Source organism: Triplophysa dalaica, chromosome 18 (assembly GCF_015846415.1).
Source record: "Triplophysa dalaica isolate WHDGS20190420 chromosome 18, ASM1584641v1, whole genome shotgun sequence".
Classification (NCBI taxonomy): domain Eukaryota; kingdom Metazoa; phylum Chordata; class Actinopteri; order Cypriniformes; family Nemacheilidae; genus Triplophysa; species Triplophysa dalaica.
The window spans coordinates 10,058,396-10,130,484 of NC_079559.1; the positions used below are offsets into that span (position 1 = coordinate 10,058,396).

At 37.8% G+C, this 72,089-nt stretch overlaps 4 protein-coding genes across 8 annotated transcripts in view; 2 read left to right on the forward strand and 2 right to left on the reverse strand.

Moving 5' to 3' along the window:
- Nucleotides 1-4,944: 4,944 nt before the first annotated feature.
- Nucleotides 4,945-17,284, reverse strand: LOC130407211 (putative helicase mov-10-B.2). Of its 4 annotated transcripts, none has more exons than XM_056729948.1 (23): nt 17,127-17,284; nt 15,487-15,586; nt 15,292-15,407; nt 13,784-13,980; nt 13,439-13,677; nt 13,072-13,318; nt 12,565-12,699; nt 11,781-11,943; nt 11,529-11,683; nt 11,280-11,453; nt 9,447-9,594; nt 9,197-9,364; nt 8,930-9,027; nt 8,705-8,802; nt 8,399-8,497; nt 8,151-8,256; nt 7,872-7,989; nt 7,591-7,782; nt 7,135-7,206; nt 6,906-7,031; nt 6,635-6,723; nt 6,418-6,533; nt 4,945-6,079 (listed from the first exon to the last, which is right to left on the reverse strand). In XM_056729948.1, the coding sequence occupies exons 2-23, from the start codon at nt 15,503-15,505 to the stop codon at nt 6,018-6,020; spliced, it is 2,937 nt and encodes a 978-aa protein (XP_056585926.1). In that variant the 5' UTR covers nt 15,506-15,586; nt 17,127-17,284; the 3' UTR covers nt 4,945-6,017. The 4 variants fall into 4 exon arrangements, with proteins under 4 accessions (XP_056585926.1, XP_056585924.1, XP_056585923.1 ...); XM_056729946.1 differs by lacking the exon at nt 17,127-17,284 and adding an exon at nt 15,873-15,909 and having other exon boundaries at nt 15,292-15,391; XM_056729945.1 differs by lacking the exon at nt 17,127-17,284 and having other exon boundaries at nt 15,292-15,391; nt 15,487-15,805.
- A 1,671-nt stretch (nt 17,285-18,955) lies between these two features.
- wnt2bb (wingless-type MMTV integration site family, member 2Bb) lies at nt 18,956-46,957 on the forward strand. Of its 2 annotated transcripts, none has more exons than XM_056729798.1 (5): nt 18,956-19,108; nt 40,583-40,803; nt 42,428-42,705; nt 43,018-43,282; nt 46,017-46,957. In XM_056729798.1, exons 2-5 carry the CDS (start codon nt 40,677-40,679, stop codon nt 46,244-46,246), a joined length of 900 nt encoding a protein of 299 aa, XP_056585776.1. In that variant the 5' UTR covers nt 18,956-19,108; nt 40,583-40,676; the 3' UTR covers nt 46,247-46,957. The 2 variants fall into 2 exon arrangements, with proteins under 2 accessions (XP_056585776.1, XP_056585775.1); XM_056729797.1 differs by lacking the exon at nt 18,956-19,108 and adding an exon at nt 37,352-37,903.
- Nucleotides 46,958-58,383: 11,426 nt separating this feature from the next.
- On the forward strand, nt 58,384-64,068 carry capza1b (capping actin protein of muscle Z-line subunit alpha 1b). Its single transcript, XM_056773090.1, has 10 exons — nt 58,384-58,525; nt 60,052-60,115; nt 60,373-60,424; nt 60,562-60,625; nt 61,476-61,682; nt 61,887-61,966; nt 62,169-62,247; nt 62,343-62,414; nt 62,499-62,561; nt 62,918-64,068. Exons 1-10 carry the CDS (start codon nt 58,487-58,489, stop codon nt 63,056-63,058), a joined length of 861 nt encoding a protein of 286 aa, XP_056629068.1. The 5' UTR covers nt 58,384-58,486; the 3' UTR covers nt 63,059-64,068.
- Nucleotides 64,066-72,089, reverse strand: part of cttnbp2nlb (CTTNBP2 N-terminal like b) — a 15,762-nt gene continuing 7,738 nt past the window's right edge. The window contains exons 3-5 of the mRNA XM_056773089.1: nt 68,874-69,104; nt 68,265-68,372; nt 64,066-67,167 (exon numbers count right to left, since the gene is read on the reverse strand). Coding sequence (XP_056629067.1) covers nt 65,899-67,167; nt 68,265-68,372; nt 68,874-69,104 — 1,608 coding nt within the window. The 3' untranslated portion in view covers nt 64,066-65,898. The remainder of the gene's footprint in view (nt 67,168-68,264; nt 68,373-68,873; nt 69,105-72,089) is intronic.

Below are 72,089 nucleotides of genomic sequence, written 5' to 3' on the forward strand. Positions count from 1 at the left end.
TACGGGCTTCAACCGGTAGCTATAGTGGAGAGTAATGAAATGGGGTGTCACATGTGTCACTTCTGCATTCTGAACCAGCTGGAGTGGTTTGATAGCCTTTCCAGGAAGACCTGCAAGGAGAGTATTGCAGTAGTCCAACCTTGATATTACCGAGGCCTGGAAAAGGAGTTCTGCTGCATTCTCAGTGAGATTGTTTAACCTTTCTAATGTTGAATAAGGCATATCAGCATAACTGCATTGTCTTTGCAATGTGATCATTGAAGGACAGCTGTTCATCAAATATGACTCCGAGGTTCCTGGCTGTTTTGGAAGGAGTGATTGTGGTATTACCAAGTTGGATGGTAAGATCGTGTTACACTTTGGGGTGTGCCGAAAACCCGAGCTGTTCTGTTTTGGCAGGGTTCCGATGGAGGTGATGCTCTTTCATTCCGACTGAGATGTCTTCTAGGCAGGCTGTAATGCCAGCTGCTACAGTGGTATCGTCTGGGTGAAACGAGATGTAGACCTGGGTGTCATGAACATTACAGTGATACGAGAAGCCGTGTGCCTGTATGATGGGTCCCATGGATGTCGTGTAGATGGAAAAAAGCAGCGCTCCAAGCGCTATAGTATTTAATTTCCCTACTATGGCAGGAAATGAGGGGTGAGATCTGTTTTGTGACTGACATTCTTCAAAATATCTTCTGTTGCATTCAATAGAACAAAAACATTTATACAGGTTTGAAATAATCTGAGGGTGAGTAAATGATGACAGAATTTTCATTTTTGGGTGAACTATCCCTTTGAAGTTTGGAGAACTTACAGTAATTCACTTCAGTTTCTACTCCCTGACTTTTTAATATTTACATACTATTTTTAGACATTACAATGGTATTTTCTGTTCTGTTTCTTTTTCAAAACTGCATCCATGTGCTCTTTTATACTTTGAGCACATGCCCCTTTAAAGGAGCCATTCTTTTGCAGTTTTTGAAGCTATGATTATGTCTTTTGGATTTTTATCAATGGATCTTCATGCTTGTAATAAAGAAAATGCTTTAAATTTCACTTGTTTCAAGTCTATTGACTTCTGTCCCTCTTCTAACAGAACGCCTGGATTTCTTCCGGTCTATATAAAGTCCCTCCTTCCGAAATGGTCTGATTGGTAAAGCTGACCAGGTCTGTCGTGATTGGTTCCCCTTGTTAGAGTGTGAATCTCTTGATAACCAAACACCACTCCAGCGGCTCTTCCTCTTCTCCAGAGCCATTGAGAGAGAGAGTTGCGTCTTCTTCGTTGACTCCAATGGAACATATTATACAGCACTAAAAGAGTGGCACACAGTTTGCTTACATTGCAAAGTCAAGATTGATTAAAATTTTGAAATTGTAAATGAAAGAAAATTAATAGATCACAAAAAAATACATTTATTTGAATCTATATAATGACTTTTTGTTGTGCGCCAGACCATGACTCTTTTACATTTACATTGACATTTATGCATTTGGCAGAGGCTTTTATCCAAACCGACTTACATTGCAGTAACCTATTCATTTTATACTTAGGTATGTGCAATCCCCTGGGATCGAACCCACAAACTTGCGTTGTTAACGCAATGCTTTTACCACTGAGCTACAGGAAAGCATTTAAAATTATTAAAATATGAAAACACATATTATACAGAGTAAATCATGACTATAATGGTTTGATAACAAGAAGACACCTAATTGTTTTTACAGTTTGTAATGTAAAATCCTGTGATATTTCACATAATATTACGGCTTTCATTTTTATGTATGATTTTTCGGTTTATTACAACCTGCCTCTACTGTCTGTGTTCTAATTGTGAAAAACATGTAAATTTAGGTTGCGTTTCCTATAAGGTTGTCTCTTATCGTGCTAGAAAGGCTCTAGTCGTGTTTTCCGAATTATACCTTAGGAGGTGACTTTCATGTCACTTCAAAGACCGAATATTCCTTTTTGTCTTTGTCTCTGATACAGTGTGTTATATGTTTTACAATATCAAAGGTGTTATCAAGTCAAGGAAAATCAATCAAACTCCCAGTAGAAGTTATGCCTGCTTGAAAGAAGATTAGTGTCTGACCTTGTTAGATTGAGGTGGGTCTCTACCCTTGTAAGATATTACTTTTGTTTAGGTTGAAAGTTTAAGAGTTTAGTCGATGGAACATCCAGAAGCAGGTGTAAGGAGTAGATAAAACACGCAAGGTTGGAAAATAAGTTTTCTCTATTTCAGCCTTCACATTCCTCAAGAACTTGATGTGGATGGTGTGGGGGTGGAACTGATAATGATAGCTTTCCCATCTCGTTGTTTCAAAATTAAACCAGGGCACAGGTTTATCAAACAGAAGCTCTGTTCTAAAGCATATCAATTATCTCCCCTGTTTAGATACTATGGTGGATTCTCTAATATATTATTGCACATTTAGCCCTCATTTATGAGTTCCAGTACTTGAACACAAACTGCATGCACACCATATATCAAGTCACGAACACTAGGTTGTTTCACAACCCTGTATATGTTAAAGAGCATATGTTTGTTTGTTTTTTTCTTTTTAATTTTGGGAAGCAAAAATATAACTGTAGCGAGAGCAAAGAGGAAGGGCCAGGTAGGCCGGATTAAATATAATAGTGGCAAAAGAAAAGGTGACAGGCTAATAAAAAGACCGATTGGTGAACAATGTGAAAAACAACCTGAGCGTTCTGTATAAAGTTTGGAGTCAGATGTGCATTGGTTAGATGACTTCAGATGATTTCTGAATATCTCACTTTGTTGGCTCAACTCTTGGCATCTGGAACTCTGGAGTTGGAAGACTGATTTGCCACAATAATACCTCATTCAACTTAATGATAAAGTTGCAGATCATTTTAGAAGCTACAAGCAAGCATATAAATGCCAACACAAAAGATTTATATAAAAGCTAATCTTGTTGTTCTTCATATACATTATAACAGCTGTCTTTATTATGGCTCATACTCTTTTAGGCTTGTGCTCCCAGGCACAGAATTGGTTTGAGCGGATCTCCTCTGCACATGCCATCAACTCCCCATCATTGAACAACTCATTAGGAACTTTCAGAATAGATGGATGGGACCTGCGGAGAGAGAGAATCAGAGACAGAGAGTATATTAATAACAGGTAGCTCATAACACATGTTGCATATCAAACACTACAATGTTAATTTGTTTATAATGTTCATGATTCCTTGTTCTGCTGTGTTCTTGAGGGCTCCCCCTGGGGTGAATGGGGAGTGGTTGCACCTGTTTGCACTTCCTGTATGCTGCCATTTTAGACAGGAAGTGATGTGGCTGAGGCAAGTTTGAAAGGGAGACAGTTTGTTGACCAATTAAGGATTGACTGCACTTTTTGGAGTGGATTTTCACAATAAAATAAGTCAACATTCCCAGCATTCAGCAAACCTGCACACACAGCATGCATGCAGTTACAAATAACCCCACTACAGTTCAGTTCAGTGCAGATCTACAGTTTACAGATTTACAGAGAGTGCAGAATGCAGTGCAATGAAAATAGAAAAGTATTGTATGTGTGTGTGAGAGAGAGAGAGAGAGAGAGAGAGAGAGAGAGAGAGAGAGAAAGAGAGAATCAGAAAGAAAGAGCATCCACCTGCTACACTGATGATGGTCTCTGACTCCACAGCATGTCCAGATTCATCCACAAAGTTGATTTATGTGTTCTTTGGGTCACATCATTGCTTTAATAACAAACCTTAAGAACCCAACATACCTCCAAGACAAGCAGTTGTTTATTTTGACTGTCCTTCTCCATAGGGACATCATCTTTGTTGTATCTCTTCATGTCCATACCCATCTGATCCTCCTCCAGGTACAGCAGTAATTCAAAACGCTTTGCATAGTCCTGAAACTTCAGATCCAAATATGGATCATTAGGGGTTGGTGGGGAACTACCATTAGTCAGTACTTGGTTTATATAAAAGTGTTAATTAACTATAAATCGTCCTTTAATCCAACATTATATCTTTCATTCAGATAATAAAACATAAATAATTGCTCACTCACAGTCAATTCAGTCATTTTGGTATGTATGTAAACAGTATAATAACGTAATTTTCAGAATTTTCTGTTACAGTTTTTACACTTCGTATTATGTCAAAAACATAATAATAATTTTACGTTTGTGTATATGTCCGATTTTAAATGTTTTTTTACAGTCAAAAATCGTAGAATTACAGAAAAAGACTACAAATTTACACAAAATACGGGATTTAACTGTTTTATTGATGATCCAAAGTTTTGTTAAAAATAAAAGTTAACACATTAGTTCTGTTGCTTTCTGACATAATGTATCTCAGCATATCTCACCACTACAGAAAGTAGACTTCTAAAAATAATGCTTAATGCAAATCTACACCATTTTTTTCAAGCCAACAGTTAATAGCCTATACTGTGAACAAAATAAATAATTGTTGCATAAATATTAGCCAAAAGAATATCAAAGAGAGAAGCATAAAGATATGTGATGTAATGTTTTACCCGAGTGTTGAAGTAAATGCGTCCATCTTTAGTAATGCGGGCGTCTTTGGTTTTACTTAAGGCACACATGACACTACTGAAGCTTGGATCACTGACTCCGTCCCTGGATTCATTTATTTAACAGAACCATCATCATTTAATACGCTGTTTATGTGTAAATATATATAAAGAAAAACAGTAGGCCTTCAGAGTAGAACAATACAGCACCTGTTTTGAAACTTGTTAAAGTAAATGTCTCTGAGCTCTTCTTTCTCAGTAATAGATCTCCTGTTGGATCCCAAACATTTACATTTACGTTTTTATGCATGGCTGAATCTTTTATCCAAAGCGACTGTTATTGCATTATCTAATACATTTATACATAGGTATGTGCAATCCCGTGGGATCGAACCAACAACCTACCACAATGCTCTTACCACTGAGCCATAGGAAAACTGAAACAGTTTTATCAAAATTTTATTAAAGATGCAGTGACAAGTGTTTCAGTGGAGTACCCAAAAAGCTACAACAATATATATGTCTTACACAGCAATTAAAAAGAGATGCACAGCAGCGGTTTATTACTTACATACCAAAAGAGAAGAGTTGTATGTGAATACACATCTATGTATGAAAATGAAGAGACCATTGCAAAGTTTCACTTCAAATCAGCATTTCCAGATTGTATTGTGTCCATTCCAGTCTAGTGTTTGTTAAATTTCAACAAAATCAAACCTCATGAGTGACAAAGTCATCTTACGGCAATGTGAAAGACTGACAGAATGACAAGACACATGAAAACTGTGATAAAAATTCAGGTTATCACATAAAAATTACATTTAGAATTTTCCTATGTAGAAATATTACTGTTTAAAAGTGAAATTAACTTGTTTTCTTTCCAGTATTCGAGGTCTGAAAAAAAATACAGAGCATCTCTTTTGTTATATTGACCTGTTTCTTCAATTTTCATTTTCTGCAAATAAAGGCAAACAGCAAAAAATATTTTTATTTTAAATTTGGAAGAAATGTTGTTAGGATTTCAAAAATGAAACAAAAATTATAATTTGAAACACATACCTATAAGTAGTAAAGTTTTTCTCTGAAGGGGTCTCTTATTTTTTATAATGATTTTTTTAATTATGAAAACACAATAATTATACAGAGTAAATCATGTATAAATATAATAGTTCAATAATAGGATACTTCATTTTTTTACAGTTTGTAATGTAAATCCTGTGATATTGCACATTTTTCACACACTTTTTGTTTTCATATCATTTTTCTCTTTCTGTATCATTCTTCATTTTATTTCTTCTTGTCTCTACTGTCTGTGTCCTAATATTTTCTGTAAATTCTTAAAAACCCTAAAATCAAATGAAATCTGATAAAATCTTTACTAAGACAGAAACTAGAAACAGCTGAACATCATTTCTTTCAGTACATATCAATATCACATCTTTAAGTGCACATTCATGAAAGCTTTAGTAGAGGATAGGGTAAAAAGGGGGTGGAATGGAGAAATTCTGACACTTTGCTAGTGTTCATGTCTCCATTCGGGACTCAGGTGCTGCTGGACCATGCTCTCCTCTGTTTCCACTAGAGGGCAAAACACAATATACGCATTTTAGCTATGCTTAAAAAGTTCTTTCAACTCACAATTTTTAAACTCAGCATTTCAAAATATAAAATCACCTACAGAACAGAGGTTGCAACCCCTTTTTTCAATATCTGACTTTTTGTATAATTTCATGTTTGTTAAATGAAATGTCTGTATGAAATAATCATGTATGTTTAAAATGAAAATCTGAAAAATAAGAGGGGTTGCTAGTACATATATTTGTCAGGTCACATTAACGCTAATTGTTTAATATTCAACATTACCTGCAAATTTTGTCATTTTTAAATTAGCATTTTGCAGAGATTAGCAATCTTACCATTGGTCTCCTGGATATTCAGAGCAAGCAGACGCTCTTCAATCTCTTCTATTCCTTCTACATTGGAAAACTGATACCCAGTGTAACCGCCCTGATCGGTGCAGAAATCAATGAACCTAAAACAAATGCAAACAGCATTAACATCAATGCAAAATAGCATTATCATTTAGACAAGGAATTTGTATTTCATGTGCATTTAAATTATAAGGATTCATACCTGCCCCAGTTTGCATCTGTCCGTAAAATATTGGGGTTTCCCACCATGATGAAAAGAGCTTTGGCCCTTGTCACAGCCACATTAAATCTCTGAAAATATATAAACAAGATAAATCCTTGATAAGAAACAACAAACACTATTATCAGCTGAAATGTCCAAATGCACTAAAAAACGAACCAATTATTTCTATTAGACTAGACGTGACAAATACATTTCCTAGTCAAAATGTTGTTTCTTTGATTTCTCTTGTAAGTTTTTTTCTCATGCCTACCTTCTCATTCTTAAGAAACCCAATGTTGAACGTTTCATCCAAACTGATATACTTCCCACTACTCCGGACCGCTGATACAATGATCACTTTCCTCTCCTGGCCTTGAAACTCTTCGACTGAACCAACCTGCACATACACCAAACATAAATTGGAGAATTCCTTCACCTGTTTTGATGGTTGAAAAGCCATATAAGCGATGTGTGTTAACAGAGCTAAAACTCAAACTGACCTTGAGGTCATTAATGCTCATACATTTCTGGATCTCCTCGTGTCCGTTTATGGCCCGCCTGATCTTTTCCACCTGAGAAATCAAACCACAAGAGTAAAATGTGAAGTGTGATATGAAAGAAATTGACTGGGCTGCACCAAAGCCCAGACCTAAACAGAGAGCCAGATCTCATCAGCCATGAATGGCTTGTTAAACAGATCTTTGCCTAGGTGCCCCAAAGGTTCCATTACATATTATTTTACTACAGTATAGTTCACCCAAAAATGAAATTTCTGTAATTTACTTACCCTCAGGTTGTTCCAAACCTGTAAACATTTCTTTGGTTTGCTGAACACAAAGGAAGATATTTGGAAGTACGTCAGTAACCAAACAGATCTCAGGTTTGGAACAACCTGAGGGTAAGTAAATTATGACAGAATTTTCATTTCTGAACTATCCCTTAAAATATGTTTCCACCTGTTTTCGGTAAGGAGCAATGACTCCTATCTCTCTGGGGGAGATTTTGGAAATGCCCTTCTTGGCCTGTGTCAGGAGCAGCTTCTCCAGGTAGTTCATGATGATGTCAATTTCAAAAGTGTTGAAGAATGAGGGGCTGTTTGACTCTCTCTCATCCTTCCCAGGCACTCCATGGAAAATCACAGGAAATCCCTGAAACATTAGAAAACACGATATGAAAAGTGTGAATAATTAGAGCAGCCAGATTCAGCAACATTGGCTAAACTCAGAAAGTTTCATACTTTTTTGGGCAGATACTCCCAAGTGCAATATTGGTTTGAGATAAACTCATTTGCACATGCCACCAACTGTCCATCATAGAACAACTCATTAGGAACTTTCAGAATGGATGGATGAGACCTGCAGACGGACAAGCATAAACCAGTTCAAAAACCTAAATAATTATTTCATTTCAACTTATAATGGAATTGAAATGAATTAGAATTAAACAGATCTGTTTTTATGTAGAGCCTACTGATTCAGACATATACAATTTTGTGTATTTACATGGTTGGTCCTACCTATAATTTTGTAGAAGTTTGGTGACATAGCGTTTGTCATATTCCATGTTCTCTTTCATAGTATAAAGTTCATTTTGGGTCATCAGCCTTTGCAGCAAAGACACATCTTCAGGAGATTCCAATAAGATGACATTTGGGAAGTAAATGACAGGATGTCAATTTTGGGGTAAATTAGTCCTTTGAACGCTACTGTGCTCTTTATTTGGTCCAATATGTATATTACAGCTTTTGGTGTATGTTTATATCACCTAGTCCATGATTTATAGCAAGAGGAGATCTGAGAATTGGACCCAATTGCCTTGGATCTCCCGCCAAAACAAGCTGTCCAGTCTCAGCGTTCAGTAGCCCTTTACAGATGCAAGACATGCATTAATTTATACACAAACACACACCATGAGATTGGAATGCATTTGAATCTCATTAATAGTTAAGTTATTAAAAACATAACTTCTCACATTTTTGTCACATCTGTTTCAGTGTGACAAAGTGATGTGTTTATAGTAATACACATTAGAAACAGGGAAACAAAAGTGAAGGTCTGAGTGGTTGAGAACCTGCCACACTGATGATGGTCTCTGACTCCACAGCATGTCCAGCTTCGTCCACAAAGATATGAGAGAAATGACCCACAGGAACACCTCCACTGACCAGCCTACCAACACACACACACACACACACACACACACACACACATACACACACACACATAACCTTTACTGTTGTGTGTATGTGTGAGAGAGTGTGAATCTATTGTGGTTGTACATGTTTAAGCTCTTTACCTGCCTGCAGTGACCAGAGTACAGACCAGGATCTTATAGGACATTAGATCTTCTTTACATGGGTAAACAACCGTATCTCCCTCCACATTGCTGTTATTCTTAATACACACAAAAAAATGTTGATTAATTCACAATCTCATGTGCAGTCTTGCTATTTTTGTATAACACATTTTGGTTAGATTAAACAAATGCTTCTTATTTTAGAGTTAAATAGTCATTGCATAAAAATTGTTATGTCTTCATAAACATAATCACAAAGACACCGACCACTAGATGTACAGGGACGTCTTTAGGGTTGCGTGAACTGGCGTAGATTCTGTAGATTTTCCCTTTGTCGACATGTTGGCTGCTGATCAGTTTTTCACACAGTTGATCAGCGGCACTGTTAGATGGAGCACACGCTAGAATAAAAGCATCGGCCATATTCTTCTCCACCTGAGAGTTTTAACATTTATACCATAAACGTAATGTAATGACAATACAACCATATTCATGCAGCTTTGCTTGGTGTACTGACCTGTTTGATGGCCTCCACTATGGTGACAGTTTTGCCAGTTCCAGGGGGTCCAAACACCAAGTATGGTGCTGGTTTGGACACACCTTCCACAATGTTGCATACTGCACTGTACTGTTCATGATTAAACTCCAGCTTTGAATCGAAGAGGCTACACAAACAAAAACAAATGAAATGCTTCTTACTGTTTTCTTTCAAACATGTTTAATATGATAATTGTCATGATTCCACCATCATGTCATGTTTATTCTTGGTCTTGCGGTGCAGTCATGGCAGAGCCTTGGGTTTTGTGTGAGAAAGACATGGCTTTGTTTATATTTTGGCTTGCCATGTGCTTTCTCGTGTCTCGTCGGTGTTTCCCGCCCTTTCGTCTCATTAGCTTTCCCTGAGTGTTTAACACCCATCATCTCTTCCTTGATAATGATCCTTTGTTTGTCTCCCCTTTAAATAAGCCTTGTGTTCATTGTACTGTGCTTGTACCTTGTACCTTGTACCCTGTACCTTGTACCTTGTACCTTGTATGTATTGTGCCTTGTCTTGCCAAGATCCGGTTAACCTTGTGTCAAGTAAGTGTAGTTTAGTGGTTGTACTAAGTGTTTGTTTTCCTAGTCTAGTTAGTCCGTGTCCTTGTTGTCATTTATAGTTTATCCTGTCTTGTTTTCCCCCTCGTGGGATTTGTTTTGCCTTTTGTAAAAGTGTCTGTTATAATAAATATCTGTTTAACTACCACCATCTGCGTGCATCTGGGTTCTTCTCCCTGCCGAAACCCTGACAGATAATGATTGAATAATGATGTATGAATGAACAATTAACCAATGGAAAAATGCAGTTTTCAACATTAAAGAGCTGTCTTGCATTGGTTGTAGCCAACATCAGGGGCAGTTCTAAGGTGAGTGGATACCCGGGGCTTAGCCCAGAGTGCATACAGTGGCGTAGCAAGTCAGGTCCGGGCCCATATGCAAAAACTTTAAAGGGGTCACCTCCGTCTGTTCCCAACCGCGTTTACGCACTACTGGACATCGGTTGTTTACACGGGTATGTTATTTAAATGTTTATGAGCGTCAATCGCGCTCAAATAGTAACGACAGACCCCAAGGTAGCACAAACTCCCGAGTGCCAGAACGAGGGCAAAAAAAGCATTGGCGCCAATAGCCCTGGCAGCCCGATCTGAGTTTGAATCCCATCTCTAGTGTCTTTTGCTGGTCCCACTCCCCTGTCTCAAACCTAAGCTTCTCTGTCTTTTCACTAAAAAAAATTAAAATTTAAGTTATAAAATATAACTTAAATCTCACCTTCTTTCTTTCTTTTGTTTGGCCACCTTAATTAGATTGAAATTGACAAGCTCATATAAATTCAACTTCAGACCGTCTCGACATAGCAAGGTAAACAAGTAATGTTGTACATTATACAATAATAATAAGTGTAAATGATTATGTGTATTAAAATTATCCTCTCTACTGCCCTTAACCTCACCATACACTTTAATATTAAACACCTGTTGGCCACTCAAATATTTTCTTCATTTTGTTGAAAATAAATGCCGGTGTGATATGAGATGTGATGTGAATGTAGTTTGGCAAAAGGTGTATTCGATCTTGCAATTATGTTGCATCAATATTACTTGTCACATGTCTTACTCACAACGCTACAGGAGCTGCAGATGTGCAAAAGATGCAAAATGTAAACGCCCCCTAAGTGAATCGTACACGGCATGGTAATAAAACATTCACGGCTTTACTGAAAACTTTTGCGACTTCAGCCCCCTTAGCCCCCCACTAGCGCCGGCCATGGCCAACATACATTTAATTGAAATTGATTGTAATACTGATTACTTACCGAAGTGAAGGTTGAGGCAAAGGGGACATGTCCCTTGATCCCACAGGGAATAACACATCTTTGAGGTTGTGCTGGACCGCCATGTGAACAGCTCTGTGACCCAGTCTGATTGGTATACGATTAACCGTGAACTCTACACGGAATTTCATCTTCTCTATGAAATTATCAAGGAACCTTAACACACATACAAAAAAAAGGACATTTATTTGATTGATTTAACTCATTATGCCTTATGGAATCATTTCATACCATCTTGAGAAGCCCAGTTTGACCTTGTCCAGTTCTACTTTATGGACAAAGCCCTTGTATTTTGTTACACTTGATGCATGGATTTCTTCACTCTTGGTTAGAATCAGATGATCTCCCCTCAGAACTGATGGACGATTCTCCGATACACCAGGAAGCTTCAGCACAAGAGATTTAAAAACATATCTTTGCGCATTAAGTCTCTCTCTGTGATTCTTGAAATGGTTTAACAAAAATCGTATCTGTTTGACTCACGTTTAACACCATCAGTCTTTTGTCACATTTGTCTCTCACTAGGGTGATTTTGTCTTTGTTATATCTCTTAATGTCCACATGCATCTGACATTCCTCCAGGTACAGCAGAAGGTCAAAGCGTTCTGCATAGTTTTGAAACTCCAGCTTACTCTGCAGTAATGACCTAGAGACAATCAAATAAAAGGACACAATCATGTCTATGAATGTTCAAATATTAAAGTGATAGTACCCCCCAAAGAATAATAATTCTGTTATCATTTACTCGCACATTTTTCTTTTCAAAAATGCATGGTTTTCTTTCTTCTGCAGAACACAAAAAGGAAGATATTTTGAAGAATGTTTGTACCCATTCACTTCTATTGTATGGACACAAAACCAATGCAAGTCAATGGGTACGTCCATTGTTGGGTTACCAACATTCTTCAAAAGATCTTCCTTTTTGTGTTCTGCAGAAGAAAGAAAATATGCAGTTTTGAAAAGAAAAATGTGCGAGTAAATGATAACAGAATTTATTTTTTTGGGTAAACTATCACACAAATTGTACAAAATATAAAAAGTGATTTAGAACCATACAACCATATATTAGGTCACGACTATCGCATTTCTGTTCTTGCATACTTTTTTTGGGTATACTAGTCTAAAATGTGAAAAAAATATCTTAATAAAGAATAACAACTGGTTTGGTGTGTCACTAGTCGGAACTCACTGTCATATACTATATAGCACTAAAAACTGATATCAGACTGATTATAAATGGCAGGATTGGAGGTTAAAGCACACTTACTGAGGTTCTTGAAACTTTCCTTTAAGAGTTGGAGAAGCACAGTTGTCCTTCAGGAGCTTGGCCAGCTCGGGGATGTGGGGGGGAGGAATGTAATGACCCAATGGTAAAACAGTTTCAAGAAAGTTCTGAACACAACTACAGGATAGAAACACACAGACAGACATTACATTTGTAAATAATCATGTGTAACTGACATTTGAAGTGATGTTTCATTCCAACAGAGATCAAAAACACAAATTTTTATTAATTATTTAAGTATTTTGATTATTAATAATATTGTAAAGTAATATTGCAATTTTTTTATAATAACAAAAATGACAACTAGTCATATTTTACTTATATTTAATATTTTATGTAATTGTATTAGTCATATTTTTTTATAGGATAATTCTAATAATTATTTGATTATAGTTATTTTTATTAATTTGTAAATATTATTATATATAAAGTCATCATATATTATTATAAATCATTATTATTATAGTAACTTTAAATAAATTCACGCACTCCTCAGGTCGAACACCCTCATCCACTCTGCAGTTTTCTGGTTCGAAGGTGTCGAGCCTTATGGGTTTAAATGGCTCGGTCGGGGCTAGTAAAGATGCAAGCTTAGTCCTGTACACAGCTTCAATGAAGCGCACAATGTGGAAGGGACGGGAGGTGGCTTGACTGTCCTTAAATTCAAATGCCAGAATAGCTAAATAAACTCCCACATGACTGGACTTAAACCTCACAATCACCTCATACTTCTCACCTAACAAACAAAAAAGTAATTTTTAACAGGTCATGTTACCACATGTAATCTCCAAACAAAACAATATGACATTCATTCAAAGTAACAGATTTGGCCTGATGTTAGGGTGCCTCTACTCACGTGGTTCAAGACGATGCGGATTGTTGCGTGTGACTTTCTTGGTGTCTTCCAGAGTAAAATACGGAAGCCATTGGAGGGTTGTGTAGTATGTGAAATACACCACATCCTGACCCGTGTTCTCCACAAACATCTTCAGATCATGAACTTCAGCTCTGTCCACACAGAACTGAATCTTGCCATCCTCAATCGGCATCTCTGAAGACACTCGAACTCCATACTTATCAGCTATAAACTCAGACCTGGGAAAGAGAAGAGCAACAACTCAGATGCTATTTAGTAAATAACCGGTTAAGTCTACTGCAATATGACACACAGTTCAAAATGAGCAAAATGAATGGGGCTCACCTGTGTGTACTGTTAAGGCTCTGCAGGATGTCTTTCGCAAGCTTTCGTCTTCCTCTGACTCCGTCCTCTGGTCCTCGAAAAGTTGGCTCCTGGGCACGAGGAGGTGCTTGTGAGCTACTATTACTCAAACTAAGCGCATCTTGGTTTTGCCTTTTCTGAGGGGGTCTAATCCATTGGTCATGAAACGTTCTTCGGATCTGATGGGAACATGATAGAAATTGTGTTTGCTGACTGCTTCATTACATCTTAGTAGATGGTTCTTGTTCAGCCCATTAATATACAAACTTAATGTTTATCATTATTGAGGTTAATTAACTCTTTTTATAAAAGAGATGCAAAAGAAGTACCGTATCATGTTTTAATAACAATCATTTTGTATCATCCTAACAGTATGCATGAATCCATATATCATACTTCAGTCTTGGTTAATACCCTAATCTTTCAACCATCTTGTTTGGACAGCAAACAGAAATTATGAAAACATACCGATTCAATATTTGATTGATAAGTTTCCTGATTCAGAAACTTGTTTGTCCTCATACCACAGCTTTCTTTCCTGCCAGTCTTGATCCCACATTCACAAAGATTTTGTTGTTGTGCCCCTAAGACTGTCATCAGTAACATACTGTACATGAATTTATAAATTATGCCAAAATGTGTGTAAGTATCCTATTTCAGTTCTAGTGAGAAGAATATTTAGCTAAATTTTCCCTTTACATTTACAAAAATAAAAATCGGAGTAGTAATAACGTAGCACAGAATTCAACAAAACCAAAGCACATACTTAATTATTGATGTAGAAAACAAGCATTTGTGAAATAAGACTTTTGACTCAAATCCATACAGTTGCTAAGATACATTGCAGTGTTTAAACTCTTTTATATATTTTTTAGTCTTTCAAACCAACACTTTGCAATCTCGAGTAAACAGAAACTATAGTGACACAAAAGTGCAATGTGCACCCATTGCATAATTGTGAAAAAAGCTAAAAGTCAATACGGGCAAAAAAGTATCTATAGCAATAATAATCTATACTTTAAATTAAACAAATCAGAGACTATCCAGGTACCACTTCGTCATTATTTTACCGTATTAACAATTTACCAAAAAGCAAGACAAGTTTAAAAGGGTGAAGTGTATGCCCAGATAGCACAAGTACAGTTCATCTGTAATATGCTAAAGATCTAGAGAAGGAAAATATGTGTTTCATAATCATTGATGACAAATATTTTATCTCTCAGTGCTATTTAGCAACTATTTTTGGACCCTCAAACGCTAATTTTTATTTTGCGATTCGTTATTTTTCTTTGGCAATTTTTTTGCACAATTTGCTTTGCAAAATTTATAAACAAATATATGCGACACTGAATCGGCTCCACATCATCGTTAAAACCGATAACTTTAACCTAAACATTTCATAGAAGCTCATAATCACTCAATGACACATTAAGTACTGAGAATAATGCAAATAAACTGGTAAATAACGGCTAACGTTTCAGTTTTCTTACGTTGGAGTTGAAGTAAACGCGCCCTCTAGCGACACGCGCGTTGTTGCAGCTCTGCAAAACATGGATGATCTTAAAGAAGTTCGGATCTTTTACACCCTCTCTGCGAAAATAAATAACTGATTATGCACCTAAGTGACAGTATCTGTAGTATTTAATATAGGCCTACACTATCTACCACTTAAATGGCGGTGTTACCTGTGCCGAAACTCTTCATTGTAAATGTTTTTGAGCACGGCTCTTTCAGTAATAGACCTTCTGTTTGTTTCCTCCAGCAGCTCTATAAAATCCAATCCAACTGCACGCACATCGGAAAAAGACAGCTGATTATTCCTCCTTCTCCTACTCATTCTTCTACACTACGATGCCAAACACTTAATGGTAATTTAATGAGTCCGGGGACAGAAACACGGGTTATCTCCCTCACCCGCCTATAAAGTCAACACGTCACGTAAATTACTTGTTTCTGCGGAACAAGCACGAAACGAAACTTAATAGATTACGGTCAGCGAGGCCACACCCACCGCTGGAATAAAGACATTTTCGCTCTTTGACAGATATTCTTTGTCTTATGTTTGACTCACAGGTGTGCTTAAACCTGACCATGGGCAACAGGTTGTGCCAGACTAGAGAAAAACAAATGAAGGCAGTTCACCAATGTAATGTTGGTTCGACGTTGGATGTTAGACGGGTATTCAGTCGCGAATAACGTCAAAAGATCTTTAATGGATGCATTTAAATGTATACAATATGGCTTATTTGTAAGATATTAACACGTAGAAGTCGACACAGATGTCAGTTGATTTGTTTAAATATTCATTAATGCGCTGAAACTCATATACGCTCAAGCAGTTACACTGGTTAGGGTTAGGGACCGTCTGCAAACGACGTGACACTACGGTGGCCGCTAGGTGTCAATGCGCTGCAACAGAAGAAAACTACGGTGGCCGCTAGGTGTCACTGCGCTGCAACTGAAGAAAATACATGCAAACACAAAAAACACAAGCAAATTCAGAAAGCATCTTGATAAGTTTGACGACACATGCCCTGCAAATACTCGAAACACAATCAAACACAGAAACGCGCTGCATATACTCCCAACACAAACAAACACAGAAACGCGCTGCAAATCCTAGCAACACAAACAAACTCAGAAACGCACTGCAAACTGCACAGACGACAACGGAAGTGTTTCCAGGGGACCGCAAAAACTGAAGCACCTGATTGGGACGCGCTTCACTTTGACTGTTCGAATTCGTTAGTGGAGTTGTCAGCCACATTGAAGATAACTTTATTTTAACTTTCTTAACGTACGTCTGTAGGATATTATTAGCCTGTCGATTTGAACAGTTTAACAAAAACGATGAGACGTAGTAACTGCTCATCTTACTTAAACAAGTGTCACTATATAAAAGTATAAAGGTTTAAAAAAATGATTAAAAACTTATTCTAGTCGACATAGTCAGTGTGGCTGACAACTCCACTAACGAATTTGAACAGTCAAAGTGAAGCGCGTCCCAATCAGGTGCTTCAGTTTTTGGGGTCCCACGGAAACACTTCTGTTGTCGTCCGTGCTGTTTGCAGCGCGTTTCTGTGTTTGTTTGTGTTGTGAGAATTTGCAGCGCGTTTCTGTGTTTGTTTGTGTTGCGAGTATTTGCAGCGCGTTTCTGTGTTTGTTTGTGTTGCAAGTATTTGCAGCGCGTTGCTTATGGGATTCCTTTTGTGCCAATAAGTACGAACGCGAAATAAAAAAACCCAAACAAAAATAAACAACACGAAAGAAGAAATACACTTTGAAAACGAAAAAAATGAACTCAAATTGCAAACTTTTAACATACTTTCAAACAAACTGCATTCATCATCAAATGTTTTCTAATGATCCTTTTCGAAAATCATTGTTTATGAATACGATGCCCGAGATTTCGTTTGCGCTTCATTATTTTTCGTTTACGCTGCAAAAAGTTACGTTCGGACTTTTGGCACAAACCTCTCGCGTGGGCGGGAGTTAACAGTGCTTTACTCTCATTGGCTAGTCAGATTTTGATCGACAGGTCCGTGACCTGGAAGTGGAAGAAGTCTTAGTGGCGGCGCGCAACTTTAGAAAGCGATCTGGAGGTGGACGGTGAAGTTACTTGTGATTAGTTACCTTTGTTATTAAACGGGTTTTCTTGCTACAGTTTGGATTGAAATGTACGGAGCCCGGCTAGTCTTTTTGCATAACCTTACATTTTTAGAAACATCTACTATTCATTTACATTCTTAACAAGTAGTGTTGTTATTTTCCTCAAATGCGGTCAATTATGTAAATGAATAAAAGGAACCAGTGTTTAAATACATTGTACAGAATACTGTCTAGTAACTCTGTCTTTCTCTCTCTCTGTTTACCCTTATGTGTTAAAACTGTTAAGCGCAGATTGTTTATTCCTTATCATATGATATGGACTGATTTGATTTAATTCAATATTACTTTGGCTTGAGTCTACCTTATAAAGAGATCCTTTATATATTTAAGTGTCAAACACAGGATAACTATTAGTCTAAAGACACTCAAAAAAATCCTGTGTAGAAATGGACTATTTGGATTTATTGACAACACAAAAACAGCCCAATTAGGGATATCCAGCGACATTTACGACGTGGAGATGCTGACCCACTTGCTGGAGAGAGGAGCTTCATCTATGGCAAAAGCAAAGTTTCCAAATTTAGGGATATATGACAGAAGTCATTCACCTGATGTTTTATATGTCCCAAAATAATCTGAAAAGTGTTTAACAGGAATACAGACCCTTATGTCATTTAATTTCTGTTATACAAAATATATACATTTTGAGAAATGTGTGGTGTCCTTAACATGGAAGGCTACTATTACTTCTAAAACTAATAATAACCATATTAATTATTCTAATTATTATTATACAATAAGGGCAATGTATTCTGGTTATCAACATTCTTCAAAATATATTTTGTGTTCTGCAGAAGGAGGTCACATAAGTTTGAAACTATATCTACATGTTTGTTTTGATTTTATGACCAACATAATTTCACTTCGATTCATGCTGTCCTTCGTTAGGAATATTTTCATGTTAATCATATTGTCTGGCACAAAAGTATTTTTATGCTTTAATAAGATTTCCTGTGTCTCAGTGGTAAGAACATGGCGATTGGTTCGATCCAGTATATTGCACAACGTCAGAAACAAATGTATAATATAATGCAATGCTCGTCGCTTTCAAAGCATCAAAAATACTTAAATTATGTAAATGTTCTGTTTGAATTCTATTATGTATCGAGACAAAAACATGATCTCTATGTATGTTTCCTCACCGGTAACCGACTACCTTGCGAAGCTTATAGTTTTTTGTAAAAAAAGTAATCACTTGTTTTTGGGTATTGATAATTGGCAAACCCATGGATTTTACTACGGTAACCATGTTCTAAACAGTAGTGAAATAAGGGCTGTATGCTTCGTGCAACATTTTAATAAATCCATGATTCTACGTTTAATAACAAAGGTAACTAATCACAAGTAACTTCACAGTCCACCTCCAGATCGCTTTCTAAAGTTGCGCGCCGCCACTAAGACTTCTTCCACTTCCAGGTCACGGACCTGTCGATCAAAATCTGACTAGCCAATGAGAGTAAAGCACTGTTAACTCCCGCCCACGCGAGAGGTTTGTGCCAAAAGTCCGAACGTAACTTTTTGCAGCGTAAACGAAAAATAATGAAGCGCAAACGAAATCTCGGGCATCGTATTCATAAACAATGATTTTCGAAAAGGATCATTAGAAAACATTTGATGATGAATGCAGTTTGTTTGAAAGTATGTTAAAAGTTTGCAATTTGAGTTCATTTTTTTCGTTTTCAAAGTGTATTTCTTCTTTCGTGTTGTTTATTTTTGTTTGGGTTTTTTTATTTCGCGTTCGTACTTATTGGCACAAAAGGAATCCCATAGTTGCTGTGTTTGTTTGTGTTTCGAGTATTTGCAGGGCATGCGTCGCCAAACTAATGGAGATGCTTTCTGAATTTGCTTGTGTTTTTTTGTGTTTGCACGTGTTTTCTTCTGTTGCAGCGCAGTGACAGCTTGCGGTCACGGTAATTTTCTTAGTTAAAACCAGTTATCTATAACATATATAATATAATATACTAACATAATATTCAGACCATATTAACACTTGCCCAGGTAGTAGGCTAGGTTAAAACTCTTGAATCAATGTTAAAACTGTTGATTTGTCGATGTTCATGCATCAATATCAATTTTGGCCCGCAAATAATGTTGAAAAATGTTACAATTTCAACAGATCACCATTATCGTGAAAATGCAATAGCTACTATAAAGGTTTTCTAGTTGCACTCTAGCATAGTACAAAACCAAATATAGATTAACATATTTACTGAGTGCTACAGTGTGATAATAAGAAAGGCATTTCTAAGAGTGTATGCTGTCTTCTACTGCCCCAAACCTAAGTGCTCTTTTTTGTTTGTTTCGGCCACTGCCCCTAAAAATGTCTATGCACTGCTCTGTTGAGGTCGATAGCCTTTCTGTCTGCAGCACTCCTCCGACTTCCACCGCGCTGGCCTCCAAGTGTTACGTCTTTGGTCGATAATCAACATTTCATTTAGTCAAAAAAAATATTAAAAAAAATATTATATTATAATTGGCATCTCTGGAAAAATTGTCCGTAGGGTGTGAGTGCGTGACTGAATGAGTGAGTGAGTGTGTGTGCCCTGCGATGGGTTGGCACTCCATCCAGGGTGTATCCTGCCTTGATGCCCGATGACTCCTGAGATAGGCGCAGGCTGCCCGTGACCCGAGGTAGTTCGGATAAGCGGTAGAAAATGGATGGATGGATATTATATTATAAAATATAAATCCTATATTTAAAGCCTGAAACATAATCTGCATGCACATATGGGATTGTTTAACGTGGTGCTGTAATTTAACGTGCTTGCTTTACTTATACTAATGTGGTTGTTAATGTGAATCACCTCATGGGTCACGATCAAGGGGGAGAATTCCAAAGGCTGATAGCTTTTAATTTGCATGGTTTTGATTTATATTTTGTCACACTAATTGATTAAATACGCTAATATTAAATTCCTAATAATAAACCAACATCACAATCAAAATGTTGTTCTGTGAACCAGTAACAAGACACCCTTTGAGGTTGACATGTCAGAGTTTGTGTACTTTTAATAAATTTATTAACAATGATGAATGTCAAACTCAGTCAGAGCAACTGTTTTATGTCCCTCTAGGGGGCGCTGTACTGCACACTTTTTAGAAAGCTTCCAGAGCTATTTCTCAGTTACCACAATTCAATGGCTTTTTTCTGTTTTACACTTTTGTAAAATAAACCAACTTCTAAATGTTCATCTAGGAACTGGTAACAAGACACAAACTTAGGCAGAGGCTAGAAGAGCCTATTTATTTGAAATAAAAATACTTATTTGTTGTCATTTAAATATAGTGCCTTGTGTTATAGTTATGTGCATGAAACCATTTAATTCCAAAATCCAAAACCAAAACATTTTATTCAATGGTTTGTATCCTGATTTAAATATGAGGCCTAGACATTGTTCTTTACACAAGTAACAAGACACACCCTTTGAAATTGACATATGAATGTCATGGTTCCGCCTCACCACGCCAGGTTTTTCTTGGTCTTGAGGTGGAATCAGACAGGATTCCTTGTTTTATGTTCTATTTTGGCACCTATTAGTTGCCATACTCTCTCTCTCTCTCTGGTCTTGTCATTGTTCATGCCCTCCTGTTTCTCAGTTATTGTTAATTAGTTTATTCCCTACACCTGTTCCCTCTTGATTTGGTTCCCTATACATTGACCTCATGTCTCTTGACTTGTGCTGGTTCATTGTTTGTGTCATCCGCGGTAAGTCCTGTTTAGTTCAGTTTATTGTAGTTTAAATGTCAAGTGTTACTCTAGTTAAATCCTTGTTCCTCTTTCTATGTTTTGTTTCTTGTACCCCCTCGTGGGTGTTTGTTTTGTATTTTTTTTTAAAGTCTTGTAACCCCTTACCTCCCTGTCTGCACTTGGGTCCTCTGTCTCCATGTCCTCACCACTCTTAGTGTTTCATGACAATCAAACTTTATTCAAACTCCTAAATTTCAAACTGGTCAAAATAGCTCTTTAAAAGACGGCCCTTCACGAAGAAACAGCGAAATGTATCAAACGATTGACCTGTTTAGAGCATCAGAGTAGGTCAGTTTTCTATACCGTCCTGTATTTTGCGTTTGCTAATCAAGGCCGTAGTTCACTACTTGTAAACATAAGCACGATTACTATCGTTACTTGCAGTATGATAAATTCGATTGTATAGTCCACAATGCAATTTAGCAGAAATATGGACTTAAATCGATTTCAAATAGACTTACAATTCTTTAGTTTAGAGAGCCATCCAAATCAGTAATGGGATTTTTAAAGATTTCTCACGCCCTCTTTCGTCCGTGATAGCTTGTTGCAACATTTCTGCATTCAGTGTGCTATTGTGAACGTGCAGACTTGCGTCACTATCCCTATACAGACTGCTTCTGTTTTATGTACCTTGTTTGAAGCCATACTCTTATTTCAATTCGGAAAGAAAAAATAATGTTAGTGGTTTTAAAAAATACGGAGTGTCTGTTTACACTGGGTACAGAAAACCTACATGTTGGAGACTTTGCTCTAGCTCCGTCCACCAATTTGTGATTGGAATAGTGTAAGTGTAAAGTCTGTATTGCTGGACACCGAGGTTCTAACCTCTCGCTGAAAACACTTTTGTACGTTATCTATTACATTACAGATCATAAAGGCATTTGTTTTCAATAAAATTGATGCGAGACTCAATTTGGTTTTTATACCTAAAGTTTAGATTTAGTGTAAGGTTAGGGGTAGGGCTTTAATATCTGAATAAATTGCCATACATTTTATAATTTTTATAAATATTATAATTTACATTCTGTTATTATTGCATAATGTTTAATGCACAACAATACTGAGGTGCATACAGTAATGTTTTCTGCCACTGTTTATAAGTAAATAGCGTCTAACTAATATTTCAACTTAATCCAAAGAAAATACAGCTATTTTCGGTTATTTTAAATCGCATATCGCTAAGAAATACTGATTTTTTTTTCACTTAGTTTAAACAGAACCTACTGCCATTTAAACTTAGCATCTTTCGCCATTTTCACTTAGTGTAAATAGCATCTATTGCTATTTACACTTAGTGCAAATAGACTCTGCCTTTAAAATGTTGGTTGTGGGTGTATGGAGGATGCTGAATAAGTGTGAGACTCCCAAGCTCACTGTATTTTCAGGTTAACCGATTTTTGGATTTTCTTTGTTGATTTTTGAAGAATCCTGCAAAATGAATTTAAACATTAAAATGTTGAAATGGAGATGTAATGCTAAATCTTTATGTACAGTTTTCCAAAGTTCACAAGTAAACTTAAGAGTTTCACAAATCCTGTCGCTATTTTAATTACTTATTTAATATAAAACTTAGTTTGAAAACAGTTTTTATATTATTTTGTATCAAAAATCATTTAAAAATTGGATGCTTTAATAACAATATTCGTCGGATTGTGGTAACCTTATCAACCACCAGGTGTCAGCCTTAACCTTTCATCCCAATTGTGGCCAAACGTTTATTAGCTTTTGAACATCTAAATTTAGTCCAAAAGTAGCAGATTCTATATTTTTTGTCCTGTCCATACCTTATATTTATCTCTCCGGTATATAATTTGTCATTATCCCACCCCTCCATACACACTCTCTCACTTTGATAAAGGTGATATGGGTGGATAGATGTTAAGAGTTTGTCTGTCTGTGCTGAAGAGGCTGCTTGAGGTTCTTATCTTTTCCTGCTTTTCCCTTTTATGACCCAGACAGTCTGGAGAGCCCCTCTTCAGCCGCCTGCCCTCCCCAGGATGAGTGAACCCTGCCAGGCTAACACGCCATCAGTAGGCCCTTATCTCCAGCTGTAGAGGAATTCTCCAGCCATATAAGCAAGTCTCTAACTACTTTGTGTAAAACACAAGAGCCCAAGTCTGTGTCTGTCATGTAGCTGCGGATGTGTTTTAGAAGTAGATTGAGTGATGGGCGAGTGTCTGTCTTGGGTGTCTTTCTTTAAAAGGATGTTAGTGGTGCTCTTGTTTTTCAGGCTTTGATGCTTTAAGGTTATTTTATAGACTGTTTGGACTGATAATCTCTCTGTTTACAAGCTCTACCTTCATTTACAACGCTGTTTACGAGCTATTCTTCCTCTTAGTGTTGGGAAAGAGAGCAGAGAGGGAGGAGGGAGATCGGGAGATGAGAGAGGAGGAAAGAGTGTTTGAGGAATGCAAAGTGCTGATGGGCAGGTTATGGGGTGTATGTGTGAGAACGTGTGTGTGTTATAGATTATAAAACCCAGAGAGTCATGAGAAGGTTAAAAGCCATGTTGTACTTCCCAAAAAAGTCAGCGATAGATCAAAGAGGCTCGGCTTGGTCCTGTTTTTTTACTCTTTCTCAGGTGACAGTGACCGGATCAAGTGCCTTTGACGTCTCAGACCTTCTTTGAGACAGTGATGTGTGCAAAGATGACCATGATTTGATTCCTCTCTTTTAGCTGACTTTTTGAGTGATCATAACGGACTCTGTTTCCAGCTTTAAACTACACCCCAATTTCCACTTGCTGTTTTTTTTTTTACTGTCCGCAGGGCCTTTTGTCTTTGTCAGTCGCACTGTAAAGTTTGTGTTTTTCTTTTATGCTTCATGTGTGATGTATTGCATCATTGTTTTGTTTTCTGTTGTCCCTCTTCAAACGATCTCTCTTCCTGATCCCTTTTTGAGCTGATTTTAAATGCCAATCCCTTTTCTTCATCTAATCCATTTTTTAGCGCATCCCTTTACTTGAGCTGATCTCATAGCTCAGACTCTCTCTCTCTTCTTGGTAATGACCGATCCCTCTTCTATATAACTCTCTCTCTGGTCTTCTGCTGCTATTATAGATGGTAAAATCTGTGTGAACAGAGCAGTGAGACACAGAATAGAAAAAACTGTTTATAAAACTGTGATCCATCGACCATTAACAACCGGCTTAAAGCAGCCAACCCACATAGCTCAGCATAACTCTGCACACCATGGAGAATATCACTGCATGATAGATTCAACAGTGTAAATGAGAGTACTGCGTATATGTGTTTAATCTTTCCCTGTATATGTATGATGGCAAGTTTTTTTGAGTGCCGGTATGCATGTGGAATTGTAGGACAGGGGGTTGGTTTGATAAACACAATATTAACAGTAGCTAACTTAGTACAATTGATTTGTTTTCAATGAAAGGTTGAATACTTTGAGCAGCTATCACATTTGAATTAGTGAATCGGAGCACTGATCAGAAATCGATTTGTAAAAGTAAAAAGTACATTTCTCCGGTTTCAAAGATATTAACTCAACTTTATTTATATAGCGCTTTTTACAATTTTCATTGTTACAAAGCAGCTGTACATGAGAATGTTTGGGTCAGTGACAAAACAGGGTTGGCAAACTGAGGAAATCTAAAATCCTTTAAAAATTGGTTTTTGAAGCATGCATCAGATATTGTAAAATGTACTTGGTGTATTTATGTTGATTTTGTGTCATTTCAAATAACATGTGCACCATTTTTTTATAAAAGTTAAGCGTGAAGGTAGGTCTACCACCTGAAAATGTAAAATGGTGGTTACTCGCTAAAGTATGCGAAATATAAAATATTTTATTCACCTAGATGGAATGTAAACATACTATATACTGTAATTTATTACGAATTTTTATTTATTTAGGTTATCCCAAAATATACATTTTAATGCGTTTTTGCAACATTTATTGGGACATACTGTGACGAATTGCCCAGAGACACAAAGAGTAAGGATCCACTTGCAGCAGTTTATTGAAGGGGCAAAACCAAGGTCATGATCCACATAACAGGGAAAGGTCAAAATATCATGTCATCCATCCATAAACTAAAACAAAAGACTGAAAACATAAAACAAGAGAGTTTGTTACTAGTCCTCAAGTCGTTTTACAACAATAAGAACTTTGTTCATCTTCAGAACACAAATTAAGATATGTTCGATCAGAGAGATTTATGACTCCCCACACAGACAGCAATGCAACATATTGCAATAATGATAAAACATCAGTAATTTAATTATTTCTTTAAGCACTAAATTTACATTCAAATATGGACATCCACGTCATTCTGCTTTGTTATTAAATCATTTATGTATAAATTATATGATATTATAATTAAGTTAAACGTTTAAATGAATGGAAAATAAATATGCATTAAAGCTAGATATTTCAACTGATGTTGAGCAACAAAATTATCCTATTTATCATTATGTGTCTTGGACTTTCAGAGCTTTATTTATGAAGTTGTGGATAAACCTTCAAAATGTTAAATTGTCTTGCATTTATAAAGAGTTTCTAACCGTTGCATGCCCCATTTAGCATCACCAGAGGTTCTTCTTTGTGATTTAATTTCCTGTCACATGTCTTTTTGCACAATATTAGCAAAATTGCTCCTTGAATGGTGGTTAAACCATCTTGACATTTCATGAATTTGACTTCACTCACATGATTCCCCAAATTAATTATATTATTTAGAACAGTGGTGTTCCATTTACTTTTATTTACTATTAAATATGGACTAATGTAAGATTATGCCAAGCTATTTAATATGGTGTTTTAGTGAGAACTTCTTTTTATCAAGACAAGGCAAGTTTATTTATATAGCACATTTCATACACAAGGGCAATTCAAAGTGCTTTACATAAAATGATTGACGAAGAGAAATAAGACGTTTCTTTAAAATGCAAATGATTTAAGATCACAAAACAACTTTTGATTTTAAGAAAAATAAAACGGCAGTAAAATTGATTAAAAATGTTAGTGTGTATATATAAAAGAGTGAAAATAAAAGAAAAAGAATTAAGATTAAATTAGTTTTTAAGGGTTTCGCCACATGGAATCATTCCCCAATTATTAATTCAAAATTAATTAAAACCAGAATTTCAGTCTTGGCACTCAATTTTGACAAATTTAACCCTTTTAAATGTTATTCAATCAGGGGGACAGCAATATTAGTTTTAAAAGCAACACTATGGAACATTTGCTCACTGGTTCCCCCATGTGGTTGATATGCGTAATTGTCTGTAACTAGTGTTGTAAAAACTGTTGATGTATGAGCTTCTCTGTGGGCAACACAATACATGTTAATGTGTGTACTGATGGAACAGAAACAATGGAACGAATGCAGAAAAGTCATTTTAAATAGGCTATATTTTACCCTAAAAATTCAGCAAAGCTGTTCTTCACTAGATTGCAACTGTCAAAAAGACTGTGTCAAATGTGCCAGCCAAAACATACATAACCTGTAAGTGCACCGAAAGTGTTTTGATTGGAGAAACTAAAGGCCGCTGAAAGAATAACTGAATTGTCGTTATCTCTGATGTTACGCGCCTGGATGCAAAGATATGCCTCTGTTATCACTGCAGGGCCACAGGATCACACAACACCTGGAAAGGGCACAATGCACACAAACACTCACTAATAGTCCAGATCAGTGTGAAGAGTCAGAGCTGGCAGGTGAAAAGAAACAAATGTCAATTTGCAGGAATCACCACAGCTGGACAAAAATAATTTATACACCACGGAGCTGTATGAGTGTGTGTTGCAGTAAGAATAAGAACATTCAATTGTAATGTTGAATAATAGTGAGATACATTGTCAAAGAAGAGAACCAGAGAGTTGTAGCCAAACTGTTGAACTTACTCCTCCACAACTAATTTCCTAACTAACTTTATCCTAACTTTACTTTTACTTAAATTATGTTTTATATTTGTACGATTGTACTATGTGATACAATGTGCTGTATTATGTTGTGTTTAAGAGTGTGGTGCCGTGTTGTCTTGTACTGTGTTGTGCTGTGCTGTTCTCTGCTATTTGATGTGTTGTGCTGAGTTTTATTGTTTTGTGTTTAGCTCTGTTATTTGATGAATTGATATTTTAAATACTCGGTTATAGTGTGTTTTCTGCAATGTGTTGTGTTGTTCTCTGCTCTGCGATGTGATGTGTCTCTGTCTCCGTCAGTCGGCTGTCCGTGGGCGTGATGAGGTGTGAAGTAACGCAATCGGTTGTTTACAAACAGACATACAGCCTGACAGGGTGATGCTCTTGTTTGTGTTTTGCGTTCCAACAAGGCTGGCGGACGCTGACCCAGGGTGAGAGGAGTCGTCCGAGAGCAGGGAGTGTTTGAAAAGATGCAGATAAGTTGAGAGAAACATTCCGTACGCTGACCGGAGGCGTATAAAAGCAGAACACTGACACAGGATCAAATCCAACCTCTGCTTTTACTCCAACGGGCCGAACACTTTGAGTTTGAGTTTGAGCCCCTGCTACTTACTGCTAATCTGTTCTATATTATAAATGTAATCCGTCTAAGGGCTTTGGAAAAGGGTGAATATATAATTGCTGACATAACCATTGGTTACAAACAGCAGGTTGTTAAAGAGGTCATACCTGTATCACGTATAAACTATGAATTTGAGCAAGAATAAGGCCAAACCAAATGTTTTCTCCCCTACCTGCCACTGAATACTCAAAGGAAAGGCCTCGGCCAAATTCACGGCAACGCTTGAGCCAACGTTGCTGTGTCAGCCTGGTTAGGATGTTCAAAAAAGCAATGTTTTGATTTCACCACAGTGTTTACATATTTAGGTGGAATCAATTTATGAATTGCTTACTTACAGTTGTCAGACTATGATAGGAAAAAATGAGTGTGGTTGTGGAAAATACAGCAAGAAAAAGAGGCTGACATTACAACCTGTCAAATCACTATCGCCACATCACAAAGAAAGAGAGAATAAAATAGAGGGCTGGGTAAAGAGGGCACGTAGAGACGGACCACCGTGGGTTGTATTAGAAGCACATGGTGGGTTGTGGCAGTCCGTGTTCTGGATTAGGGACTGTGGAACGGCACGACCAGACCTCTGAGATCTGCGTAATCTACAACAGACCAGACCACCTTAAGGTCCCCCCTCCCGCTTCACTTTTACCTCTCTCTTTTCGGTTATTTCGAAGTGTAATCTCTCTCTGTTACAGAGGAGAATGCATGTTTAATATGTCTTAACTGTAAAAAAAATACAGGACAGCCCTTTCACCTGTCAACCAATCACTGCGCTCGTAGGGTACGAGGGTACTTCATAGTTGAATGCATCTTTAAATTAAATTCACACAAAATATCCGATTTTTTTTTAATGAAAAAATCATACAAGTACTGTATTACTATCATGTGTAAATATGTATTTTCTGGCACAGCAACATTGACTCAACATTCAAGAAACGTTCTAGTTATGTTATGCATTAGCTTTGTTTCTGTCAATCTTGTAGGCATCTAATATCAGATGAAAACAGCAAGGAGAAGATCGCCATGATGGATCGATCTGGTCAGTGGCCTCTCTTTCTCTCTGCCGCTCAGGTGAAATATGGCTTGAGTTGGGTAAACGTTTTTTGGCCTCCTCCGCAGCTGACTTCATTTGAAACGGAGAATGGTTTCATGCTGCTTGCAAAATCATAACTCAGGCAGGCAGGAGGAGAAGTCAGACGCCGGCCAGAAACGAGGCCCAGAGATTTGAGATGCTCAGTCTATCTTCTCCGCAGGTACGCAGAACAGAGACACACACGAGACCATCTCAGGTCAGAGGAACTGTGTCCCCAGAGCTCATCTTTCAGTGATGCTAACAGATTCAGAGGGGCCTTCGCTCGTGTTTCAACTGTAGGTTGAAGAGAAGAGTTTTACTAGAGATGCACTGACACACATTCCAAGCTGATCTCTGAACAAGCTGAAGACAAAAATCTGGTCTTTTTATCTGGTTGTCCGTCCATCAGTTGATCATCTGTCTGTTTTGTTGATCTTCAGTCTGAATGTTCTTCCAATTTATGTGTAGCACCCAGAGAACAGAGATAAAAACAAAAAGAAACCTCTTCTGTTCCATCAAATCAAAATGACATCAGGGAGAAATATCACCGTCAAAGGTACTTCAATTCTCTAATATCATCTGCCAATAGTTTTAACACGGAGGCAAGAAATCCTGCCAACGGCGATATCTCTCTCTCTCTCTCACTCTCCTCCTCTTCTCTTCTCTTACTTTCTCTCTCTCTCTCACACAATTTGTCTCTGGAGAATGATGAAAGAAACACAAATCATTTAGCCGTAGTTGTCGTTCTTAGCAATAACAGTTTGATTTTGGGGTTATAAATGATTTCTCGAAGTGATATCTGGCAAGCCTGGTGATATATGAGCACTTCTAAGCTCAGATCTCTCTATTAGGTCCAATCCACAAAAATATGAATATTTTGGATCTATTGTTGAAGTCTTACATTTTTATACAAGAGATGTTCAGTTGTTGCCAGATTTGTCCGGGATTTTGTCTTTGGAATTTGTACAGCTCCATTGTATTTGTTTACTATGTCATGCTGTTGAATATATCCGTAGTGTTCTAATTTTATTATTGATGGACTAATCCGGTCTAAAAGGTTGGACCCTGGTATAAAATATACAAAACAAAAAATCTGACACTTTTTTTTGTTAGAATTTTGAGTTTAAATTTTAGAATAATAATGACAGACAGTAACAATACCCAGAAACTTTAAACTATGTTCATATTTTGGAGGGATATGTGGGTGACCTTTCTTATAAAATATGTGCAAGAAACAACCATCATCTATAACATGTAAAGGACGAATGCATTTGGAAAGGAAAACTTCTCTATAAACAAATGCACATTTGACCTTCAGCATTGCAGAGACAGAATTAAGACAGAAAGTATCTCATTCAACACTGCTCATTTGCTCATTTCCTTCGCATATATAGTTAATATAACCATCTTATTTGATAATTATGTCACCAAGGCCTTATACATTTGATTTTACTTGAAGAAGAAAGAAACGAGAGAAAAACTTTGTGTAAATCGAAACAGAATATGTTTTTCGGCTGTGCTGCTTGAGCTGCAGCGCAGAGCAGGTTTGTCCTGGCTCGAATATCAAAGCTTTCCTGTAGCCTGTTCTACATTCAGGCAACACACACACCTGCAGCAAGTTAGAAATGGTGTCATCGCTCAGAGAATAGTGAGCTACTCTATTTTTCTCTCTCTTTGACTTCTCATGTTGACCCCCTCCAGGCTGAAACTTCATGTGCGGCCCTTGCAGCCACACACACATACGTACATGCATCTACAAAGCATTGAAAATGGGGAGATGCTTTTACAAAAGTTATTTGCTCTACATTTAATTTTACAAGTGCTTTGTGGAAGTTCTGATTAGTGTGAGTTTGCATAAGTGTCACAGATTCAACATTTGAACTTGTACGTAATTTATTACAGCTGAATACATTTACATTTATGCATTTGGCTGACGCTGTTAACCAAAGCGACTTGCATTGAATTATCCTATACATTTATTTCTAAGTATGTGCAATCCCCTGGGATCGAACCCACAACCTTGCGTTGTTAACGAATACATAACGCAATGTCAGCGAACACATCATTTGAATGTGTTACAGAGCTTTTTATTTACAAAATGCAGTTCAGTGAATCTGGTTTAAACTCGATGAACTCAAAGGCTTTGTTCAGACAGGCAGCACAAATCAGATTTTTGGCGTATCCAGCTTCGATCTTTTCAATTGTTTGTAGTCTGAACAGCCCAAACCCTTATGAAATTTGACTTTACAATCTCCGTCAAAAGCACATATATATGTGGCTTGAAATCCGTTTAACATCGCATTTTGTGAAATGCGCTTGAATCATTCGGAACTCAACATGACTGGAACATCATAGTGCAGCTGTGTTTCAGTTCCCCTATTTATGTTCACATGTGCCATTCACTATGTAAAGAAATGTAAATGAGCAAAGGAGTGGTTTCAGAAACAGATCTTAAAGGGACATTTCACCCAAAAATGACAATTCTGTCATCATAAGGTTGTTCCAAACCTGTTAAAATGTGTATGTTGTGCTGAACACAAAGGAAGATATTTGGAAGAATGTCAGTTACCAAACAGATCTTATCCTCCACTGCCATATAGAGAAAATAAATACTATGGGAGTCAAGATGGGGTGAGATCTGTTTGATTACAGAGATTCTACTAAATATCTTCCTTCGTGTTTAGCAAAACAAAGAAATGTATATAGGTTTGGATCAACCTGATGGCGAGTAAATGATGACAGAATCTTACTTTTTAGGTGAACTGTCTCCTTAAAGCTCCAGTCTGTAGCCTTTGCATCTGCATCGCTGCATTACAGTTTACTTGTTAACTGATTTTTGTGTTACTCAAAAAAAAATGATGAACCTGCAACATTACGGATTTTAATGCCAGATATATTTATGTAAAAAAACTTATTTTTATATAAGAATTAGATTAGAATTATAAAAGAAAAAGACTTGTGTTGCTATTTACAATTAAAAAACAAAAAAGGCAGCATAATGTATATGGTTAATATTGGTCATGTAGCTCTCTGTTAAAACACCTTTATGAAAAAAGGCGCTTTTTATTTTTCTTTAAAAAATAGTCAAATAAAACAGATAAAAACTCGACGATATGAGTGAATTATTTACCTTGTATGAATATGTTTGAGGTATAATTGAAGAATATTGGGAAAAAAAATATGTTTTTATTCTGCATTTCAATAACAATCACATTGCATTTACGTTGTTTTGAATAAGTAATGTTCAATTTTATTTAAAAAAAAATATATATATATCAAAATACAGCTGACTAACACGATAAAACATGGTAATGCAATAAAAAAACATGATTTTGACTATTTAAAAAAAATCTTCAATTTATTTTAATTAAACATTTAAAATGGCTGTTATGTGATTAAAGTGATAGTTAGCCCATAAATAAAAATCCTATCATCATTTACTCACCCTCTTGTCAATTCAAAACTTTTATTACTTTCTTTCTTCCACAGAACACATAAGAAGATATTTAGAAGAAAGTTGGTAACCGCACTTCTATTGTATGGACACAAAACCAATGCAAGTGAATAGAGGCCAGTTAACAACATTCTTCAAAATATCTTCTTTTGTGTTCTTCAGAAGAAAGAAAGTCATACAAGTTATTAAATGTTTTGAATTGACAAAAGGGTAAAAGTTTAAATTTGTATTTTTGGGTGATCTATCACTTTAACCAAATAAAAGTCTGACATTAATTTACTCCCCAGACAAGATAGGTGACATCAAAGTAATCCCTGCTCCTCTGCTATAAATAATTTCTATATGTTCCGATCAGTTGAGAGCCTACACAGATTCACATATTTATTAACGCATTCAACTTTTTTTAAATGTATGAGCAACCACATGACTCTGAAACAGTGTGGAAGGCATCATTCTCATATAATGCAAGAGATTCTGCTAAATAAACAGCTCAGCTTCCACAAACCGGATCGCACTGTGTGAAAGAGCGAGCAAGGAAGACAGACACTGAGAGAGACAGAAAGGGAAAGTGAGGCACATCAACACACTGACCCTGCACAGAGCTGACAGGCCTGCTGACGGAGACACATTAACTCACACACACACACACACACCCACACACACACACACACATTATACACCATGAGGCACTATGACATGTTGAAATGAATGAACAGATGTGATCTTATACAGAGCACTGGGGTTGTTCTGCTCTGCTGTGCTGTAAGAGGTGGTCTGCAGTAACAGCTTCATGTCTAAACATAATCATTACATAGAGCTATTACAGACCAGAGAGAGAGCAGTCTGTGAATGTGGAAATAATACTGAAGAGAAAACAAAAAGAAGCAAAGATAGAGAGTGAGAGGGTTGCGCCAGGACTTGTTTACTTGAACAAATAGTTGAATTAGTTATAAACACATTAATCTGGTTGACCAGGATGGAAATATGCCAGGGCAAGATTTTCCCATATTAACCAATAGCCAGAGGTTGTGGATCACTTAAGCGGTACAACAAACATCGCATCCCTAATTGTTACTCTACATCCTTTTTTCAAAACGTGAATGTAAAATAATGTTTACCTATTAAGATAAAGGCATTATCCAACCAAAAAAGAAAATTCTGTCATTATCTAAATGCCAACTTTTCATTTTAAACCTTTTTACTTTTTTCTGCCTAAACCAAAAGAAGATAATTTGAAGAACATTGGTAACAAAACAACATTCTACCCCATTGACTTTCATTGTATAGACATAAAACCTTTTTTTCCACAGACTAAAGTCATACAAGGACATGAGGGTAAAAAAAATGAATCATTAATGTAAATTAAATAATTTCTTATTTAGGTGAACTATCCCTTAAAATAATGTTTATGTCATATTCCCTCAGAAATTTTTGAGAGGTTTATTAAGGCAGTTTTCGATTCATGAGATCTGTGGTTAAAAGTCTACGTTCACCACAGATCTTATGTTAGACCGCTGTGATGAATCACTCGAGTTGGCATACAAATTGACATCATTGACTGAACTGTTTTATTTGGTAGCTCAGAAGTTAGTCCGACCACTTATTTATATTGTGAATTATGTTATTAAAGTGATGCAAGAAACAAAGAACTGCTACATTCTCTTCTTAGCAGACAGACAGTGAGGGGGCCCAGCCTGTAAAGGTCAATCTTTTGTCAGCTGCATGATGTTCCTGCCTACTCAGATCTTCAGTATGTGCATGTATTGTAAATTTTACCTTTTTCGCAGAAGCTCAGAATATACAACAGTTGACGGAATGCTCAAATGGTGATGCGTCATAACATGTGACCCTCGCTGCATGACTGAGACAGACAGGGAAGAGAGAAATAGACAGAGTATCTCTCGCATCATTTCCTGATGAGTGGATCTCAGTGCTGAGTTGGATCCTGTCAGACCCATGACACACACACATACAGGTTCACAAGTTATCAAACCAGAGTTTCCTCTTCACTCAAAAATACCCGATGAACACCTAAATAGAGATTGTTGATTTATTAGGGCTGTCAAACGATAAATCTCGATTAATTGCATGTCAGTGTACTGTGCGATTAATCGTTTGACAGCCCTATATTTGCTCAGCGGTTCTTAAGGTGTGTCAGATTTTCATAGTTTGTGAAATATTTCCTAAAAGGAAAAAAAGGAACAACCCCAACCATTGTTTGTTTTTTTAACCTGGATTATTTCAACCCAAATTGCTGGGTTGTGGTAACCCTTAATTTGGTCAAATATACAAAAATTCTGGGTTAATTTATCTCAACGGTTAGGTTTGTCCCGTTGTGACCCAATCTTGGGATGAAAATAATGCAGAGAGAGCAATGCTGCATTTTCAGAAATAGAATAAAAATATATATTATAGTTTTATAAAAAGGCACAAACTTATGTTTAGCGATATCACATTTAGAAAATAACCCTGCAAAATAAATCCAAATAACTTCTGTCATGATGCTTGTCATCACCGATAAGATTCTGGGGTACACAGCAACCACTTGTCTTGGTGTGTGTGTTTGTACAGTATTTGGAAAGAGCTTTAGTTTAGGAACACTCTGTCTTTATGAGAAGTGGAACTGCCACTTCAGAGTGTCTGAATTTGAACGGATTCCATCATGCTGTCGGACCATCCAAAAATACAAGACCATAAATTAGTGTGAAGTCTGAGACAGATGACAGCATGAACCGCTCTCTCTCTCTCTCTCATTCTCTCTCGCCTTTCTCTCCAGTGGAGGTATATTTTTAGCTCCTTTATTGTTATTGACCTTTACTTCTATTTTTGTGTATACTCATAAATTCATACTGATTAATGTTAATTGTCACTTATGCCTGCTCTGCCATTTCCATCATCTGTTCTTGTTAGAGCCAGGCTGACTTTGGCTTACAAGGATCACAAGATCATCAATTGACCCTGTTTTAACACTTAAGTTAAACACAAAAATGAAGATTCTGAGTTAACCTTCCCGTGTAATGTGCTGGTTGACACCATTGCCACCAAATTGTTTGAACATGCAGAATACATTCAGCGTTGGTGTTTGCAATCTCTCATGACTGTGAGTCTTCTGCTGTTTCCGCGTTAGTCTTGAAACATTGAGTCACAATGATTTTTTTGCGATAATCTGCAGAATGGATTTTAAACTCTTTTGAATTTGAGTGTACCACACTCTTAACACATGAACAGTTAGCATACAATATGCCACAGTTTATCACATGTCAGATTTTACACATCTTCAGAGCTTTGTGTGTTCTGGGGGTGAATATTCTGTGCGGGCCTTATAGATCATAAACCACACAAAGTAGTACTATACCATTTTAGTGAATTGTCAGCAACAGTTGAGAAAGGTATTATAAAATAGCCGTCGGATGATTTCTGAGTGGGCAGGAGGACACTCGCAGTGCACTCATTCCTGAAACGGTGCCAAACCTGACAATACTGAAGAGTTAAGACCTGTCACACAAGCACAGCTTCATATTCATACACAGGTACAGAAATAAACTGTGAGCTCATTCTCTCAGGTGTTCTTGGTCACTGTGGTCACCTTGAATGACTATTTAGTCTACATTAGAACAGGCAGAAAGAAGGACAGTGGGAGAGAGAGAGAGAGAGACATGACTGACTGGAGTTAATCTCATACATGGAGTTATGGCATTCTGCATGTGGCCAATCCTCAATGTTCAATATCACAGTAATGGTTTATTTATATGCCATTATGTGTTGGTTTTATAATCTTTTTCTTTTTTCTTATGTAAAAGTCATTTAAAGAAAACAAAAGTTCTGACTGTCAGGATGTTGTTAAGTTTAAAAGTTTAGATTTTACTTCGTCGTCTTTGTCTCTCAGTTTGAAAATCATAAATGAAGCATCTTATTATAAACCAACTAGTAAATTCAAATTGAAACCAAAAGTTATGACATGTCTTTCTACATTGTTTTCCCACTTTCCGCTCTCTTTTCTTGTACAGCTGTGCTGTCATTCACTATCGTTTGTTGTTCTATAGTTCTGTTTTATTTACCATTAAGTCAGGTGCTGAACTGATGTGCACAAATATTCTTTATAGAAGAATATATATATAATAATCTATCAAATAATGTTTTTGTATTTGTGGTGGAACATGCATTATATATAAAACAAAACTTTAATCCAATTTGAATTTTATGTCAGTTTATTAGGACCTAAATTTAAACCAAGACCCATAACAGGTAAGACAGATGAGCTGTGCTTTAATGAAATTAATGTTTTACTCATCCAGAGGCATGCAAGAGGCAAATATGTGATGTTTTGAAACAAGAATCCGTGCGATGTTTATACACAGCAGCGCTCGTGCAAGCTCTACAACCTTATCTGTAAACATGAGCTTGTGTATTCAGACACAGACGTTGAAGACCTCATTATTGCTCTTATTATAGGGAATGCTTCATCATGCGAGTACATTAAAATATTTATTAAATTATTATAATATTAATAATTAAAATTGTCTGTCCGCCAAGATAGCTATACGTTTACTATAATAAAACCTGAGTTAATTTCCCTGAGAGATATTTTGCCGGTACATGTCAGTCAGCTTATATCCTAATTTGCTTGTTCGTGAAATACTAAAGTAAACAAATAGGGACACTTAAGTCCATTTTGTTTTTTCAAAGGGGGGAGTTGTTTTGATTAGCATCTGTACCTTAAAATGTTCCTACACCCCTATTTTTACACGTTTTAAAAGGTTTGCTTTGTGAGCGAGATCTCAATTGAAAATGCGACGTGTCGTTTGACCCTCGTTTTTCAGCAGGTGAAAGGTGCGCGTGTCTAGACTGAACCAGGGCACAGCGCGTATCCCGCGCGAGCCTCTCCGGGACTCGGTCTCATTGAACTCTACCCAATAAGAGCGGAGGGACGGCGGGCTGTCAACATTCCTATGGCCCCTCTCCCCCCGTCGCCCACCCCTTCGGTCTGCAGTTCGCACAGTTCATCGCTCCGGTTTATCTCACGCAGTCTGCTATCAGCGCTCGCAGACAGCGAGAGGCGACTCCAATGGAAAAACGGAGAAGCGCGCGTTTCGCAGCTCTGGGGATGATATCTGTGCTGAACGCAAAACGTTGGGAGAAAACGTGGAAAAGTTGGCGCTGTCTCTGATCCAATTGCACCTCACCAAGACTTCATCTGTTCTCAAGAAGAGGTGAAAAAAAAAGAAAAGAAGGGTGAGAGCTCTTCCAACGCGATCTGAACCTGCCGTCTGGCTTGGATTATTTCTGCTGTGGTTGCCAGCTCCCGGGGAATATTTTTATATGGCACACGCTAATATCCGGGCAGATACATGATATCCGTCCGCGCATCGGAGCTCTACGTTTGCCCAACTATCAGTTCTTCACACTCATTTCATACAATACAGAATTGTGTTTTCTTATCATTGCTGCCGGACGCATCCAAATATGTTTGGCATAAGTGAAGCTCTTGGGTCGCCCCGGATCCTCTCCAGATCTGCCGCTGTTCCCGGTCGCTCAGGATTAAGACATATAATCAGAAACGGTACATGTTCACCCTGCGGTACTCGCGCGTCCTCGCGGTTGTCTTGTGCGTTCATATTCCTCCTGCTCATCCTCACGCCGCGGGTGGATTCGTCCTGGTGGTGAGTACAGTCCAGCATCTCCGCGCGCCACCGCTGGCGCACGCTTGCGCGCAGACACGGTGCATTTTAATGCTTATGATAACTGAGGTTTTTCGGGGTTTTACAGTTACTGCACATTTCTAAATATTTATCATATCATAGGTGTTGTGTTATTTGTCTCTTTTATTTGTTTTTATCGTAATGATGCGATACAAGTGAGGTGAAGCTTAAATACAACATCTACGCCACACTTCAACCTTTTTTTAAAGCAAATGAGAGGCTAATTTAATAAGAAACAGCGTTTTTTAAACTTTGAGCAATGTTCACATGAGTCTAATTTTATGACCATTTGAAGTGTGTATGTGGTGGGCAGACACACAGTTGGTGTGGGGATGCCATCTAACACACACGTTGCGCTCGGTGCAGGCGCGCAGTCTCTCCGCTCTAACCACCAAGAAATTGGCCTTTAAAACGCAATTATTTTACAAACACACAACACAAGCCCTCTTACCTAAAGACATAATTTGAAACGCACATAAAGAATGGGGTTTCCCCCGTGCCTACACGTATATATGGTAACAGGCAGAGCACATCATTATATTAGAGTTATGGCTTAGGTTTTCATGGTGTGCTTGAGGTGTTGAGCCAGCCAATAATAAATACATTAAAGAACCGCACTATGTGACCCACACACACGCTTTGCTGTTGACTACAGTACTATGAGGTTGAACAGTCATGAAAAACCACATGCTTGTTGCTCACTTATATATGGGAATGTGGGGTGCCTGGGTTTTTGTTCATCTATAATGTAGGTGCCTATGTGTGTGTGCAAGATGTAATAGTTAAGATGGAAGTTATTTTGTACATCTAGATCAAAATATAGATATTTGGACAGATGGATAGAGAGCAAGTCATTTTATCCAAATCAGAGCGTACTAAGTCAAGCTGACATTTCTAATGTGAGTCACTAACTAAAGAGTCTCTATTCTTTCTCTCTCTCTGTGATCTGCTCATCCATCACTTTAAGCAGACAGAGCAGGAATCCTCTTAAGCTACTGGGCGGCCTGTTAGTGTCTCATAATAGTGAACTTATTTCACACACACAGCTGAAGTCAGATGTAAGCCAGCCACGGACGTCCACACAGTGAGGTAAAGTGTGTGGGTGCCCTTTGATGTGAACTTCAATTATCCTTGACCAGTGGGTTTTTGTACACATGCCGATCCTACTGAATTACAGTCTTTGCGGAGAAAGTGGGAGGCATGAGGCACACACAAGCTTTGATAATTATCCACAATTAAACAGAACATGACCCACACCATCCCCTCACTGATCCAAATCAACAGAAGAGCCCTGGAGCTTTAGGAGCCTGAGTTTGTTCTTCAATCATAAAGGTCTGTGAATTGTTTTCTTCACAGACTGTTTAGTTGCTTTTCTAGTCTATAGAACTGGCGATTAGACCAATGCTGGCGAATAGGAAAGATGGGCAGATATAGAGAGGTGGAGGGAGAAGAGGTAGGGATTGGGGGGCTATTGACCCTCCTTTTGGGTATTAGAGGCGACAAATTACTACAGTCATACATTCTTTACCCAGTCAAGCCTAACTACATACACAAAAACACACACACACATGTGCAAGCACAGACACTCAGTGTAAAGGAGACCAGATTTCACTGTGTTTTCACAGCATGTGGTTGTGGTCCTGTGTATAATGATTTACTGCTGCTGGTAAACTCAACCTGAAAACCACCAGCGTTGTGTATGTGTCCAAATCTCTAACTATTGAACACAATGTGTGGGTTGATAAAGCCCTGTAATCACAATCAAATGGGAAACCAGAGTTGAGGGAACATACAGTTCACGAGATGGCAGTGATTCAGGTCAATCAAAATAAAGAGGGTTGTTCAGAATAGAAGCTTCCACTTTTCTTTAGAAATGCAAATGTTAGCAAATATAAAATAAACAATAGAATTCAATCCTCCCTTGTCCTGAAGTGACGGAGTGTGTGTTTGTGCGACCCGGCTTGCTGGGATACGGACCGTGCGTGTAAACTTGTGTGTTTGAGAGAGGGGGATTTTATGCCAGTCTCTGTTAACATGGGTGTTTGAGAAACAGTAAACAAATGTTGGACAGTGATGGAACGGAGCAGCCAAAACAGGAGTGGAAACTACACAGAGAGTAAAAGAGAGGGACGACACGCCATAATAATCCAAAAATTAAGTTCATTCAAATTCACTTCTTTGATGTGCTTGGTTTAGAATACGCAACAATCAATATAGTGAGATGTTCATCACATAAAGATCATAACACACTTGAGCGAAGACCAAATGTCACATTTGACCTGAAGAAACACCTCAGGCTCTCAAATCATGTTTCCTGCTCACTATGCAAGTGACTTTAAATAGTGCAGATTCATAACAAGCATTGATTCTTCTAGTGAACGCCTGTTTATATACGTATTATGTCTGTTTTCCAAACTTCCCCCTCTAAATCCAGTAATGACGGTGATTCTGGGAATGATCAAACTCAGTCATCAAAGCTTCTGGCATCAGACAATCCATAATCACGGAATGTTTACTTCAGACTCACTGATTCAGCGCTTTCAGAAAAATGTGCTTTGAGAGGAGAAACTGGAAAAGTAATCTGAAGTGTAATTGTTTGGGGGAATTCTGATGTTAAGCCTCCGTGTTTGCGTGTTTCAGGTATATTGGCGCACTTGGGGCCCGTGTAATCTGTGACAATATACCTGGGCTGGTGAATAAGCAGAGACAGCTGTGTCAGAGGTATCCAGACATCATGCAGTCCATTGGGGGCGGAGCTAAGGAGTGGATCCGAGAGTGCCAGCATCAGTTCCGTCATCATCGCTGGAACTGCAGCGCGTTGGACAGAGATCATACTGTTTTTGGGAGAGTCATGCAGCGCAGTGAGTACTGGACGTGCATGTGTGTGTTTCAGAGAAAGAATGGGAGGAATATTGGGTCATTTGTACAAATTATGTCTGTTAGACTATTATGCAATTTTGTAAGCATGACTGGTTGTTTTAAAACAATATGATGATGGTACAGAAAAACATAGCCAACTATGAAACAAATAGCAGAAATTTACAAATAATCCAAAATAAATAATAACTAATAATAACTTTGATTGGTTAATTTGTCAACTACACACATGTACATTTTATATCCGTGCCTTACGTTTGCCAAATACAGACACATATACTTAACACACACACACTCATTTCTCATATATTGAAGACTGAAGGTTAGTTAACTGTACTGTCAACATAGTTCTCTGTTTCTCATTCGCTGGTTTTGAACATTAATATCTCCCATTTCTCACTACGAGATATTAATGAAACCACAGATCCCAACAGAATCACTGGCCAGGTGTGATAAACAGACAAAACTCCACAAGCTCACTTGATCCTACCTGTTCACTCAATGCCGAACTCTTACGTTTACTCAAAAATGTCCACTGTAAATGGGGTATCTGTTTGGCTTTCCTACACAGTTCAAAGATCCCTGTGTGAAAATATCACCCTCCAGCATTCTCTTTGCTTCTTTACCACATAAACAGACATAGAGGATGTAAATGTTTGGAGAGATGATTCTGGCAGACAGACAACCTCTCGTAGTGCTGTGCGTATTCAGTTTATGAAATGAATAAGAGTTGGAACGCTTGCCAAGAGAAGATTCTCCTATAAACACCAACCCTGCTATTACAAAAATCAGCTTTTCTTCAGAGATTATTTAGCCGTATAAATGATGGTGTGATACAATCCCTATTTAAAATTGAGAGTTTTGCCGTGTAGCCTATGTAGGTTTTGAGATCACTTTTTATGATGGTGACCATAAAAAGTTGACATATATTAAATTAAATAGTGACGGATCAAAATGTTGATGACTTGTGGAACATTTTGTCCAATGAAATGCTTTCTAGAATAGAAATGTGTCTATTTTCTTTTAAGAACCTTTGAAGGATCTTTGGGGAACCAAAAATGGTTCTATGGCATTGCCGTGCACCTTTTGTAGCACCTTTTGAAAAAAATGTGTTAATCCAACATACTTCATTCAATCACAGAGCTGTGAAATAGCGCACACCCCTCCTAACCTTACCGGGGATCGGATGATTTACATTTTCATATTTTCTTGTGTTGAGTCAAACCAGTTGAGTCAGTGTGAATGATGGGAGTCCAAACACACAGGCCATGTTCGCAGAGGACAGGAGGGTCAGAAATAGCAGCCAACCTCGGCTGACTCCGTCGGTTCGCTATCAGACTGCTAACCTTCAAACAGTTTATCCTAGCGGAGAATGGCCCGCCCTGGAGGGATTAGGCCTGTACTAATATTTAAACCAAACACTCACACTGGGGTTAGACACACCCCTAGTGTGGCGGGTCATTGGCGGGCAAATCGTAAGTGATGTTTGGGATTATGTGGTTCTCTCTTGAGGAGAGCGGAGGGTGTGATTAAGTGTCTTCGAGTGTGTGAATAAGGATCTAAGTGTGTTTGTTGTGGCTTCATGGTTTTAATGTCTGGTGTGCACAGGCAGTCGAGAGGCGGCGTTTGTGTACGCCATCTCCTCGGCAGGAGTGGTTTTCGCCATTACCCGTGCATGCAGTCAGGGGGAGCTGAAGACGTGCAACTGTGACCCGCACAAGCGTGGCCGGTACAGAGATGAGCGAGGAGAATTCGACTGGGGTGGATGCAGTGATAACATTAACTATGGCATAAAGTTCGCTAAAGCCTTCGTAGATGCCAAAGAGCGGACGGTGAAGGACGCACGTGCACTCATGAATCTTCACAACAACCGCTGTGGGAGAATGGTGAGATGAAGTCTTATAATAAGTGAAAAGCTGCCAATTGAAAGTAAATTAATGCATGCTGCTATTTACACAAAGCAACATGTTCAAGTTGTACATGCAAAATGTTTGTGCAATCCTATGGAATAGAACCAGTGAGTTTGGGGTTGCAAGCGTAGCTTTATGAGTTGAGCTACAGGAAAGCTATATGTTATATTTGCATGCAGACGCAAATGACACTTTGTTAGAAAATGAAGTAAAACTTATCAAACTTTGGTAATAATCAATACTTTGGGCTCTTACTGTTTCTTTCTGTTTTCTTGCCCTCTTTCACAGGCAGTAAAGCGCTTTATGAAGTTGGAGTGTAAGTGTCATGGAGTCAGTGGGTCATGTACTCTAAGAACCTGTTGGTTGGCAATGTCAGATTTTCGCAAAACAGGAGATTTCCTCCGCAAGAAATACAACGGTGCCATCGAAGTCATCGTGAATCAAGACAAAACAGGATTCACAGTTGCAAATAAAGACTTTAGGAAAGCCACCAAAAATGACCTGGTGTACTTTGAGAACTCCCCCGATTACTGCCTCGTGGACAAAGCTGCAGGTAAGAAAAATTGACTTTGATGCATTTTTTAACGTTGAATTAATAAAATGGTTAAATAAATGCAAAGCATGAGACAGAATCAATCAGAATCCCAATCAAAATGTTTAAAAATGAAGACCAATCACAATTCAAAATCCAAATATTACAAATTATATACAGCCGCATTCCAAATTTTCATTTATTCAGCATTTCTAGATGTTTTGTGGCCATTCCAGTCCAGTGTTTGTTGAATTTCGTCTTCCAAAAAAGCAATGTGAAAAACTGACAGCATGACAAGACTGTTATATAAATCGTGGTTACCATATAAAAAAATTGAACTTTTTCTAAATACATGTACAAATATTACTCATGTATTGCTTAGAAGGCAAACTGAACTTGATTTCTTTGCAGTATTTGAAGTCTGGAAAAATACAGAGCATCTTTTCTGTTATTTTTTTTATTTTCTCCAGTTTTCATTTCCTGCAAATAAATGCAAATATAAACAATATTCTTATTTGAAATTTGGTAGAAATGTAGTTCACACTATGAAGCAAAATTAATTATTTTACCTAAACACATACATATAAATAGTAAATTCAGACACACTGAAAAGGATCTTTGAAATGGTCTCTTAGTTTTTTCCACGTCTGTAATCACTATTGGTTAAATGTAATATAAAAATTTTCCTATTTAATTAATGTTAGATTTGTATATATTAAAAGTCAATATAAGTTAGTAAAAGAGCAAAAAGTATTTATTAATCTGGGTAAATGTATCGCAGTATAACACGTTTTTGTCCACGCCAGCTGATGACGATACACAACAAGATAAAACGAATATTAGAATATTTTTTAAATATGTTGTGCGTTGTTTCATGTCTGGTATGAACACGTTGTCATACATGGGGATTTATAAAAACAAGTAGAATGTATAAGAAATGTAAATAAAGTCCTGTATACAGCTGACTCATTTTGAAATAATGAAATCAACACTTGAACATTTCTTCTTCTGCTGAGTCACTCTGTATCAATGAAATGTGCGTCATACTCTGCTCTGTGGACTTCTCAGAGTAAAGAGTGCAGATCATACACAGACATCAGGGAGCAGGCTATGCTCAGCCTGTCTAATGAATGAAAGCAGGAAACCAATTTGTTTATTAAAACTATTAGGTATGTCACCAGTTACAGGTCCTTTAGGAATCCCCACTCACTCTCATATCCAGTCTGATAGCAGTAAGCATTGTCAGTTTTTACAAGAAAGTCAGATATCTGAAAATTGCCTTTCACACCTGCCTAACTCTAAACCTAACCATACAGCCTGAGGGAAAAAGGGAAAAATAGACTTTGACAGGGTCATGAGAGGTGAGACTGGATTTTTTTGCTTTGTTAATCCTCTCAGACACTGCTGGGAAACACACACCTCTGCACGAGTCATCTAGAATACCTGTACAAATGCTCACCAAATAAAAAAACACCATTTAGTACAAAAGCCAGTACATCAAAACATTACAAAAACTAGACAAAATAATTCACTCAGTTCAAGTCATGGCAACATATGTTTTCACATTATTTACCTCATCAAAATAATTTATGCAATTGCAACTTTTTTAAGAAGCTACAGCAGTTCATCACTAGTCAAGATTCAAAGTAAGTTGAAATGACTATTTAATTATATCAGAAAATGTAAGGCAGTAAGAAAATGTGCACTAAGATATCCACCAGTCAATAGTGTCACGCACCACAGCAGGGTTCCTGTAGCTCGGCAGCGCTCAAGCAACACTAAGGTCATGGGTTCAGTCCCAGGGAGGGTACCGACTGATAAAATGTGTGACTTACAGGTCGTTTTGGGTAAAGCCAAATGTAAACAAGCAGAAAGTATTTGATCACTATGATGCACATTTTTCTATAACAGTCTTCTTCATGCACAATATTTTCTGACAAATTACCCATAGCAGGAAATTGTCACGCAAGCTTTGAACGCAACGTTACTCCTGGTATTCCAGATGAGTACTGCGGTACTCTGATACAGCTCATGCATCACTCTGATGGTTTGAGTGTTTGTTTGGTTTGTGTTTGGTTCAGACAGACAGTTTACAGCTCAGTGATTTTAGAGGGTCAATGCGCTTACCCCCCAACCACCACCATCACCATCCCACTGGAATTTGCACCCCAAGGATACAACAGGCTCATTTTTCAAATCCTGTTCTTTCAAAGCTGCCAGCAAAACCATCACTCTCTGGTTCTCATGGCCGTAGGGCGAAAAGAGATTACTACACCGGGAGCCTCACTGTCCACTGCCTTTAACCTCGCGAAACAACAACAGGCGTTAAAACACAATAACATGATATTTTATAATTTTCCCAAAACTTTGCATTAAGAAGTGATGCATCTGTAGCTCTTCATCAATGCTGTGATTTTGTGACTGTGTTTTCCAAGTGTCAGAATATTCAAGAGCGCCTGTCATGTGCCATCTTTGTTACCTGAAGTTTTTTTTATGTCATTGTTCTACAACATCAACCAAACCACTCAGCTCCAAGGTGAATGACAAACAATGATTTCATGCTAAAAATATATTTGGATCTTTTTTTAGCAGGATCATATAATCTTAAAAGAAGTTCCTGTATGGTGTGGTTCAATAAAGTACCTTGAACATCTCTTGCACAAAAGTTGACTAAATGGGTTTTTGGGAACCAAAAATGTTTTTTACAGGTTTTACAGTTTATGTATTTCTAAAAAGAATTATAATATCGTTCCAGGTTCATTGGGTACCGCCGGTCGGGTCTGTAACAAGACATCCCGGGGGACCGACAGCTGCGAGGTCATGTGTTGTGGGCGGGGCTACGACACCACACGAGTGAAACGCATCACAAAGTGCGAGTGCAAGTTTAAGTGGTGTTGCGCTGTAGAGTGTAAAGACTGCGAGGAGGCCGTCGACATCCACACCTGCAAAGCCCCTAAACGTGCCGAATGGCTGGACCAGACCTGAGACTCACCCCTTCCTCCCCTTCCTCAGGATTTTGTCCACGGCATTCTATGATATGAAGCCCACACCTTGCAATCTTTCTCCCCCAGTCCCACTTATTCGTTGCATGGCTTTATTTGAAATGTTTTTGTGAAAGCACTACAAATGAAATCCACATTTCCCATGAGCGCCTTGCACACTATGCCCGATATGGCAGATTTGTCTTTCTCTCTTCCTCTTTGTTTGTTTGTTTTGAATTGATCAAAGGACGTTAAAGCTTCTGTGTGTAGTTTTTTGTGTATTGATATGAGAATTTGTTCTACGAGTGTTGTCAAAAGGTGTGCTGCTTTTAAAATGACTCTGAGCCTATCAGATATTATCAATAGCTAAATATACATCACACTCAACTGTGTACTAAACATGCATCACATGCCCATACGGTATTTTACTTTGACTCATCGTTGATGAATATTACAGAATGTATGATGATATTCACAGGAGCTCAAGAGGACAGAATGGATGGCCACTGGATGTGTGGACTGCTCACTTTCTATGGACCCTATCAGAAAGCTTCTTAAGAAGCTCCAGAGGATTTTGAAAAGGCTAGACATAATATTAATAATATAATTGAGCCTGCACTAAGGACATTAGCTATCAGTTGAGCGAAAAATGATTGTGTTGTGATTAAACTCATTACCTGTGTAAACATGACGGTATTAACAGCTGTGACTGGTAGAGGTGTAAGCTCTCTTCAGCTCTCCTGTGCTATGGTACATCTGAACTGTGTTATTATTGTTATTAAATTCATATAAAGTCATTAAGTAATAAATTAAGCATTGAAGTCATTTTTAAACTTTAAATTTTTTGAGCATTATAGTCCTGAGTATTACAGAAACATTATTTTTTAATCATATCTTATCTGTTTGCAGTTCAGCAATGCACAACATAAGATATAAAAGCTCCAATCCGTAACGTTTCCCTCTCTTTTCACCTCACATAAAATTGCAGGTAATATTATTATTAATATTATATTATTATTATTATATTAGTTATAATATTAATATTATAACTAATATTTAGATGGATTAAAGTCAAGTGACATCATTATTTCTCAGTGAAACCGTACACTGTAAAAATCCCTTTTCTGCCAGAAATACACTGTAAAATATAATTTTCCCCTGTAAAATTACCCAGTTTTCTGTAATTTTAGGTTTTTACTGTATTTTCAAAACTAGCCTGTAACAAATAAATCCAGCCACAATGGACATTTTCTGGCATATATTCCATCATATTTAACATATTCTTCTTGTAAATGTGCAGACTTTTTCTGAAATTTTGCATTTTTTGACCGCATTCTAAAAGTAGATGAAAAATCTGTAAATCACAGATAATGATTACCATTGCAAATCAGGTTAAGGTTTCCAGACACTTTTGAACACTTTTATGTACTCGCTCAGTAACTCGTTTAAAAAGTTTGCAGCTTGAGAAGTATAGAGTTCTCTACTACTGTCCCTAGATTTAACCACACCACGGTGGCTAGGAGCAAGGTTTGCATTTGGACACCTTATTCTTGACCTTAGATATAAGCTTCGCTTAATAAAAGTCCTTCGTTTCAAAAGAACCTTCCCAACGGCTGACCTGAACTGTCTAATAATGCCCTGATTAGTTTAATTACAGGGCAAGGGGAGATGATGGCTTTGAAGGCCACAGTGGGGCTTGTGTCTGCCTGTGATTTCAGAGGCGTTCCACGCTGCTCCTATATATATAGTAGAAATCCTGTTTTCAGGAGATCTGAATTTGACTAAACAAGGAGAGCCGAAATGTTGGCAAACAACATATTGCACTGACTTGATGACAGTTCTATTAGAACACTTTGTACATACAGTGACCTCAAAAAGTATTTGGACTAGCTCTTTAGAAAGTATGTGAAATTTTCATTGATTATATAACAAATATAACACCTGTAATTTGTGTTAAAGAAATTTAATGCTAACGCTATAGAAATAGAAATTATTTTTCAAGCAAAACATTTTAAAACAAGATATCATGAAAAAAAACAAATACAGTGTATTCAATTATATCATGAATTAAAATTTTCTATACATTTATTTTTCAAAGTGTGATTTCTCTTTCTAAATAGTCTTATGGGCCACTAGTTACAACTAGATTTATGAATGATCCTGAAGTATAGCTCTTCTGAAATGTTCTGTTGTAATAATAACCCATAGAATGTGTTGTGGTATATCACAGTGTCTACTATGGTAAATCTCTCCCTGGGGTGTCCACACGTCTCAACCTCTTCTATTAAGGGACATATGTTCTTTATAATCAAAGAATGTGTTTTGCCATAAAGACAGAAATAAAGAACGCTCTTTGTTAAAAAGCATGTCTAACTTTAATATACACCCAGCTGCTTCCAGTAATAATGTTATGTCAGTCTGGTAAAACAATCCAATGAGTTACATACTAATGTTTTTTTAAGTTTTACAATAAAGTGAAAGTTTATCTGTCAAACAACTGGTGCATTCTGGAGAAGTTCAGTATACAGTTTGATCTCAGTACAGGGACGCAGATGTGCACAATATGGTTACTGAGATTGCTCTGAATGGGCAATCGGTCATTATTACTAATCGTGAAAATAAGATCATTTAGCCCCTAAACACTCTTAATATAACCCTAGAGAATCAAGCCACTGATGCAGAGATATAGAAAGAGAGAGAAAGAGTGAGATCAGTTTTGCCCGCAGCTACATGTCACCAGCAAATAAATAGGCACCATGGTATCTGACTAATGCTACCGATCTGGCCCCGCTGCAGTTGCGTGTTTGAGACCGCCCTAATTCCACTGGTGGGTGAGAGGGTGCCCGACCATGATTGTACACTATGATTTATGAAAGCAGATTCAGGAAAGCTGCACTACAGATAACTATTAAAACCATTTTTGGGTTTGCGCTGGGAGCGTTAGATGGTTCTGAGAAGGGATGTTTATCGAGAAAGAATACCAGGTCAAATAAGTTATCTAATCCAGCTCTCTACCATTCACTTTGTCAATCTGATTAATGTTCTGTCACATCAGGAGAACAGTATCTAACAAAACAATTCATGGCCTTTGGATTTAAAGGTGTTTAAAGGTCCTTAATTTTTGTTTATGTTTTCTGTTGAATTTTTTAATGTAAAAACAAGAAAAAAGTATCAGAATGTTATCCATTTAATTTAATGAAAAACACAATGCATACAAAATTCCGAATGGCTATAAAGAAACAGTGCCTCACTTAATAATCCATTTACAAAATAAATATTATAGAAATATATATTCAACTAATAAAATCAATACATCTCTTTATAGCCCACTGTGCACTTATTTACAGATACAAGTGCAGATAGGATACCCTGAACATGTTCAATTATGCTTGCGTTGTTAAAATGTGTAGTTAGCTGTTCCTATAAGAAAATAACCTTCGACATTAGGATTACTGACATTTTATTATCTCATTATATCCATCCCCTTTATGTTAAACAGCTTTCATTTCAGTACTATTAAAAGTCATATTTATTTTGTTATCTGTGAAATTATTTTATTAAGGTAATAATCACAGTAGCCTAAACATCTAAGTGGGAAAAAGTCATTCTGATTCCCTCTACACATACAGTACTGAAGAAAGGGACAAAAACAAAGTTAAAGGGTTTTATGCTGAGGCAAAACTTTATGTAGAGATGAAGGGAATGAGAAAGGGGGAATGAGGAGAGGTGAGGAAAGAGAAGAGTAGTGTTGGGTTTCCGAATGGCCTGGCAGCCATTTTTTATCAGCAAGCCAGATCTTAATCTGAGCAGAAAAGAACAGCCTTCTCAAACACACACACACACATGCATTTATCTTCATTACGTCTTCTGTCACCTTGTGCTGCTCCAGTGCATGTTAAGGTCTGAAAGAGAGCAAAAATCCAGTCAGGAGGGTGTTAAAGATGCAAACACCTTTCATTCAATGACACTAAAGCACAATTATTTAAATATCAAGAACATTAGCTTTGTTGACCTATTTATATTTGTAGTTAAGAATAGAAAACTGATGAATGCACGCTACAATACCTGCTGGTCTTCCTTCTCTCAGAACAGAAAACATGTGGGTAGGTCACAAATAAACCACACGTGTCATATACGTGTTCATTCATAATCGCTCACACACAAACACACACACTTGTTCACAGACCAAAAGATATCAGTGACAAACTCACCGGTGCCTGCATGTCGCCCTATTCATAATTTCTGTCTTCTTTACTTCCTCTTAATCAGGGACATTTTATTAGACGAGGTGAGGAAGTATGCGGAGGTAGCTCTAAAGTTTTACCTGTGTTTATAAGATTGCAGAGGAGTGACAGAGGGAGTGATCACGAAGCTGAACAGAGTCCATTACATGAGACCATATAAAAAAGAAAGTAGCCTGAGTCAGCACCAAAGAATGTCTCCATCCTAATATCTACCCCTTTACTTCCCTCTCTCTCTACTATCTATTCATTGCACTCACTGTATGATAGAATTGGGTTGAAGATCAAGATCAGATAAAGTATTATCTAACATAATATTAACGTTCGTTAAAGTAGTTTTTCTCTCATAACAAAAAATGTGGATATCTAAAATGATATATTACAATATATGTGTGAAATATATTGATAATATGTATATATTTCTGAGTACTGACTCTGCTAGTTGGCTCAAGGGTCTCAGGGTCAAATGCACGGGATTCCAGCTATCTGAAAGCTATGAGTGGACAAGAACGAGACAGAGAGCAGACAGATTTGAAGGGGATAATTTAGGTGCCTTTGAAGTTGCTTAGTCAATGCGAGTTTGAACGTTCTGATGCTCTCTGGGCACACTTCACAAAATTTGGTTCCTGGGATTACGGGTTCAGGGTCAAAACATACAGACACACACTCAAATACCAGCTATCCTGCTCAGTTTGTTGACACTTGGTTGTTTACGCGCCGTTGTCGCAAACATTTACACAAACACCTCACTCAGATACCGAATCAGACAGCGCTTAACCTATGACAACCGCAAACATGCGCACGCACAAACAAACACGCGCTCGCACGCATTCTAACAGCTGAGTTCCTCCCTTTTGCTCCTCGGTTTGTTTGACATTTCTCTCATCCTCATCTCAGAGCTAACATCATCTCCCCCCCACCCCAATGTTAGTTGTCCACTGGCAAGGACATCCCAACCAAAATAAACAGGCACGTCAGGGACACCTTAACGGAGCTCCCTCAGGCCCCCTCTCACAGCACTTCACTTTGGCTCTTGAATCACATTTCTCAAAAGTGTTTAAACTGTAGGGATTTACTCAGCCATAAACAGACTCCTAATGTGTTTACATAGTCATATATTCTATCCATCTACAGCTGTTAGAGAGAGATACATGCTGGGGGGGACAGATAGAGATTGGAGCAGTTGACTGACGAAGATACAGTAAGAGAGAAAATTGAAATACCTGCACACATATCTGGCGTCAAAGCGCTGAACCTATGTGGAATTTGTCAGATTGAAGAAGAAATGAATTCTGGGAATTGTATGTTTGTACATTTCAGAAAGCATTTCAATCATGTTATGAACCAGCATGGGTTTCCATGTCGGTCCAATGTGGTTTGTTCTGTTAAGTGCTGGTCTGGTGTGCCAGTATCCCATGAGGACGACCAGAATCAAAAGCATGACATATACCGTGTTTCTCCATCGATTGTTTTAAGAGTCTCTATCTCTATTCCTTATAGAAAACTCTTATTAAATATGGTAACGTTGATCTCCTATTTGAGTTTAATATGTACAGAAAACTGTAGATAAACCATATAATGTAAGCAACATTGAATTAAGCATTTTACAATCTTTATTGTTTCTCCCCTTTCAGATTGGTCTCTTGAGAAAAACACAATCTCATGTTTCATTAGAGATCATAAATTGTCCAAATGTTTCAGTATTAACCCATTGATATAAAGACATTGCTCATTCAATTCTTTCAAGACGCAAATATCTATTCTAGACTGTGACATTCTCCACATTCAATTAAGGTTGTTCTCTTACTGTGTGTCACAGAGTGACTCATTTGTTTCTAAGTATTTTTGAAGAAACATCTTAGATATATTTGAGTAATAGGCTCTGAGCAATAAAGTTTCCTCCAGGACTGCTCTATTTTTACTTCTTCTTTGTCATGTTGCTATTTGCCTAGTTTTTGATTCATTCATGTGTGGATAGCTGACAAACCACAGCAAAAAAAATTGAAAAAAATGTACTGTAAGTAATATATCGTGTTAAAATATTTAAAGGAGGAAAGAATTGAAATCACAATTTTAACCCAAACTTTTATTATATAAGAGTGAATCATATTCACTTTAAGATTTGTGCAGCATTTAACACAAATCCTGTATCTCACATTTAAATGTATTCATTTGGCAGACGCTTTTATCCAAAGCGACTTACAAGTAGGAGAGCATGTAAACATTTTGTCAACACACTAAACAGTACGGTTAGTTTAAAAGGCCATGCTACTAGAAAGATTAAAGCTGGAGTAAGCAAAGAGAGAATAAACAACAAGATCTGTTTTTTTAGACAGACAGACAAACAGAGTTTGTGCTTAGTCAAATAAATATGGAACAGGTATGTTTTGAGCTGTTTTTTGAAAGTTGTTAAGGATGATGCTGGAGTGGGTGGAGGCTGGTAGTTCATTCCACGCTGGTCTCTCAACCTCTAACCTGCAATCCTGTTTAGAGGGTTAATTCACTAAAAATTACAATCCTTTTATTGTTTACTCGTCCTCTTGTCATTGCAAACACTTATGATTTTTTTCTATGGCAACATACGATTTTTTTAAGACAGTTGGTAACTGAACAGCAACGGCCCCCATTCACTAATGTATGGGCACAAAACCAATGCAAGTGAGTGCTAGTTAGCATGTTTATTCAACATATCTTGTTTTGTGTTCAGCGGAAGAAAGAAAGTCATGCAAGTTTGAAATGATAAGAGTAATGATAAGTAAATGATTACCGATTTTTTATTTTTTGGGTGAACTATCACTTTAAGCTCACTAGAGATGCCATTACCACTTCAGGGGCTAATGTGATGCTTTAATTTAAGCACTTCCTTCACAACTGGCAGCAAAATATAGATAACACTGATAGATCATATGACATTACATTTTCCCTGGTGTTTACTCACAATACCATCACCACCTTACCACACACACAAACCCAGACACACCTGAGCATGTCGACAGTGCACCCCACCTCCCCTCCAAATACACCAGCAGCACAAATGCTGCAGGGTGTTGCGATTCTTAGCCGCCAAACAGACCAGACCTTCTGCCCCCCTCTTCTTTCTCTGTGATGCTGTCTGGGTTCAGAGCAATGATAGCCCCTGTGCTAAGGATTTTTCACTGTCTTTCGACGTATATGTGAGTGTGTGTATGTGTCTTACAGTATGTGCAGTTGTTACCAGAATTCCTCTGTGGAGAAGAATATTAATGTGGAAATAACACAGCAATAAGAAACCAACCAACATCGTGACTAATACTATTTATAGTATCACATTCAAAGCCACAAAGTAATGGTCTATTAACAGATGTATTTGATCCTCAAAGTAAAGGGATAGTTCATCCGAAAATCGAAATTCGGTCATCATTTATTCACCCTCATCTGGTTTAAAACCTGTATGTGACTCTTCTCTGCAACACAAAAGAAAATATTTTGAGAAATGTTTATACAATTGAAGTCAAAAGTGCCCAAATGTTGTTTGGTAACCAACATTCTTCAAAACATCTTCTTTTGGTTTTCTGCAGAAGTCATACAGGCTTAAAATGACAAAACAGTAATCAAATCAATCCCCACAGGATTTTGCGGAGATTTTTTGTGATGATTAATTTGCAGCGGCTTTATTAAAATTTTGCGATAAAAATTGCGGGAGGTTTACCAAAAAAGTGAAAAGATCTACTTGAATTGGCAAATAGAGTTCTTTTTTAAAACTGCCAACTGTGAAACCATTATTTATGCATTACTTATGATTAAAAGGCACGCAGCAGATTAACACTGAAGGTCCGGAAACCTATTGGCCGCTTTAAGTGTCAATAAGGCCCGCCCAAAAGACCATTTTGACTGACAGGTCAAGCAACCATATCGTTTCATGCCATTTCATGTTTATGGTTGTGGAAATGTCTATGCAATGAGTTTATGCCATGAACCTTGCATACTTTTAAGGAATCAGCATTTAGTTGATTGTGATGAATGTTCATTGACACCGAAATAAACATGTTTGGAACATTATGTTGTTTCCAGGAGTGTTGTTTAAGAACGTGACTCACAAATCGGTTAGGATGACTTGACTCAAAGCCACTAGCCTGCAACCCTTAGCTAAAAAAGCGTAACGGCCAATGCTAATGGCTTCAGTGGAATTAAGGAAAGGACACCAGAGGCTATATTTTAAATAGATGGCAATGGATGATGTTAGCAAATTGTAAGTGTTACCAGTGTTGGGTGTAACTAGTTACTAAGTAATTAGTTACTGTAATTTAATTACTTTTCCCTTTAAAAGGTAAAGTTAGGGATTTCTCTTATTTTTTCTGTAATTTAAGGACAGTTACTTCTGATGTAACTGAACTAATTACTTTGTAATATATTCAATGGTGGAAATGACATCAAAATTATAAGTCTTACTTTTCTTTAATGTATGCTGCTCACATTTGTATACTTTGGTTAGTTAATAAGAAAAATCTATGTAGTTAGTTATTATTTATTTGAATTAATTAAATAAGCCGTTTCATGTCTATCCTTGACTCAATTCTAATCATGATGTAGGAAATAGAAAGTAATTAGTAATAAGTAATTAAATACTTTTGGGAGAAAGTAATTTGACAGTAATCTAATTACACCATTGAATATGTAATTAGTAACTAGTAATTCATTACTTTTTCAGAGTAACTTACCCAACACTGAGTGTAACAGACCCTTCTATCTCCCTTCTATAGTATCTCTCTGCCTGACTTTTGAGGACGTCTAAAGTGGCTAAAGTATGCGGAAAATCTGCGACAATCTCAAAATTTTGCAAGCTGCCGCAAATTTTGCCGCGCATGTTTGATAATGCGTAAAATTCTGTGGTCGCAAAATCCTGCAGGGACTGGTAAATGATGAAAGAATTCAAATTTTAGAGTGAACTGTCCCTTTAAGACTGGAACATGGAATTTGGTTAACTAAAAGTCTGCACCCTAACCCTGTGTTACACTCCCACAGTGTTTGTGTTAGGGATATAAATGGTTCCACAAGTCACGTGGCTTATGTGCGGATGGTTGAGCTATTACTTTTCTAGTTATTGACTGTTTTTATTACATTAATCTCAGACGTAATGTGCTCAGCCTCAAGTTTATGTACAATGCTGTTTTAATTTAAAACAATGTTTCTTATTATAAAACTCAATAAATATAATGTTCAAAAAAATAAAAATTAGGTAGTTGATTAATATATCTTTTGCTTAGTGTTTATGCAACATTTCTGGATTTGCTATACATTCTGTGACACACCTTCACCAAACTTGATGATTTTCAACCATTTCCATGGCTGCCGTAGAAATTAAAATAAGAAAGTAAAATAACAGATAAAGATAAAAGTTCCATAAACAAAGATAAAATATCATAGAGACTGGGGTGATAAGCTCATTTGACTTTGCCTAGTATGCAATCGCCTAGCAACACCCTAGCAACCACCCACAATACCTATAGTGATTCTATAGCAGCAGCTTTATAACATATTTAATTATAACTGAATTTCTATGTCTTTTATTATTTTTTCTCCTAATGTTTGCTGTGTGCTTTGGCAATACTGTATAGCAAAGAGTTTGGCAAGTTAAAGCACCAAAACATTTAAGTGACAGAACAAGAAAGAAATCCTGACTGACACTGTCTCAGACACCCTGTGAAGTAACCGAAGCTTCTCAGTTACAGCACAAGTACTTTAAACAGTGTGTGGTTTGGAAGAGGCCTGTGTGTGTGTTTGATTGGATCACAGAAGGGATAATACCTCCACATATCCCTCCACATCAAAGGAAGAGGCCTTAACAACTGTCACATCACATCATTGCCCTCCCAAGTATGTGTGTGTGTGAGGCAGAGTCTATCTGGGCAAAGCAGGATCAAAGGGAGGTAAGGTTACCAAACGCCCAAGTCGTGGGAACACACCTCACTTCCCTGCTGCACACAACACACACACTTTAGGATACGATTTTTACGATAGATTCTCATCTCCCTAGTTAAAAACTGAGAGGTAAACATTGCAGAGATGTTACAAGTCAATTCAAAGTTGTCACGTAAGGGGGAGAAAGACAGAGACCTAAACAACAAAGAGTTTGAAAAAAATGAAATTGGCTATGATGAAAGAGATAGATGTTAGAGACAAATAAGTGGTGGATGAATTTCGTTCTCAAATCTAACACACCTCCCATCACCCTCACTACCCCTGTTTTGCGGTGTTGTGATGATAAGGATTTATACAGTTCACACACGCATTTGTTCCAGTTACTGATTTGTGGTGTCCAGCTGTAATCTCTATGGGAATACCATGAACACACAGCATAGAAAATATTATTTATTTTTCTGGAGAGAGTCTTTGTGCTTAAATGAATAGACCATCCAAATAATGAATATAAACACATATGAAAAAAAGTCAGTTATCAATTTGCAATTATTGTAATGTTTTCTGTGGAACACAAAAGGAGAAATTCAGAAAGATCCCTTCTGTGGTTTTGTCTCCGTATATTGGAAGTCACTGGGCATTATTGTTGTTTGGTTACCAACGTTCATTAAAACATCTTCTTTTGTGTTAAAAAGAAATAAAACACTGGTTTGGAATGACATAATGATTAAATCACTTTCAATGTTGTTGTTCTTTTTATTTTAAATAGCCATAAATTAGCAATATTGTTTATATTGTAAATATGAGGGTCTAGTAAGCCAGATGAGTTCTTAGAATTTCAAAAGAAATCTAACCAGATTGTTAGCAATTTACTGTAACATGCTGATAGGCTTCATACACAGAATCTCTAAGCCTCTTTCTGGATCCAATGTTACACATGACCAAGGTGATGGCAGATGAGGATGAGAACTGTGGTGCTTTTCTCTAAGACAAATTGGTTCCATGTTAAATTTGAGAACAAATTGATCATTATGTTCCCAAAATTTTGGTTTCATTTATATGAACATCGCTAGTTTGTCCAAACAGAATGTCTATTTGATTTAAGAAATTAGTCTGTTGTTACTGTGTCGTTTTTCCCGTGTTCTTGGGTTGGAAATTTGTGATATCTTACGTCAGATGCCTTCGTGCGAAAACAGGCCCCAGATGTGCGGATCCCAGGCCTACATCCACCTGTGGTTTTTTAAGTATACTAAGTGCTTCAGACATAAGGGCAGCGAGAAGGCGACTTCTACTGTTCAACAGTGGAATTTTCTTACTCGGTTTAAAGCTAAATGAACGCTGCCCCCTGTAGGACATCGGGAGAGCTAGAAAGAGCATGGGCGTCATAACGGAACCACCTGAGATATTAAAGCAATTTATGGGTCCCACTCCAAACAAAAGATGTCAACTTGTACACCAATTGAGCATACCCGGAAATAATTAATGGAACTGCGCTGTAATAATTATAATTAATACTTGAAGGGTATTTTTTAATGCTACCCAATCATAATTAGCATTAATGTTTTAATGTCACTAAATACTTTTAACCTTAATCATGACGTAACTTCCGGGTTTGTGGTGGAAAATATAACGGAACATATCCCCGAGAGTAAGAATGCAATGCAAAAACCACCATAAAAGCATAAAAAGTGTCGTAAAGTTAACTTATACAAACAGGAATTAACTACAAATGTCCGATTCCTGTTAAATCAAACTTTGGTCGTTTTATTAATTTCACTAAGGGAAAATAATTTTATGGAACAATATTAGTCTATTCTCATCTGTAGGCACAAGGTTAACACCAGAGAGTTTGAGTTCATTTAAACACAACGATGTAAATGAATTACACGTTATACTGATCCCTAATATATTCGTCACATCACTTGATGCGCGCAGTACCGGTCCTCACGCTTCCTCTTTTGATTGACAGGTCAGATCAGGCCGGGCGGGGTAAAGTCAGAGCTGCTAGAGGCGTCGGCTCACACTCCGTTTTGCCCTATTATGGTCACGAGCGTGACAGCGCGCGCTACCCAGCATGCGCCGCGGTGTGAGGCTCCGCCACAGTCAAGATGACCGACTTTGAGGAGCCGCTTTCAGACGAGGAGAAGGTAAAAACTAAACATTAAGTTCATTATTGCTGACCGGTCAAGACTATACGCCCGCGTTTCTTTATAACAGTGCCCTCCGCGTGCAGACGAACGAAGAACGGGCTTCTGAAGGAGCGCGCGGCAGTGTAGCTGGTTAGCCGTGTGCTAATTTGTGAGGAAGTAAAATCGCAGCGTTGCACTCTCATACAACAAACAGAGCTAGCTCAATAATAAAGAAAACCGGGACAACACGCGGCGTGTTAACGGCCTTTAAAATATCCGCTACACCCAGAACGACCGAAGTTCGGTGTTGTTTTGAGCGGAACTGTTTTGATCGTCAGCTGTTAGCGTGTTAGCTGCCAAAGTGAGTTCAGAAATAGATCTCAGCTGATCCATCCACTCTGAACCGAACCACGGCCGAGCTCCGATAGAATTACAGCCACATACGTGCAGGCCAGCAAATGCCAGTTCCGCCTTACACGACTGCCACCTGAACCGGATGAGAGCACCACTGTGTTTTGTGTCTGAAATGGAGTATGAAGAGTGTACACGTCTGTCACACCCTGCCATGAATCAATTCTGTCACCCTGGTAAATGTACAGTAGACAAGCTTTATATGGACTGAACTGTCATTTTGCACGATTGACTGTAGTCATGGGTATCATATACAGCAGATCAGAAACTCTATTTCTATTCTCTATACTCTATTTGTGTACTTTTCCTTAAAGCTGCATGCAACTTTCACAAAATGTTGTTACATTTTTTTCTGCATACTTTTATACCTTTGAGTTAACTCCATGCTTACTTTACCCAGCCAGACCATCAGGAAATTACATTTAAATGTTTTAGGCGGTGTTTTTTTTAGTCTGAACATCCAGTGACAACTGTGTCATTATGTTCAGTAGTTGTAATATGTATGTAAATAGATCTTTATTTCATTGCTCTTGAGACCACTACCCTTTCTACTTTCCTACTTTCTTGAGGGCGAGCGATAGGTTGTGTGTTATTGATCTGTTGCAGAGATTTGTATAGTGTGTTTTGTGGGTGTATGACAATGAGGTCATTTGAGCTCTGTGGTTTCTAGCTGAAACTGTTTTTCTGTACTTAAGAGCACACCCAGGAAGCCCATTGTTATTTTTAAAAATAAGGAAAATATGGGTCGAATTTCGTCAAAAAGCTCTTTTTAACACATTTTATTGGTTAAATAGTTGCAAATCCCAAGCACAAACATGAAGGGTCTCAATCCAAAAGCAATAATTTTAGAAAAAATAAAAATCATGATATTTTAAGAGAGGAGACTTCAGTCCCACAGCAACAATTTTCTAATGCCTAAATGTTATTTTTGCATATGTATAATTTCATGTTTCTCTAATCTTTTGTTAGCCTCAAATTCCTCATACTTCCTCATATTCAATGTTCAGTAATGCTCTAGAGAAAAAAACAAGTGTTATTAACATTCTTAATTTGTATTTATTTTATTGTATATTATATATTGTCAGTTAACGGATACATAGTACAAACCCTCACTATTTGCACTCATTCCACAGGTCCGCATCGCATCTAACTTTGTGACCCATGCTCCCCCTGGAGAATTCAATGAAGTCTTCAATGGTGAGTATTTTGAGCTGTTTTTTTTCAGAACATTTTCAGTTCATGGCTTCTGTATTTGTCTAAAGTGATATGTAGATTTGGTATTATGTGTCTTCTAGTATTACATTATGCATTAGTAAGCCACTGAATGCAGTGCTGATTTAAATTGAATTGACCTGCCAGACAAGAGCATTTAACATTTTAAGGTTGTAAGTCAGCAGTTGATAAGGTAAAGAATGGATTCAGTGCTCATCTTTTAATCGTTGTGTGTTTTTTAGATGTCCGGCTTCTCCTCAACAATGACAACCTCCTTCGGGAGGGGGCAGCACAGTAAGTAGTTTGTGTCTTTGTGTCAGTTAAGTTAGTTTGCAGACATGTGTGTCCGACATTAGGCTTGGTCATTTACACTCAGTATTACTTAATTAAATGTCTTTGTCTCTCTCACTCTCTCGCTCTGTTTCTCACAGTGCCTTTGCTCAGTACAACATGGATCAGTTCGCTCCTGTCAAATTGGACGGTAGTGAGGAAGCGGTAGGTTAATGTCTTGGAGAATTACAGGAGCAATAATTCAGTCTGTTGTTCATAAGTGTAACAGTAAAGTTGTGTTCAGGTTTAGTCTTCATTCTGCCATAACATAATGATAAGATAGGCACTAGTATGGGTGGGAAGATTGGAACTGTGCCTGTGTAAAGATTCCTTCCATTAAAGTGCTACATAATGGAGCACATTAACCCGATGCCCTTTAGTGTAGGGACCTAAGTCGAAGGTGGGGAAAGGGATACTTCATCCAAAAACGATTCATCATTTACTCGCCTTAGAGTTGTTCCAAGTCTGTATACATTTCTTTGTTCTGATGAACACAGAGAAAGATATTTGGAAGAAGGCTTATGACCAGACAGATGTTGCCTCCCATTGACTACCATAGTAGGAAAAAATACAACGGTAGTCTAAAGTGCCCCAGAACTGTTTGCTGTCCTACATTTTTCAAAATGTCTTCAACAGAACCAAAAAATAAGTATTTTTTCCTACTATGGGAGTCAATGCAATGACAGAATTTTTGGGTGAATCATCCCTTGAAAGAATAGATCGCCTCCATTTATTATAGGAAACTGTGCATTCTATGAAGGACTATACTGACCAGCATTTTTTTTTACAGTATAGCGATTTTAAAAATGTAAAGGTTAGGTGTATGGTTCTCAGAAGTTTAGTTCTTTTGATATCTAAGTCTTCTATTTAGTTTTATATTTAGTAAGAACATGTGATCCATGCATTAAAAATCAGTTTGAGTGTTTGCTACTGTGCAAGTATGGAATCGGCATTTTAGAGACCTGAGACATAGAATTAGTTTTGTCTAAACATCCCTTTTGTTGCCGTCCTTAAGGTTCTGATCACTGAGCATGGAGATCTGGGAAATGGGCGGTTCTTTGATCCTCGGAAACGGCAGTCGTTCCGTTTCGATCACCTGCGAAAGGAAGCCAGCGATCCTCAGCACTATGAGGGAGAAACCACACTTCGGTCATGGAGAGACGCTTGTGATGAAGCACTCAGTGCTTATGTGAAAGAGCATTATCCCACTGGAGTCTGCACGGTACACGCCCTGCACATTTCTATAACACTCGCACCACATTCTCAAGAAATTCTTTATATTTATTTAGACTTTTTAACAACTATGGTTTAGTCAATTATGTGTTGAATCAAGGACCTCATTAAAAAGTGTTATTTTATACATTTTAGTGCAACTGTTTTATTCTATGTGAAGTCACTGAAGTGTTTACTTGCATTCACTCTACAGGTGTATGGGAAAACTGTTGATGGTCAACAAACAATCATTGCTTGTATTGAGGGTCACCAATTTCAGCCCAAAAACTTTTGGTGAGTATTGTTGCTGTTTAGTGAGGTATCATTACAGTCTCGTTTTTTGTGTTCATGCATTTAATTGGTAAGTGGGTGTGTAATATAGGATAATGTACATTCGACCCAGACTGATCACATTTGGGTTTATTTTTCTTATTGTCTGTCTGACTAGTTGTGATTTGATTCTGTGGTCTTATAAAGTGTTATTCTCTCTTGTCAGGAACGGCCGGTGCAGGTCAGAGTGGAAGTTCACTATCAGTCAGTCATCAGCTCAGGTGGTGGGAGTATTGAAGATCCAGGTTAGACCTCACATATGATCAGAGTGGGCATGAAAATGAAACTGTACCGGTCGATATATTGTGATAATAATTTATGGTGCTTGTGTGTGCTTCAGGTGCATTATTATGAGGATGGTAATGTCCAGCTGGTGAGCCATAAGGAGGTGGAGGAGTCCATCGTAGTTGATGTGAGTTGACACAAAAATCATTTTTAATTCATGGTTATTGCTTGTTTTTTATATTGTTAGTAATTGGGGACTTTCTCTCACTAGAATGAAATCCAGACTGCCAAGGAATTTGTAAAAATAATTGAAAATGCTGAAAACGATTACCAGGTAAGCTGGTGTGTGTGTGTTAAATGAAGGTGAATGCCAATTACAGAATTTAGTTTAAATCAGATTTGGACGATAGTTGTATCTCAGGCTGAATGTCTATAAAGGAACATTATCATGGCTCAAAATGTATATGCTGCTGTATATTTAATAATTTTACATGTGTAAATATTTTTTTTTTAGAAAGGATGACAGTTAGTAAAATGCAACATGATATTTGGTAGTTTGTACTTTAAGCATGAATTGAATCTGGGTAATGAAAACTAATTTCTAGAAAAACATCACGCATTGTCAACTGTGAACGCCGAAATTCCATTACATCCACATTACTTTCCAATTATGTTTATATTTTTCACCAGACGGCAATCAGCGAGAACTACCAGACGATGTCAGATACCACCTTCAAAGCTCTTCGCAGACAGCTACCCGTCACTCGTACCAAGATCGATTGGAACAAGATCCTTAGCTACAAGATCGGCAAAGAAATGCAAAACGCTTAGAACCAACCCAACCAGGTTCTTGCTTCTAGTTCACACGCGGAGCCGGCTTTCAGAACATCACACGCCGTTCCCTTGGTCGAAGAAGTCTCCCACAAATGAAAAAAGAAGAACTGTTCAAAAGAGGATGTAATTCCATTCACCTTTCTGTCATTAATGGACTTTATTGGGTCTCAGCTGTAGGAAGACCTTGGAGGGAGTATTGGATCTAAATTATGGGCAAATTATGCTTTTCTCTTATTAACCCATTCATCAGTCATTCAAATAGGGTTTGTATTGCTTTGAATTTTTTTTGTGAACTGTGACAGCTGCAATGCTTGTGCAAATGGTTTTGTGTGTTGTTTTAAAACCGTTTCTAATGCCTCACTGTATCTCCAAACCCGAGTCAGATAACCTCACCTTTCTCAACCTCGTCTGCCTTCTGTAACAGGGGAAAGACATGAGGTTGATGGTAAGAAAAAGGGAGCAGGTTGTGTCTGGGTTTGGAATGATCTTTTGTCTTAAGTGCTCTCTCCATATCTTTGACTAACAGTGACTCACAGTCTACCAAACTAAAATGGTTAAACCAAAAAGACAGAATAAATAAATACATGGATAACCCTCTTTGGTGGCACAAATTTACAAATTACATCTCAAGTATCATATTTGCACACAAATTGTGTTTCTGCATATATTTGGGAAGATCATAGCCTGTTACGGGTACTTTGTGATGCATTTTGGGTATCCATAATCTGTTGTCTGAATGCTGAATTTGAGTTTGTTTGTCCCTCCTCTCACCCGGCAGCTTGAGGAGGTAGTCAGTGTTGCTGTTTGCATGTTTCTGCCACACTGCTTTCACATCGACCTTTAGTCTTGTTTGTCTCATCAAAATTCCCTCTGTAAAATACACCCTTGAATCCATCATGTAATACTGGCATATTCTGTCTGTTGTAACTTGCCTTTATTTTTTCAGATTTTAAAACATGCGAAGTAAACATCTTATTACAGTAAATGAATAACTGGCGCCAAAATGACTTTGTTACTGTTGAGCCTTTATTGTGTAAACAGACTGACAGTTTTCTCTTGTGAAGATATATTTCAGAAATCAAATGGTGAGAAGTCACATCATACAGCAGGACTTAAGATGCATCTAATTGTATAAATCTTCCTCTAATGTTTGTAGTGATGTGTTCAGAGTAAGGAATGTATTCATTAAATGCAAAAACATCAATATCACATTGGACAGAAAAAATACAGCTAAACTTCAAAAACCATTTTGTCAAGGACAAATACAGCCGATATCAGTAAGTAAAAAACAATTTTACCATTTTTTTACAACTAGCCAAAACTGTTTTAAAAGGAGACTGGTCTTCATAAGTCCCAGATACAAATATAAAAATCTAATATTGGTTCAGTTTCATCGACACAATAAACGGGATACAGTAGTAGAAATCTAAACTGCTACTTAAAAGGTTGCAGAAACCGAGGTATTTTAAAAGCGCTAAATGAAATGACAGTGTGGAACAGTTGAAATATATGTAGGAATGTACAGACACATGCACCATTATTTCTGATTAACACCCAACATTGTTCTCTCGAAAACAGTTTAAGACTGTACGCTGACAGCAGGATTTTTACCAAATGTGAAACTGGTGAAAAAAGGATGCTGGAAATGATTAAATGATGACATCACTCAATTGTGCTTATACCATGGTAATGATTCATGTATCTTGCTATCTTGTGCTATAGGTTCTACCTAATATCTAATAGGGTTCAATTTCAAATATATGTCAGTCTAGTACAGACATAAAATTTAACAGAAGCAGTGCTGGATTCATATAAACCTAGAAAAGCAGTGTTTTCACCCTCAAATTTCCAAAATTCTCAATTGATTCTAAAAAATGTTTACAAACCATATCAGAGAATCTATATGACATAAGATACATATATTATCTTCATTTACAGAGAAGGTATTCTGGTTCATCTGATGTGTAATGCTGTGACATCATCCTGAGCAGCACTTCTTCAGATCGACACTAGAGGACAGTGTACTCACGGTACAATACAGTAGGATAAGAAGGTTTTAAATAACAGCCCATTACAACAGTGTCTCTCCAACAGGTCGTTTAAAGACTTACTGGACTTATTATATGATTGACGTGTATATAGTCCATATATTAAATATAAACCACAAGATCAGGACAGATTGAGAATGATCTTATTAGTAGCTGAAGACTGACGGAATAATAGCTTTAACATCATCTGTGTTTTCCATTTCATACATATTTTTACTTTATATAGTTTTTTTCGGTGACAATCCTTTAACGTTAGGAATGGACTAACAAAAAATAACTTTTAGGATAAATAAAACTCTTTATAAAATAAAATCAGTATAATATAATACTTAAAATGTAAAAAAAATGAAAGAATATTTAAATAAATTCTCTCTTTTTTGAGTAGTATTTGACAGGATTTGGTCAGGTTGTGTCATCACCAGGTCAGCACTAGTTACCTTCATTACGGTTGGGCAGGTTTTATAGGATCAGATAGAGTATAGAATGAAACACAACTACCCTAAATATAATCATGTCATCCAAAACCTGTATGACTTTATGTGGAACACAAAAAATTATATATTTTGAGAAATGCCTGGTTTTGTGTCCACAGAATGGAATCCAAAGTTGTTCGGTTAGTTCAAAACATCTTTTGTGTTCGACAGAAGAAAGTCATTCAGGTTTGCAATGACACGAGTGTGAATAAATGATGAAAGAATTTTCATTTTTTAAGCTTCTCAAAGAGTGCTATAGTTATTGGAAGGAATAAAGTAGGAGCAGGGTAAAGACTGACTGTGGACTCGAGACTGCTTAACTGGATGAAGACATAACCAGGTCGAGCTCTTTAGTGTCTTCCTGACCGCTGGTGAGACCGCAGCCTCCAGAGAGCTCAGGGAAGTGGCTGGCCCTGCCGGTAACCACAGGGGAGTTAGGAGATTGATGTACCCCCTGCTTTTTAAGAGGTACAGGAGATGGATGAATCTTTTCTGCCCTGGGAATGACCGGCGAACGGATCCCAGGTGAAAGAACTGGGCTTTTCCCTGTTGGCGATGAGGCGGTGCTCAGATTGCGGTAATCTGTGCCAAAAGGCGAGCTGTTGGATGTGGGGAGTTTCCCAGCCGCTTGTTGGCTAGTAAATCGGGACAGCACTTGAGTGACAGTGTTGCGGGCGATCTGCTTGGCAGAAGAATTGTCTGGAGGTGGCGGAGTTGCGGCAGTAGGGGAGAGGTCACGCGGAGAATGGACGACGGTTCCGTGATGCTCAGCCTCAGCTTGGGCCTGAAACTTGTGACGTGCCGCCTGGAATCGTTGGTTGATGCTAGCCTGGTAGGAGGAGGGGTAGGTGGGGCTGGAGCAACCCAGGGAGGCCAAACGCTTGGTCAGCACTGGGGACGAGCAGGGAGATGAGCTAAGGGAGGATGAGGCGGGGCTGCTGGGAGAGAGGCACTGTGAGGCTCCGCCTCCTCCAGGAAGCATCGCTCCGTTGTCCACCAATCCCCCTTCCTTATTCCTCTCCTCTACGGGAGACTCCGCCTCTTTGGGCGTGTGATGACCGTTCAATTTGGGGAGTGGAGATGATTTTGTTTCAGCAATTTTGCCATCGACTTCAGTGTGTGGAGAAGTTTTCTGTGTAACTTTGACCTTTTCTTCCTGAACATTATCTTTCTCTGCCTTTTCTCTTTGATTAATTTCACCCAACTCTTTCTTTAAACTATTAAGCTGCTCTTGTAGCTCTTGATATTTTATTTCTTCCTTGCGTAGCTTTCCTCTCATCTGCTCACGTTCAGTATCAAACTCAGCCAGCTGTCTCTCAGCTCTCGCCTCTATCTGCTGAGCGTGACTGTGTTTGCTCTCCAGCTCCCCCTTCAGGCTTCCTATAGTAATGCGCTCCTGTTCCAGCTGGCGAGTGAGCTCGATGACACGCTGGCTCTCTTCTTCTGCACGAGCCGTGGCCTTCTGACATTCTTGAGCCAGCGTTGAGGATAACTGCTGCTGCTCTGCTAAATCTTCCTCGGCCTGGTTTGTCAGAACTGACCGTTCACGTTGTAAGCGTTCGACTTGTGCTCTTTCCAACTCCAGCTATGAATAGGGAAGGAAGATCAAGAGAGATATGAATTTTACAAACAACAAATAAATGCACTGCGTAAGGAAATGATGATTGAAGGCAAATTTGGACTGGTCTTTTCATTTTTTCCACAACTGTGTAAAGTTTATATAGTGGCCGAAATGTTGGTATAGAACTGTAGAAATGTTTACACTAAGCAGCAGTATGTTTTCATACTGGTGTAAAGCAACATTGTTGATATTGTGCAATTGTGCCATCATGTGTGTTTGTTTGGAGCTGTAACAACAATATGTATCATTCAGTGCAGTAAGATACAGTGCTTTGGGTTCCTACAAGCCCAAAAGACAAAGTTATGCAGCCAGAGAGAAATGTGTTTGTGTGTGTGTAAGGAAAGCCCATGGGCAGGACAGGAAGTGTTTTTACATAATACTGCTGTCTGTACTTTGACCTCATCACCATTTTCTAACCCCATAAAAACACAAATAAACAATGGAATGGCTCCACACACACAGACAGACGGCAGATACTCTTGCACTACAGTCCAGAAAAACAATGGAGCCCTTCCTACTTATGTTTACTTATGTTATGACCGAACAGTACTATAAACACACAGAAATCTAATATTTAAAATTGATTATAATAAAAACTTTAGTCAAGTATACGGAACAGGCTAAGGCAGATCATTTTGCTTTAATACTTTGGGTTTATTCTGCAATGTAAGGGTTATTAAAAGGGATAATGTAAGGGTTATTAAAAGGGATGTCATCATTCACTCATCCCCAGATTGGTCCAAACCTGTTTACATTTCTGTGTTCCAATGAACACAGAGCCAGATTTTGGGAGGAATAGTAACCAAACAGATCTTATCCACCATTGATTCCCATAGTATTTATTTTCCCTACGATGGCAGTTAATGGTGTATGAGATCTGTTTGGATACTGACATTCTTACAAATATCTGCAATTGTGTTAAGCAGGACAAAGAATTTGTTACTGGTTTGGACCGCTCTGAGGGTGAGTAAATAATGACAGAATTATCCCTTTAAGTGTAACGTAGGTGTGTATGTGTGTGTATGGTGTGTATATGTGTTTTGTTGCTGTTGCTTGGTTACCTGCTGCAGTAGTCTTTCCTGTTCCTTCTCCAGCATGGCAGTGATGTCATCGCCCGCGGCTGCGTCTTGCACACGCCATCTTTTCTCTTCCTCTAAATCAGCGATTACCTGCACACACACACAACAAGTCATTTAAGTATCTACCACTTGCAAACACAACATAACTGGCCATAGCAGACCGTACTAAAATATTGAAATGATAAAAAAATTATAATTGCAATAAAAATATTAGTTGTATATTAAGTAGAAGAGTATATTTAACTTAGAAAAACAAATATGTCAACTTCCTAAAAGCAATTTGTACTTCTTGCTGCATTTATGACTTTAATTGTACACGAAACAATTTAAACACAATTTTGTCTTACTATTGGGCAAAATTCCATTTTGAATAAGATTTTGAATATGATCTTATCATCGATATTTAAAACAAACACCAGTCACAATGCTTCATAGGATCATCTTCTCCCAAAGGAATGTATGGAATGTATCATTTGGAAGCATAGTTTTGCTTTGGGACAGCCTTAGAATCAGGTGCTTGTCTTTGAAGCCTAAAATTCTGCCGAGGTAGGAAGCTGACAGGGGTTTGGAGGTATGCTCTCCGTCTCTTACCCGTCTGTGTCTTTTCTCTGTGGCAGCAAGCTGTTTTGCCATTTTCTCCTTCATGTTGGTGCAGTGGGCCATGACAAGTCTCAACACGCCCAATGGGTTCATATGCACGGGATCCTGATCTCCATCTCCCTCAGCCTGTGTTAGCTCGCTGTCCCTCAGCAGTGCCACAAAGGGATCCCGGAGGTCATACAGTCCATATCGCTCCTGGACAAATGCTTCTTTTTGTTGTGCCTAAAACAAAATGTCAAATGTAAGAATTAGGTCTTTGGTTTTTATTTAAATATCATCGTCTGGATGCTGCAAAACTGTATTCAAGTGTATAGGTAAAAAATTATATGTATGTATATATATAGAGAGAGTGAAAACATTTTTATTTTATAAATGTTATGTGTATTGTGGGTGATTTAAGAAGCACCATCACAAACCACATTACGTTCATAGAATGATTATTAAATATCTTTGCATGTGGTTTATGCAGATAACGAGATATCATCCATTTTCACAAAATAGAATTGTTTCACAGACCCTTATTTTTATGCCCCCCTCCACAAGCAGGTGTAAAACCTCCCCTGGGCTCCAGGAACAGAGAAGGGGGGCTCACGGCACAAAAGGTCCAGCTGTAGGGGGTGGAGTTAACTCTTCATTGTGCATGTGTGCGTGTGTGTACGGGCTAAATTTGGGGCCAGTGTGACTAATTTAAAAAGGATGGGGGGTCTTACTAAACCCATCAGCAGATGGGATGCAAACACAGCACACACACAATAAAAAACTGGAATACACATGTGGTTTATGTTCTGCTGTCTCACTGTTTCCAAGCTGTCCGTGTTCTTCTATCCTCAGATCACACTTTCCTATTCAAGTCGATTGCGTTAAGGCCTTCGAAAAACGTAATTTCATATTAATGTCGTAAGCTAGCGTACTGTTTAAAAGTCCTTTTGACATATTAAGAGTTGCATCATTTAAATTATAGCAATATGTACATGATACTCACAAAATACAAATTTTCATGTTGCCTCTGTGATCTACCAACAGACGTCTGCAGCATATCACAATGTGAGTGTGAGAGAGAGACTAATATTTAACTATTCAGACATCAAGAGAACACAGCTTCCGTAGTTTGTTGGTTATTATCTGCTGATCATCAGTTTGGGGCTCAAAGAGTTTTAGCACACACCGCAGGCACACGCGCATGCGCACACACACACACATCAGACAGGGTGTTTTGGTGTGTTATTTGTATCTACCGTAATCAACCCAATACAGGATCTGTAACCGCAAAGTCTATTAAAACACAGGCTTGTTTCTTACAGTTTCTCTTTATAGTCTTCTGTGGGCAGAATTAAGAACTGTAACATCCATTAAACATGTGATTGTGTTAACGGCACTGTCTCAGACCACCAGTCTTGATAGTTTATTTGTCTGACTTCAGTAAAAAGCACAACTGCATATTACTCCACATCATTACAGTAAATTACAGTCAATTACAGCCCAAGAGACCTCAAACTGTGGCCTGCTGGCCTTTGTGTGACCTCATCCAGAGATCATAGATAGACACAAAAAATGTGTCTTACAGCTGGAATTAACATCTGTTTTGGATGTTTCATCAAAAGTGGACAGTGCTAGATTATACAATGGAAAAGGGTTTCAAGAATTCAGATGTAGAAAGTCAGTGTCAGGACAACGGATAGTTGACACAAACACTTTTAGACACGCTGTATCAGACTCCTGAGTATTTTGTTTGTGGAGTTGTGTATATTGTCCGTCTTTCTTTTATAGTAAATCCTAAAGCAGTAATTCTTTTTTTTCTGAAAGCACTTAGTAACAAAGGAAACCAGACACAAATCTCTCTCTTCAGATGCAACACCCACACACACAATAACAGCCATCAGGCCAGACAGCACTACACACACATAAACAGATGTTCTTCCCAACAGACTGCAATTGCTTTATTAAGCCATTTCAGTTTCGCATTTAGTTTGTAAATTAGTTACGATTACCACAGCTGCTGCATTTTACAGTCATACACTGTGTCCTTACCAGACGTGATGCCGTGACATATGATAAAATATAAACTTTCCATGTTAATCATGTCACTGTGGATCCTATTAGAAACGTTTTTTAATGTTGAGCTTGCGTCAAATCTGCTTTAAGTGACGGTTCAACAAAAATTCGGATGAACGCAAAGAAAGATGGAAGAATGCTTATAACCAAAGAGTTCTTGCCCACCATTGACTACCATAGTAGGAAAAATGACTACCTACTGTATACTATTCTAAATATAACATTTTGTATACTGTTAAATCTTGTATAACATAATCCTGCCAAAACGTGTATGCGTTAGTTTTGCTGTGGGAGAATAAAAATCAGTTGGTTTATTGGCGTGGCTGTTTTTACCCAGATTCTTGCCGATCTGAGACGGTTACCGCAGGAGACAGGGAAGAATCAGAAGAATTCCTGGAAGGAAGTTAACTCAGAGGGAATCCTACATCTCTTAAATACACACGCACATGCGCGCACATTCCGCACCTCATTGGTTTTCTCTCTTAGTGTTCGTGTGCAAATGAGTCACATTTATTAGGTTAAACATAGTCTAGACATTTTGGACAATTCAAACTGACCTTTTTGATATGGAATACCCAATTCATGACATTCTCTTCACCTGTGAACGGACCTGATTTCTATCTAAAATGCTAGAATAAGGAACCAGCGAGTCACATTAACAGCCAGTTTCCTTGTTTAACCTTAACCCAGAGGACATTCTGTGTTGCCTCTTACATTACATTAGAATGAATCACGGGAAAAATGCTCCTCAGACAGAGCTTCAGGTGATCTTGAGGCTTTCAGAACTTCTAACGTCCAGATTATGAAGCAGCAGGGGCTTGCGCACACATGCCATTCTTGATCAAAAAAGGTCTCAAGAGCCCCAAGGGCTTCTCATGGTTTTTTCTGTGAATAAGGCTCTTACTGGCCAGGAAGAAACTCAGAAAATGAAGAAGTAGCACCACACACACACTTCATCGTGCCTGAGGCTAAACAGTAAGAGGCCTTAAATAGCGCGAGAGGGAGAGAGAGAGAGAGAGAGAGAGAGAGCACTGCACTTCCTTATAAAGTTGCACAAAACTATAAATACAGCAAATGTAATATAAACGCACACATATATTAATTACATTCAGTCCTTTGTGTTTGCTTTCTGTGTGGAGCTAGAATAGATGTTTC

Coding starts and splice junctions, on each gene's coding strand:
- LOC130407211 (XM_056729945.1), bottom strand. CDS start 15,638: ATGAGTAGGAGAAGGAGGAATAATCAGCTGTCTTTTTCCGATGTGCGT. Junction 13,981..15,291: donor GCGTTTACTTCAACTCCAAC/GTAAGAAAACTG, acceptor TGTTCCCATCAG/ATCCGAAGAACGTTTCATGA. Junction 7,032..7,134: donor TGAGCATTAATGACCTCAAG/GTCAGTTTGAGT, acceptor GTGTATGTGCAG/GTTGGTTCAGTCGAAGAGTT.
- wnt2bb (XM_056729797.1), top strand. CDS start 37,707: ATGTTTGGCATAAGTGAAGCTCTTGGGTCGCCCCGGATCCTCTCCAGA. Junction 42,706..43,017: donor ACAACCGCTGTGGGAGAATG/GTGAGATGAAGT, acceptor CCTCTTTCACAG/GCAGTAAAGCGCTTTATGAA. Junction 43,283..46,016: donor CCTCGTGGACAAAGCTGCAG/GTAAGAAAAATT, acceptor ATATCGTTCCAG/GTTCATTGGGTACCGCCGGT.
- capza1b (XM_056773090.1), top strand. CDS start 58,487: ATGACCGACTTTGAGGAGCCGCTTTCAGACGAGGAGAAG. Junction 60,116..60,372: donor ATTCAATGAAGTCTTCAATG/GTGAGTATTTTG, acceptor TGTGTTTTTTAG/ATGTCCGGCTTCTCCTCAAC. Junction 62,415..62,498: donor AGGAGTCCATCGTAGTTGAT/GTGAGTTGACAC, acceptor TTCTCTCACTAG/AATGAAATCCAGACTGCCAA.